A 72,089-nucleotide genomic window follows, 5' to 3' on the forward strand; every position below is an offset into this window, starting at 1 on the left:
TTTCATACTTCATACTTGTAACACTTCATACTTCGTACTTTCATCTTGTAAACAAAAAACAATAACAAGCTGGAGTATTTCTATAATAGCAATCTTCATACTCTCTCAATCTTCATACTCTCTCCATCTTCATACTCTCTCAATCTTCATACTTGTAACTTAACAATAACTTCATACTCTCTCAATGTTCATACTTGTAACAAAAACAGTAACTTCATACTATCTCAATCTTCATACTTGTAACAAAAACAACAACTTCATACTCTCTCAATCTCGCTCTCTCTCAAAATTTCGCTCTCAATCTCGCTCTCTCTCAACCTCTCTCTCTCAATCTCGCTCTCTCTCAAAACCTCACTCTCTCAATCTCGCTCTCTCTTAAAACCCCACTCTCTCTCAAAATCTCACTCTCTTTAAAAAACTTGCTATTTCTCAAAATCTCGCTCTCTCAATGTTTGAACTTTGAACTTTGAACCATATAATGTTCTACATACCATTGATACAATGAAAAGAGCAGTAGCTCAATTATGCATGTTCTGATAAAATTATGATATTGAACTTTGAACTTTGAACTTACATAAAAAATACATGTTCAATTATACAATGAAAATAGCATTAGCTTCATTATACATAAAAAATAAATGTTTTTACATATATAAAAATACAATAAAAAATATATGTTATATACACATAAAAAATATGGAGTGTTTGCCCATAGTTGACACGTTAACTGCATCCTATATTCACTCATCTTCTCCTGAGTGATTATGGACGAATCAACACCAGTCACCAGGTGTTCTAGTAATTTGATTGCGAAGATGCCATAATCAAACGACCCGTGTTGTATGTCGACGTTCATAGGTCGTGAGATTTTTCAACGGGTTGTGGATAGGTCCAGCTTTTAACGATCCATGTCACAGTAATGAAGTAGGGATTGTACTGTGACCGTCAATGGATCTAGCCAATTTACCAACTTTGTCATTGGTATGTATGACGGAAGTGAATCGAACACGAATATGTGGCCTCTGTTAATGTCCATTGCAAGGACGATCCAGTGGTCACTGATATTCATCGCCATATAAACGAAATCCACATCTGCCCATTTGACATCAAATTTACCGGTGACGTAGTCCTTATACGTGTCTTCATCTTCCCATGCTAGGGCAGCCTCCAGAAGTGTCTTATTCTTTATTCGTTTAAATACCCCGCCACGAGTATTAAGGTGACTTTGTCAAATAGAATGAGAAGTTAAGTAACAAAATATAATGAGAAGTTAAGAAACGAAATATCAAAATTTACCGTTACACCAATTGGCAAGATGGTGAACTTGTGCATGCACATGTCAGGCCGGGTATAAAATTTTTCTTTCATAAAATAAAATAAAGTATTTATGGTCTGCACAAAAAATTACTATGTCAGTAAAAGTACAAGATAGCCAACATGTAAAGAAGTCAAGATTAGGAAACTTACATCACACTCGACCAACGAATTCGGGGTAATCAATTCCTTGAAGAATTGCTTGGCGAGTGGTTTAAAGAAGTTCTCTCGAACCTTGTTGTCCGTATTGTCATCCGAGATCCAGCCCATCATTTCTGTAAGGATATTGTGTGGAACATCATGTGTTGCGTTATATGTGACGATCGCTCTAGATAGTGACGTAGCTACACTTGGGAGAGGATGCTTAAACACACTTTTCTTCTTTACTTGAGCTGGAGGTGTATATTTATCAATAGGTTTCCTCTTACGACTAATTCTTCGAGATTCCTACATAAACAGAGAACAAAAGATTACTCATCAAGAAATATAAAAATATAAACAAAGATAACCGATCAATAAATTACTCACCAGTGTAACTTCTTCTGTGATCATAACAATCCCAGAAGTGTTGGCCTCTGGGATGCCAGACATGTCAGCCTCTGTATGTGGCATGATGAGTAAAGCAGACATGTCGGGCTCTGTTTGTGGGACGTTGGCCTCTACAGGTTTGACGTCAATTGGTGATGTTGTGGTAGTATCGAGCTATAGAGGGGGTGGGAGTAGGTGAAGTGGTGGTATCGGGTTGTAGAGGGGGAATGAGAGTGTCAGAGGCAGTCGCATTATTGGTATCGGGATCCCGAGATGGATTGTGTGACCTTGTCGTCTTCTCATTCATCGTGGAACCCTTTGATTAGTAAAGTAAAATGATGAGTTCACGAACACGTAAAAACTAAGCACATAAAGACATAAAATGATAGTAAATGCAAACCTTGCACATAGACTGCAACAGTGACAAGATGGCTGACAATTGCCCTTTCATGTCCGTCATGTTTTCCTCCATACTGGATACGCGACTATCTAAACCCGATATACGACCATCCAACCTCGATAGTGAGTTTTCAATGGTCCGTAGGTACGAATAAATAGAATCGTCGGGATTGGCTTTCTCTTTGCGGCGGGCAGCACACTCAGGACACTTCTCATCCACAAGTCGCTCTTTACGGGATTCCGCAAGATAGACATCAAGTTGGTTCAACTCGTCCTCATCGCGTACGTCCCCCATCATATCATGGAACATATCATCACTAGGTGTGTATGTCTCTCCTTCCACCCTTCCATATTCAGCATCTTTGTGCTCAGAATGCTCAGGTTCATCCCCTCCCTCCACCCTGACAACTTCATCATTGTCATCTCCACGATGATCATCACTGTCTCTTTCACTTTCAGGACTACCCCCATCACTAGTCGACCTATTGCCACTTTCAGAACTATCATCATTCACACCTAGATCAAATATAGGTCGTCTATCCACTGGAGTATCCCGAAACTTCTTCTTAGCATCTGACATGACAGTATCTTCTTTAACCTTTGTCTGCATTAACAACCTAGTAAACTGGTTAGTGTCAATTTAACAACCAGATAAATATATTATGCATAGAGTAAACGCACATTGTTAGATTCGAATATCTCTCTCTCGAGTACTTTGAAGGACACTGAGTGGGAGCATGACCATCGTAATATGCGGGGCAAAGCCACCTTGCTCCTTCGCTCCGCAATGTTCCCAGCTATCGATGAAGCTAGGATCTCGTACGTCCATACCTAAATAAAATTTAAAATATATTAAGAACAATAATAATGTTAAATCAAACAACACAATTATTATGTTAAGCAAATTTACCTGGAATGCTTGTGGAAATCCACGTAAAGAGTACTTCACAACGTAATTTTTATTTCCTTTGTCCCTCGTTTTGTATAGACTGCTTTTATCATTTAACGCAGTCTTTAGGGCATCCGATGTTCTCTCTCAAATAATAGTACCTCAATCAAGACTGTTGTAGTACTCTAAGTTTTGAACGTTCTTAAAACGTTTGAGTTCCACTGCATTTTTTTGTTTGTTTTTTCCCATCATTACAACCTCAGTATAGTAGACTACTGTGATCTTCACAGCATCCTCATCATTTTCAAACTCCAACTCCTTGTATTTTTCTTCAAGTTTACGGAGATGTAAGGTATCCTTCATCACTCGATTACCAAAATACTTGATAGCAAGTTCATACGAGGATTGCTGGTTCTGATCAACTCGTGTTGGGGATTGCCACAAACCAGTCATCAACAAAAAGTCATCCTTCGAAAAAGTGACAATCTTTCCACAAACAGAGAATGACATTGAGTCTGATCTCGTCCTCTTCACTTCTCTCAGCAACATGGGATGGATAATTGGGTTGTTAAACACCATGTCAACGTTTATAAATCACTCAAAAAATGTTCTCTTGAACATGTCTAACTGCCTTGGCGTAAGCTTCTCCTTCACAATCTTGTTTGCATTAAAAATGTGGGTCAAGCTCGTTACTTGATCGAAAAATCGGTCGGCTTTATTCTGAAATGTGTTGCCATCTTAAATCACTCCTGCATGAAATAAAGATTCAATCAGTAAACTTCTTCAGAAAAAAAAAATTGTAAAACAACATTCTATTTAAATCTCACTAGATTCACTCTCGCTAGACTCGCTCTCGCTGGATTCACTCTTACTGGTATCGCTCTTACTGGTGTCGCTCTCTCTGGTATCGCTTTCTCCGGTATCGCTTTCTCCGGTGTCGCTCTCTCCAGTATCGCTCTCTTTGGTGTTGCTCTCTCCGATGTCACTCTCTCTAGCAACGCTCACTTATCTCGCTCACATTCTCTCTTTTTACTCGTCTTCAACCACATAACACATCGAAAACCAGAAAAACAAACAAAAAAACCATAGGTTCACAGTATTTCTAAACCACACCCTTTCTGGTGTCGCTCTCTCTAGTATCGCTCTACCAATTTCACTTTCACTTATCTCGCTCACAACTCTTTCTACTCGTCTTCAACCACAGAATACATTGAAAACCAAAAAAACAATAAAAAAAAACCATATCAGTTTATTTCTAAACCTAGAATGACCCACAAAGCCCCATTATCGATCACTATAAGACATTTTCAGACACAGATTGAAAGATTTACCGATCAGATTCGATTTGTCGGTGACAGTAGAATCGTTTGCAAGCTGAAATGATGGATTCTAAAGAGTTTTTAATTTATGAGCGATACGAAGCGATTAACCTTGGAAAATTTGAATGAAGAGTTTTTAGTTTTATGGGTTCTCAATGAAAAGGTAAGAAGACGAAGAAGTAAGGACAATTTACGTAATTTGGTATGGTGATGATGTCAGTAGAGGGTCAATTGACATTATTTTTTAAAAATGGGTCAATTGACATTTTGGACCCAAAAATTGGGTCATCCGTACAAATTTTCGTGTCTCGTCTTGTAATCAATTACAAACCTTTAAATTCTGTTTTAGAATGGATACATTATCCCATACCAAACAAAAAGAACTTAATTAACCAAATACAAAATGTCTTAGTCTTCTCAAAATTCATATGAAATCTGGATTATGAAAAATTCAAATTGCTGAAGTATAAAACAGTATTCAATGTTCCATTTGGACAATATGAATGAAATGTAATGCCATTCGGACTAAAAAATACCCATTCTGAATTTCAAAATATCACGAATGACATTTTTAACCCATATCAAGAATTGTTTATATTGATGATGTTTTAATATTTTCACAATTCAAAGAACAACATTTTAAACATTTAAAAATATTTTACAAAATAATTAAACAAGATGGTTTAGTTGTTTCTCTACCTAAAATAAAACTATTTCAACAAAAAATAAGGTTCTTAGGATACAATATTTTTCAAGGAAAAATAAAACCAATCCAAAGATTGATGGAATTTGCTAAAAAATTTCCAGATGAAATCATTAATAAAAATTAATTACAAATATTTTTAGGTTGTTTAGATTATATATCAAACTTATTTCAAATTTGAGATAAACATGTGAATCTTTATATCAAAGACTTAGGAAAACTCCCCATCCATGGACTCATCAACATACATGCATTATTAAAACCATCAAAGGTCTAAGAGTCTTCCCTGTTTATCCATCATTAATCCACATGCATCACTCATTGTAGAAACAAATGCATAAGATATAGGATATGATGGCATTCTCAAACAGTCCAATAATGGTCAAGAACAACTAGTTAGATATCATTCGGGTATTTGGCTAGGATCTCAAAAAAATTATTCAACCATAGAAAAGGAAATTTTATCAATTGTTTTATGTACAAACAAATTCCAGAGTGATTTAATCAACAAAAGCTTTTTAATACGTGTTGATTGCAAAGCAACTACAGATGTTTTACAAAAAGACGTTAAAAATATAGTTTCTTGACAAATTTTTGCCCGATGCCAAACAATACTTTCTTGTTTTGACTTCAAAATTGAAGCTATAAAAGGAAGTACAAACTCCCTTCCTGATTACCTCACGAGAAAATTTCTTCAAGGAAAGAGTGAAAGAGAAAAATAAAAGAAAGAATGAATTCTACTTGCAGGAAAGAAGAAAAGAATGATCTTAATAAAAAATAACAACGATCAACACCTCTACAAACCAAAACCTTGTACTCTCAAGCATTTCAATTTCTCAAAGGAGACTCATCATAAGCAATGGAGGATCGAAAGGGGAAAAATCCTCAAACAATACCATTATCAAATAAATTTCAAATTTTGGGATCATCCATTCCTTCAAGGTCTTCTGCCTTGACAATCAACTATTCTCCTATCAAAACTGAGAAGTCATTTGCTCATCCAATCACTTACATCCAAGCCATTACAAACTCAAACTCTCAAAATTCAGAAGTTATACCCTCAAGCAAAATCTTTAATTATCGACCATCTTCATCTATCTCTTACCATAATAAAACCTAATTGAGTCGGAATTCCTAGGTACCTCTATTCCTAAAACAATCCAAAAAACATTTCCGTCAATTTTCCATTTTATTCTAAATCATCCACAAAAAAACTCACTTATTCTATGAATTTATTCTTGTTGATACAGACTCAATTGAAATCACTCATAATGACTCCAATAGAATTGTCTTTTCAAAAGTTAGGATTCTTCATGTTCTAACTCCAACCAAATGGAATCAAAGTATTTATACCGGAAAAAGATTTTCTCATAAATTTCCTCCACAAACTTATTCATACATCAATTATCAAAATGCTTGGTACAATATGATTTGGTTACATAATTTTAACCAGTTTTGGTTCAATGTTTGACAAAACATGTATTCAAAATTTTCCATTATGGTTTAATGATCGGTGAGATATATTTAGCCTTAATGAGACTATCTTACCATACCAAATTCAAAGTTTTAAATATTTTTCAAATAATATTTTCTCAAATTATTTTGACTTAACTCTATGTTTTTCAAATTATTTTCATCTGGCATGGATCTTTTTCTGGAATTACTCAATCACATAATCGAATGGACTCTCCCATCTTTTTCAAACATACAAAATCAAGTGGTGGGACAAATTCCACACAACTATTGCTTCAAAAAATGTGGTGGAAAATGATTTTCCTTCTATCCCCACAACATGAAGCGAAACCTACAAAAAAGTCAACAATTTTTGACTCAAAAATCAAGCATAATGATTGCAATGGCACAAGTATCAAATGAAGAAGAACTCAATGTATCCTTCAACAAATTTCGTCTCAATCCTCTACCAGTTAAGCAGAAAATACATCAAACCTTCAAGAAAAAGAGGATGAAAACGAATTTAGAAATTTTATGCATCACATTTACACTAAAACACAATCCACCAATCCAAATTAGTAGAAGACACAATTCTCAAATTACAAATAAGGACAAATTGTTGTACATATGTCATTTTAAATTTTAAAGTGTCAGTGTATTGTACAGGTGTAATTTTAGACTTTAAGTGACATCTTTTGTATAATGTATCCTACAACCCATGATGTAAAGAATAACGTGTCATTGTAAATTATAACGTGTCCTGTTAATGTAATGCATGAAAAACATCACATCTGTATATAAAGGAAGCTTAGTATGGATCGAGAGGTAGAAGTCTTTTCCAGTCTTTTGAGTATTTTGCCTTGAGAGAAAAAAAAACTTGTACTTTGACAAAAAATTTAATAGAACTTCTTCATTTCTCCACGTATCACCTTGTTGATTCCAACTCCTAATTACAAAATTCAAGTAAGTTCTTAGCAAATTTTATATTTTCAACATCTACTTTATTTATTTAGAAAATCATATATTTTTTTATTATATTTAGATTTTCCAAAAAACTTAACTTCATCATTTCCCATATATTCATCATTTACATAATTTTCTATCCCATACATTCATCATTTCCCACAATGCCATGTGTCAAGCATGCAAACATCCACATATCCTACGATACTACCTCATGCTTCATGTATCTACCTCGTACTGTCCACATGTCACGTCTACACACATATATATACTCACTGTGTCTAATGGTCAATTGGTAAAAAAATCTATTTTACTTTTTCTTGTAGCAGTGACCGTTGGAGGTTGTTTTTAAAATTTAAAAAAAGATTGTTTTATATATTTTATTTACTATTAATCTCAACCTTTGATTTGAATTTTACAAAGATCCAATAGTCCAAATTTAATGTGGTTTTCATCATTTTCCTTTTTCTTTTTTAAACACTTCATTTTCTCTAAATTTTTAACGACAATTTTCCTTATTTTCAATCCTCTAAAAATACAAAGTCTCCATTGTTGCTCTCTCCAAGTTTCAATTTTTTTCTTTTCATCTTATTCTTGAGAGAGATATTTTATGTGGTGAGGATTGGTTTGTATTGTGATCTTAATATTGTAAATCCACTCTATTAAGAGAGTTGTAAGAGTGTTCTTTAACATTTCCAAACTTTTGTAAGGGTTGCGCTTGATCTTGAAAAGAGAGTGGTCGTAACGGTTTGATTGTTATCCGTGAAAACAATTGAGTTTGCTGTTGAACTCGCAAAAAGAGTAGTGTAGCAGTTAGACTCTAATCTGTGGAAAGAGTCGATGAGATTTCTATTCGCATACCCAAGAGAAGTTTGGGAAGTGGATGTAGGCCGGTTGTGTCGAACCACTATAAAAATCTCCGGTGTTGATTTCTCTATCCCTATACTACTTTAATTTTGCAATTATTGTATTATTATAGTTTATTACATGAAATTAATTGCAATATTTGTTCTTGAAATTTATTGTTCATATTTGTTCACTTTGATTGGTAGTTTTTTAATTTGTGTATCTTTTACCAATCTTATTATTAGAATTAAATAGCTTAAAAGTGTTAATTTTTATTTATTATTTTGGATTAAATTTATTATTTAAATTACTTTTTAGAAAAAAGTTTATCAAATTGCTTAATTGGGCCCACTTAATGAAAAAAGTTTTAATTAATTTTAAGAAACCCTATCACCCCTCTAGGGTTGCCATACCGATCCTATAATTGGTATCAGAGCCCGTTACTCTCTTATTGGTGATAAAAATTTTCATAAATCATTTTAGATTGGTACCCATTGTTTGAGTTTTCCATTCCTACAATTGGTATCAGAGCGGGTAGCTCTTTTACATGAAATTAATTATCAAATATTATTTCGATACTAAAAGTATCTTATTAATATTTTGAAAATTTTATTTGAAAGCTTAATTGCTAGAATTTTATGACGATTTTAGAAAGTCAATGTGTTGATACACCTCGTTTCATTAATGGTAAAAATTTTGATATTTAGAAAAAGAGAATAAAAACATTTTTGCTGGCTATTGATTTTAATATCTTGTATGTTTGTGAACATAATTTCTCTAAATTAAATTTGAATGATAAATTGTTCTCTTTTAATGCCCAAACCATAAATATCATATGTAGTGGTTTGGATAATAAAATATATGATAAAATTCCACCATTTGATTATGCATATGATATGTGGAATTTTCTTGACAATAGATATTAGTATAGAAAATTCTCCTTGTAGTATTAATGATTTATTTGATGTGAGGGAGAATTACAATTCTCAAAATGAAAGAAAAATCTATGAAAGGGAAAAAGAAAAATGTGATGGAACTTTTTTGTGCATAATGTCTCATTTGGATAATGATTCCATAGATGAAAGTGACAAAAATGAGGTAATTCAAAAATTCCCTACTTATGATAAACTATGTGATGCATTTAAAAGCATGCAATGTGATTTTGAAAAACTTGGATCTAAATATTTAAAATTATCCAAAAAAATTAAAGCATTATCTATAGAAAATAAATCTTTGGTATATGAAAATGCATGCTTGAAAAATAAAGCTAATAATGTGATGTTTCATAATAAAATTGATGGTTGTTATGAAATGAAAATTGGATTGAATGATCTGAGAGATAAAAATGAGAAAATTGAATCTTTCTCTTTGAAATTAATTGATGATGCTAGTTTGAAGAATAGAATTAATGAGTTGAAAACTAGTATTACTTCTCTAGGAAAAAAAAAACTTTTCTCTTATTGATAAAATTAAAATTCTTGAATATGATATTGATGAGAAAAACAATCTTTTGGAAATGCTTAAAGAGAAAGAATTGTTTGCTACTAAAGAGCTTGAACTTGCATAAGAGTATTAAGGGATTGACTATTGGTACACAAAATTTGGATAAGATTAATGACATTGGTAAATCTTGTAACAACAAAGGGGGATTAGGCTATGTAAAGCAAAATTGTTCATCTACTTCTTAGAGTACTACTTTTGTTAAAACAACCCCTCATATGTCTTAAGATAGTTTATTTAATGTGCTTAAATGTGAAATCTAAGTTAGCACCAAAGCATAATATCAAATTCTATGTATAAAACTTCATACTAAATCAAAATAGGCTCATAATATGAAATTTGTTAGTAAGCATGAAAAGACTAAATTTAAATTTGAAAAATCAAAGTTTGTACCTCATCATTCACATGTCAAAACTAATTGTATGCATAACGATAAATGTGTGCCTAGTTATGGAATTATTAGAAATGTGCATGAAAAATCAAAATTTGTGTCTACATGTCATTATTGTGGAGTTAAAGGTCATATATGATCAAATTGTTTTGAATTGAAAAATACTCTAAGAAAGAATTTTTTTGTTAAGAAGATTGTGAAAAATCAATTAGTTAAAAGTAATTTTTGCCCAATTTGTATGTTATTCCTGTGGTAAAATTGGTCGTGAATATCATACTTGTTGTTTGCCAAAGATAATGATATTAATTTTAGAACTAATTTGAAATGGGTTCAAAAGTCTTTGCTAACTAACAATGAAGGACCCCATAAATGGGTACCAAAATCTTTTAGTTGAGCTTTACTTGTAGTTGATTCAATAAGCAAGTGTTACTTGGACTTCAAATGAGAAATTAATTCAAATTGGAGCAGCTAGTATAACTTGTTTAAATCCAACAAAGAAAAATTGCACATTTGGTAATTCTTAGTATTTTTTTGAATTATTGAGATATTTATTCTTTTGGTATCTTTATGGCAATTATATCTCTTGAATGTTTTTTTTTTTTGTAAGTTTGAATTTAACAGCATGAGCATTGTATGTTTATCTATCTATTTAGCTTTTATCTATTTTGCTTATAATTTGGCTTTTTAGCCAATTAGATATTTGCTCTATCGTTTTGTTTTTCTTGAAAAGTTTTGAGCCAAAAGGATATTGAGTTTAAAATATGTTGATTATCCTTTTAATGAAATTGATTAGAGTTTTTATTAAATGCCTTTTGAGCATGAAGTTATGCATATTCTATGATTTATATTGTTGAATAAAAATCATTTTGATTATTTTATTTGTCCTAGGTTAAAAAGAATTGATCATTGAGCCTTTTTTTTTTTTTTTTTTGAAGAGTTGTTAAATTTTTTTCCATAGGGTAGTACTCATAAAATTGCTACATTCTTGAATCCCTGGTAGCATATTGTTCAAAATTGGTATAAATTCATTTGTGTTGCTTCCATATTTATATTGATTTGCTAATATGGCTTTTCTATTATTTGGTATCATTTGTTTTACAACAATTGGTGTTTATGTTATAATATTTGATATTTTGGTATCTCAATTGTTTGATTTACTTGAACGATTTTGTCTCCTTGGTGTTTAATGATTTTTCTCATTAGAAGGAGATTGCTTGATTTTAAAAGGAGTTATGTATTTTATGTATAAATTTCATGTATGAATAAAATTGATTCCCATATTAGTTTATTGACGTGTGTCCCTCTTATGCATATTGTTTATCCTTTTAGGAGGAGCAATTGTCTTTGGAATAAAATTTTATTGAAAAATTTGTTTGATATTTCTACTCTAAGTTGATATGTGTTAAATGTCTTTTTGTCCCTTATTAAGGGAGAGTGTTCAATTGATTTCAAAGAGGATAGAAATTTGTGAAACCGATCATAAATAGAATTAGCCTACACTTGATTGATTTTTGTGATGCCTCTTGAATTTACATGTTGTTGCTTATTTTTAGAAGTCATATCGATAGGAGAAGAAATATGCAAAATATTGTGTTCAAAATTTTACGAGAAACATTCACGTCTTTATGTATTTTCATAATTATCATTTTTTGATTGATTCCAAAAGGGGCAGAGATAATTAGAAAAATGAAAGCTTGTTGTTGAAATATACTTGTTTTTAAGTTAATTAAAATTATGCATGTGTGTTGATTGTGATTCAAGTTCATATTTTATATCACATATCTTTTTGGAATTCATTTTTCTTGAGAGTTTGTCATCATAAAAAAGGGAGATTGTTGGTTTTTTTACTCTCAAATTAATTAATTTTAATTAAGTCATTTATTAATATTTTGATGATAACAAACTTGCTTTTATTCATTGACAATTTGACTCTTTTGAAGTGTCTATTGTGTAGAGCTTGGAACAACGGTTCCAACGCAATTTGAATCACTCAAATTAGAGTTCAAATAGAGAAGATATAGCCGAAACAAGCAAAAAATAGTGATGACATAAGAGTCAAATTCATCAAATTTGACTCAATTAGAAGATAAAAAGTGGACCATTTGAAAAGTGATACATGGTGGGTTTTGGTTGGATTTTTTTTTTTAAAGTAGATTTTGGGCTTTGGTTTGGTTTTAACTTGAAAAGAGAATTAATATGGGGTTAAATATTTAAGTTAGATTGGATTTGTGCATGTTGAGGTAAAGGATGAGCTTGAAGAAGGAAAATGTTTAAGTATGGAAACTTAGCTCTCGGTTACTTATAATCTGGCTTTATAAAGAGAATTTCTGGCTATGGGCTGATTGTGCTAAAGGGTGTTTAAGCATCAAGTCAGCGCAAGGCAAGCATCGAGTAAAAGTAATCGAGGAAGGATCGAGCATCGAGTAAATGTTGTCGAGTGTCGAGTATAAGTGATCGAGGAAGGGGTTGAGCATCGAGGGTAAGCGAGGAAGGGTCGCGTATCGAGTAAGGAACATGCATCGAGCGAGCTCCCAGTGCCGAGTTTCCCCATCGAGTATCGAATCCTTCCATCGAGTATTTAACAAAAAGTCACATAATTTTCCATCGAGTAGGGACCTTTCTCCATCGAGTTTCCCAATGAGGATCAAGTTGCTCGAAACACTCAGTTTTAAACACTCAATTTTAAATTTCTCTTTTATTTACCTGGACAGATGGATTAATCTCGGCTTTTAATCTCCACTAGTGGGTGAAGTGACTTAAGGAAATTTCATACAAAGGGTTGGACAATAGTATAAAAAGGGAAGAGAACTTCAAGGGCTCGTTTTGGACAATTTGCTCGAGCAACCAGACGAACTTGGCACCATTGAAAAGCTCTACAAGTCTAGGTTCTAAAATCGAGCCTTTGAAAGGGGTTCTCCTTGGAAAGAGGACCGGAGAAGGAAGGAAAAGTCGAAGGTTCATTTTCGGGCGTTTTCGAGCACTCGACGAAGAAACGTAGATCTAAATCGAACCACTTAGATTTTCAAGTTGAAACTTTAAGGTATTATCGTGAACACCAATTCAAGTAAGTTTGTAGAAGGAACTTTGACAATAAAAGGTCTAGGATTCGAGGTACATATTTTGGAATTTAAATCTAGGATCTTTGCTTAAGCAGGGAGTTGCGGTTAGGGCTTTCAGGAAAGATTTGAAGGCCCAGGATAAACCACAAGAAGTTTCACACTAAAACTTTGAGATAACATTTTAATAAAATTCTGAACATGTTTGGAGAAGGAACCTTCTTAAAATGAGTTCTAGTTTTCAAGTTATTTACGTTAGAAGTTGAATCTGGAAATGTTGGACGAATAGGCAACTCCTTGCTAAGTATGAGCTTGGTTAAAAGAGTAGTCTCAAAAGGGAGGCCAAAGTAGCAACTAAACTCTTATTCTTTTATGTGTTGGAGCTACGTCCATTGGGGAGGTCTACAAAGCTTAGAAGGAACCAAGCCCAAAGATCTGTGAGTGACTAAATGTTTTCAAATATGTTCACAAAAGGGACATACGTTTCAAATGAATTTCATGCTAACGTTTATGGGTTTTCCAAGCAACTAAAGTTTATACTTATGTTTTAAATGAGTTTTACAAAATCCTAGCATATGTTAAAAAGGTATGAAAAAGTAATGCAACTACATGTCCATGATTGTGAAGTATACATGTTGTATGGTAATAATGTTATTAGGGAAAAAGCTAAGTAAGTGCTAAGCCTAAAGCTTATGATACTCGAATTTCCTATGAATATTACGTTTCTAATATACCGGGTGCCAAAGGTATGGAAGGCATCCGAGGAAGTACTTAAGGTGTTGACGGTACTTACTATACTCCACGTGCACGTAGGTAGTTCTTCATGAGAGGCCGAAGTATGGGTCTCCTAGTTACAATCTTTATAATGGGACCGACGTATGGGTCTCACGGCCTTGAATGGACATTGGGAGCTTGAGCTATGAATGCTCGTTCTCAACTAAGGTTTGATAGTATGATTGATTATAACACTATGATTAATGTATGATACTATGCAAGTTGCTTAAGATTATTTTCCAGCATGTTATTTATTTACATTAAAGCATATTAAAAGCTTGAGAAGAAATGTATTTCTATGTGTCACTCACTGGGCAACCAGCTCACAGTTTTCAAATGTTTTCCTTTTTCCCAGATGGCGGTCAGTTCCCTCGCAGTTGAACCCACTGCAGTTTGCCACCCAAAGTTTGGTGACCTTAGGAAGAAGCTTAGGTTAAGCTTGTTTTGATGTACACATATTTGGAAAGGAGTTGGAGACTTGTGAAACTTATTTTTTTTTTTCAGATACATGTTTATTCTTATCATCTTATTTCATTGGACATATGTTTGTTTTTGGAACTGTAATTAAGTCTTGCATTGTTTAACTTCATGGTTGTGTTTTTGCCAAGTCGTTTGCATATTGAGGTTTTAAGCAGGTTCACTTAAGTTAGGAAGTAAGTGCTGGCATCTAGATCGTAACTGCTGCCGCCATATACTCTTTCGGTTTTAGAGGGTAAACTAGGAGGGGGTGTGACATTGAAAGTTGTTTTTAAAATCGAAAAAAAATATTTTACTTCTAATTTCAACCTTTGATTTGAATTTAACAAAGATCCAATTGTCCAAATTTAATGTGAATTGAAGGAACTCTTATCAAAGAGTACCTCTGAGCGGAAGTAAGATCATTCCAAATTCATTGACAGAAATACCACATTCACAATCAAACATACAAGTTATGCATCTAACAACAAATTACGGCATGCTAAGACACTTAAAAAACAAAGGTGCGAGAGACATACCAATTGAAGAACTCTTATTCTTTTTAAATCTCGCTCTCGTCCAACAAGCAACTTTCGTTGTCGTTGAGATCGTCAAGCCTATCATCCACCAAATCTCGCTGTCGTCTACTACCGAACGGACTTCTCACGAACAGATAGAAAGAAGGACACAACTACTCAAAAACCTCGATATTCTCGGAGTGAGAATCCAGAAGGTGTGGGCTCTGTTGGATTTGGTAGAGGGAAGAAGGAAGAAACGATCGTTTACCACGACCAAGCAAATGGGAGATATCTGAAGTCTATCGTATAGACGGGTGCTTGATCGTTTAGCAAAAGATGCACGATCGTGTAATAAACTAGGGCTGAGTAAATCGCTCGGGTGCACGATGGCTTAGAAAAAAACTAGACGATCGTTTAGGTAAGACTATGCGATCGTTTAGGAAAAGTGCGCGTGTACACGATCGTTTAGTAAACTTTGAGCTATCGTGTATGCTCTAGTTTGCTAGGTGATGGGTAGTGTACTCAATCGTGAAGTGATTATCTCATCATCTTGCAAAATGAAAACTATTTTTATTTTATCCTTCAGTTACGAAAACTGAATGTAACCTCCCACTATCTCATTCGGTTATGGAGAAAAAAACCAACAATTATATTATAATTGTTTAAATAAAAATAAATATAATCATATTATATTTATAACCTATAGTTTAATATCACATCATATGCAACATATAAACCATAATCCTTTTCTCCTTCACTAGATAAAATCATATTTATATCCTTTTCCTCCAATTAATGTATCTCATACATCATGTCAACCATATCATATATAATTGACCAGTTCAATCATATCATATATAATCGAACTCCCTCTTGTCAATTTGGACACTTCAAACTTACCCAAAAAACTGATTCCCAACTTGAATCCATTGAGCTACCAAAGGGGACCTTATGGACCTATGGCTTGAAGCTCCAACGGTACGTGAATAACTGAGTAAACTCTTTAGCCACGAGATCCACCATCCGTTAATTGTCAGGCATTCTATTAAAGACCGACAACTGCACTCTTCTCACCACAGATATGTGTCCATCGGATATAACCAATCAACAGTACGATAACCCTTCACAGATGCTCGTAAGTACAACTAGGCCAATTTACCATTTTGCCCTTGTAGTTACATTTAACTCCTTAAGTACCACCGATTCCTCTAATGAACAATACAACATAGTCCTACTATGTGTGAACACCTCTCGGGCCATAAGAAGATGTGTGGCGCCACATCGTTTAAGCCCCGAAATCAGCCCTTAAGGGAGCAATCTATCTACTTACCCCTACTTCGGAGAAAAAGTGAATTCCATCTTGTGTAGCTGAGTTCCCAGCTCCCAAATCAGACGAATCTCTAAAGTGGTAGGTTTGAGTTGACAATTTGGTCATTCCCACCCATACAAATTAAATAACCGTCCTCAAAGGCAGGAGTTCCCAACTCACTCAGGATTGAGGTCATGTTACCTATGGTCATTCTATTGAAGTGAAGTTTCTGTCATAAATGCATTATATAACGAGACTATAACACTTCGTGGTCCAATCTTATACAAACTCCTTTGTATAGGGCACCCCCACTCACACGTCTTTACATGAATGATCAGGACCAGACCATCTGTAGCAAGTCACAACACTTGTAACTATTCTACAAAGCGGACCGCATCCATAGCGTTACCAGGATAAAGTTTCCCTCCTATATCCATATACTACAAACTATTTTGGTTATCACTTAAGACATGATCCACCTGTATATCTCCACATACATGTTTAAGTTACAACGACAACCAGGGATCCTTGTTAATTGGTTTGTGGTAAAGCAATTAAAACATCCAATGTTTCATAGAAAAAAGTGAATAAAATATCATATATTATTACATCACAAGCGTTTGTTCAATACAGTGTTTATAAACTACAAGACCCAACGAGAGTTTAGGGCATCATCCCCAACAGTTTTCACCATATTCCTTCTCTTTTTAAACACTTCATTTTCTCTAAATTTTAACAACAATTTTCCTTATTATCAATCCTTTAAGAATACAAAGTCTCCATTGTTGCTCCCTCCAAGTTTCAATTTTCTTCTTTTCATCTTATTCTTGAGAGAGATATTTATGTGGTGAGGATTAGTTTGTTGTAAGCTTAATATTGTAAATCCACTCTATTAAGAGAGTCGTAAGAGTGTTCTTTAACATTTCCAAACTTTTGTAAAGGGTGCTCTTGATCTTAGAAAGTGAGTGGTTTATAATGGTTTGATCGTTATCCATAGGAACGAATGAGTTTGCTCTTGAACTTGCAAAAAGAGCGGCGTAGCGGTTAGGCTCTAATCCATGGAAAGAGTCCGTGAGATAAATATTAGCATACCCAAGAGGCGCTTGGAAAGTAGATATAGGCTGGTTGTGCCGAATCACTATAAAAATCTCCGGTGTTAATTTCTTTATCTCTATACTACTTTAATTTTGTAATTATTGTACGTGTTATTATAGTTTATTACATAAAATTAATTACAATATTTATTCTTGAAATTTATTGTTCATATTTGTTTACTTTGATTGGTAGTTCTTTAATTTGTGTATCTTTTAGCAATATTATTATTAGAATTAAATAGCTTAAAAGTGTTAATTTTTATTTATTGATTATTTTGGATTAAATTACTTTGTAGAAAAAAGTTTATTAACTTGCTTAATTGACCCACATAATAAAAAAGTTTTAATTAAAAACTTAATGAAAAAGTTTTAACCGTACTCACCTTTTTTCCTTTTAGCATTTATGTTTTTTTTAATGTTATGTCAAATTTTTAAATAAAGGAAGAGAATAGGTTTTGTTAGTTTAAATTTAACTTTTTGGTTAAATTTTTTGCTTGAAATTTGTTGAAAGTAAAAGTTGTAAAAACATAAAGAAAATAAGTTTATTTGCTTCAAATTTAATATGCGGGTTGATTTGTTTGAAGTTTGTATTGATAGAAACTTACTTGTTAGATTGGGAGAATTAAACTTAATTAATAACGGTGTGTTAAGGATTAATGCAAAATTAGGTTCTAAATTTACAATGTTTATTTTCTTTAAATTTACAATATTCATTTGTTTTGAATTTACAAGGTTTGATCTAAAAAGAGGGGGATGAGTTTATTTATTTTAAATTTACAATCTTTGATCTAAAAGTGGGCTCAAGTTTATTTGCCTTTTTTCTGTGTGATATTTAGTTTTTATTTGCTTGTTTTGAAATAATTTGATTATATTATGATTTAGTTTGTTTGGAGCTTAATGTGTTTTCAAACAAAGTATACAGCTCTTTAGCTTAGAATTTGGGTTTGTTTGCTTAGTTTATTTGTTTTAAATTTGGCATTTGAGTTTGTTTGCTTTAGTTTATTTGCATTAAATTTTAATTAAGGTCTAACTTTAATTGTTGGATTGAGATTAAGCTTGGTTGTTCAAGGATTGTTAAGTTTTCTAACAAAAAAGGGAGGAGGTTATTTGCTTTAAACTTAGGTATTCTTAATTTTGTTTCTTTATTTGAGCTATTTGGTTTTCATTTACTTATGATATTTTCAAACAAATTAATATAGATATGTTTAGTTTTAGTTTAGATTATGTAACTCTTTCAATACAAACCTTGAAAGAGCCTAATACAAGTCGAAATTACTCTATGTTAAAATATAAGTTGAATATACTAACTCATAAGTTAAGTCTAATTTTTTGTATACTTTTTTTAGGCTTATAAATTTTGTGAATCAAGAGATGGTTGAAAAGTATAATATTAAGAATGAATAAAGATTAGATTAAACTTCGAGATAAATTCTCAATGGATTATAAAGAAGGAGTAGCCCAATTCCTTGAAGTAGCAAAGTCTCATGTTAATGACTGTAAAAAAATAAGATGTCCATGTAAACATTGTATGAATACAATGTGGGAATCATTTGATGGGATAGAACGACATCTACTCACAATGAAATGTCTCCCTTGTACATTAGACGGGTCTATCATGGAAAACCTGTTACTTTATCGAGGGAAATTAGTTTATATGATATAATATAATGTTATTTGTTTTTGTTGTGGTTTCGAATGTAGGGGATAGAATAAAGTTGTGCTTTGAATTATGTTGCTACCTTGTAGTTATAGTAGCAATGAAAATACTTTGTATAATGCAATAAAATGTTATTTGTTTTTGTTATGGTTTTGAATGTGGGAGCTAGAATAATGTTGTTGTTCTGAATATTAGGTTTGAATTGTTTTTGTTATGTTTTAAACATGGGGTGAGTTGTGTTATTGTATTGAATGCTAAATTGAGGATTGTGAGTTAAGGACTTTTGTGTTATTGTTGTTTTGAATATGTGTTAAAGAAATGTATATTAATGGTTTTTGTTTTTGTTGTTGTTTTGAATGTGAGTTGAGAATTGTTAGTTAATGATATTTTGTGATGTTATTGTGGTTTTGGATATGTGTTAAAGAAATGTGAGTTACTGATTTTTGTTATTGTTGTTGTTTTGAATGTGAGTTGAGAATTGTTACTTAATTATATTTGTAATGTTATTGTTGTTTTGAATATGTGCTAAAGAAATGTGAGTTATTGACTTTTGTGTTGTTGTTGTTGTTTTGAATGTGAATTAAGAATTTTTGTGTTGTTATTATTATTTTGCATTTGTGTTAATAAAATATGAGTCCACAGTCATTGTGTTGTTATTGTTGTTTTGAATGCTAAATTGAGAATTGTGAGTTAATGATGTTCATATTGTTTTTGTTGTTTTGAATATGTGTTGAGAAATATGAGTTAAACACTTGATATATATATATAAGTTAAGAAAAGAAGTTTAACTGGTGTTTTACTTATAATCTAAATTTTATATTATTTTTTTTTTATAGGATCAATGTTATGTCTATGACTTCGCAGTGGACCAGGATTGAAATATTTTTATGTCAATGTTGTTAGGTTTTATGCCTTAAAACTCATAGATAGTAAGTGTTATTAATTGACCGTCATCAATAAAGAGTTATTCATGTTAATTCAATAAATGTTATTGTGTTGTTTTCTATATTATCTTAATAACCCTAAATCCAATAAACTAACATCCAAGGTTGCCTTATGAGTCTTGAACTTTATGTGGAGACATACATGGATCAATGTTCAAGATACAACCTAAAAGGTTTATAGTATAAGGACAAAACTGGGTACTTTATCGTGGTAACACTATGGATACGACCCATTTTGTATTTGATACAAACGCAATGATCTAACTGAAGGAACTCTTATTCAAGAGTACCTACGAGTGGAAGCAGAACTTTCCAATTCATTGTGACAGAATTACTGCATATACATTCAAACATACTTTCATGATGCAAAAGGGATAAAAAAATCATACCAGATGAAGATTTCTTCTTCACAGCGAGTATGAAGCCCAACCATCAATAGTCATCACTAGGACAGAGGGCTTCGAAGAAGACAACACCACTTAGAGCCCTCAGTATTCTTGGAGTGAGACTCCAAAGTGTGGGCTTTGTTCAGATTTGGTAGAGGGAAGGAGGAAGAGCGACCGTACACAACGATCAAACAAGTAGGAGAAGAGGTCGTCTATCGCATAGACAATATGCTTGATCGTTTAGGTAAAATATACGATCATGTAGTAAAAGTAAGCGATCGTCTATACGATCAAGTAGGAAAAGGTAAACGATTGTCTATACGATCGTGTAGGAAAAAGGTGAGTGATCGTCCAAAACGATCGCATAAGAAAAACTAAGCGATCGTCTATACGATCGTTTAGTAAATACTGGGAGCTAAACGATCGCTTAGGAAAAATGTAAATAATCGTTTAGATAATAGCATGCGACGGTCTAATCGGTATACAATCACTTGGCAATATCGTATATGTAAACGATCGTGCAGTCCTATCGTATAGGCACTGATTTTCTAAACGATGACACTATCTTTTTCACAATACCCGTGCACACCGAGATCAACATACCATCTGCTATTTATAATGCACTCGTGCGTTATTTTAAACGAAGAGGCACCTTCCCATTTCCTTTAAAACCGTCCAATTAATGTGATCTTATCACATTCATAACTTATAAATTAATATCAAATAGTAATTATAATATTTTTTCCTCTACTAGATATAAATCATTTTTATATCCAATTTCCTCCAAATTAATGTATCTCATACATAAAGTTAATTATATCATATTTAATTAACTCATTCAATTATATCATATATAATTGAACTTCCTCTTGTCAATTTGAACATTTCAAATTGACCCAAAAACTGATTCTCAACTTTTATCCAAGCTACCAAGGGGACCTTATGGACCTATGGCTCGAAGCTCCAACGGTACGTGAATAGCTGACTAAACTCTTTAGTCACGATATCCACCATCCGTTAACTGTCAGACATTCCTCTAAAGACCGACAGTTGAACTCTTCTTGCCATAGATATATTTCTATGTCCATTGGATATAACCAATCATCAGTACGATGACCCTTCACAGATGCTCGTAATTATAGCAGGCCAATTTACCATTTTGCCCCTGTAATTACATCTTCCTCCTTAAGTACCATTAATCCCTCTAATGAACAATATAACATAGTCCTACTATGTGTGAACGCCTCTCGGGCCATGAGAAGGTGCGTGGCGCCACATCGTTCAAGTCCTGGAATCAGCCCTTAGGGGAGCTATTTATCTACTTGCCCCTGCTTCGGGGAAGGAATGAATTTTATCTTGTGTAGCTGAGTTCCCAGCTCCCAAATCAGACGAATCCCCAAAATGGTAGGTTTGGGTCGGTGTTCTGGCCACTCGCACCCATGCAAATAAAAGGACCGCCCTCAATGGCAAGAGTTCCCAACTCACTCAGGATTGTGGTCATGTTACCTATGGTCATCCCAATGAAGTGAAGTCTTAGTTATGAACGGTGTTATATAACGAGACGTTAACATTTCGTGGTCAGGTCTTTTACAAACTCTTTGTATAGGACGCCCTCGCTCGCATGTCCCCTACACGAATGATCAGGATCAGATCATCTGTGACAAGTCATAACACTTGTGACCATTTCACAAAGTGGGCCGCATCCATAGCGTTACCAGGATAAGGTTTCCCTTCTATATCCATATACTACAGACCATTTTGGTTATCACTCAAGACATTATCCACTTATATGTCACCACATACATGCTTAAGTTACATACAAATAACCAGGAATCTTAAGTTTATTGGTTTGTGGTAAAATGAAAAAGCATCTAAATGTGCAAAGTCAAGTAGTGAGTAGATATCATTTATATTATACATCACAAGTGTTCGTACAAAGTTGTTTACAAACTACTGGACACGAGACTTTAGGGCACAAACCCCAACACTGACACATTCATGTAGGTGACATGCGAGTAGGGGTATCCTATGTAATGAGTTTGTATAAGACCAAACTGCGAAATAGTAACCACGAGATGTAACATTGTTGACTAGTTATGTTTCTATTTCACTAGGATGACCTAGACAACTTAGTCTTAATCCTGAGTATATTATGAACTCCTTTTCACGAGGGATTGTCCTTTGAATTGTATGGATAAGAGTGGCTAGTTTGCTGACTCAATAAGCCTACCATTTTGGGGAGAAAACCAAATGGGAAGCTGGAAACATAAAAATATAAGATGAACTTCACTCTTTCCCGTCTTCAGTGTAAGTAGATAAGTGTTCCCTTAAGTGGTGTCTCTGAGACTTGAACAAAGGGCTCTACCCTCTCATTGGCTCGAAAGGGGTTTCTGTTTATTGATTGAACTATAAATAGGTTGTTCATCAGAGGAGCACTGGTATTTAAGGAGTTAAAAGTAACCCAAGGACAAAACGGTAATTTGACTCAGTTTGAGTTACAAACACTTGTGAAGAACTAACTTGCTATTATTAGTCTATATATGTGGACACAAAATATATATGTAGTGAGAAGAGTGCAACTATGGGTCTTTAGTGGAGTGTACCCACAGTTAACGTATATTAATTAACTTGATCAATGAGTTTAGCCAATTAATCTCATATCATTTGAGCTTCTGATCTACAGGTCCACCAAGTCCCCCTGTTAGCTCATTAAAGGATATTAAAGAAGAATGATTTGAATTGTTCAAATCAATTTGAGGAAATTGTATATTAATATGATTAATATATAATTGATTATGGACGTGATCTATAATTCAAATTAAGTTGAAAAGAAACATTTGAATGAGATTCAAATAATTAATTCAAGTGAATTAAATTCACACATAATTAGTTAATAAATAGAGAGGTAGTTAAATGTATAAAAGTTAAATTGGATTTAATGTATAAATAATTATTTAATTAATGTGCTAATTAATTAAATAAGTGTAATTTTATTAATTTTCACAAGGAAAAATTGGAAAAAGACTTAGAGAAAGGGGTTGACCTTTCTCCATATAAAGTCTTTCTTATAGCCATTTTGAGGCAAGCATTCCTTGTGCAAATTTTTCCCTAAGCCACAAAAAGAAATCCTCTCTACTCCCCCAAAGGGTTTTCCTCTCCACCATCTTCCAATGGTTGGATACCACCTATCATTCTATTGGAATCTTTGAGAATAACAAGGTTATTCTTGTGGTCGTGTTCAAGATTGTTCGAGGAAACGTTCGTGTTCAAGATCATTGGAGGAGTCGTTCGTTGGAATATCGAGATGATCGTTTTGGGAACTTGGGAATTTACAAAGATGAGAATGATTCTTTTCTTTCTCTATAGCATGCTATTTCACATGTTTATTCTACACATATTATGTTTTAGTACACTGATTTTGTTTATGTAAAATTGATTTGCGGGATGCAAGACGTTCACGCGCTTCTGCTCGGGATCGAATCCCATCAAATGTTATGTGTTAAACTTAATTTTTTTTAAAAAAAAAAAATCAAGACTCGTGTTTTTGTTATTTCTAGTTCATACATGTCTATTTCATTTTGGAACAATATAAGTTGTAAGGATATTTGTGACTATTTAAATGAAGTTCAATTGTTTTTTGTTTTCAAATATTTTGCTTCATACAAACTATCATGATATTTAACTACAATTGAAGTTAATAGAAATGTAATGTATCTAAAAAAATAAGATAATTAAAAAAAATTAAAGTCAATGCCGACGCTACATAGATGTAGGCAAAGGTCATCTATTCCGACGCTATATGTTAAGTGTCGGCAAAAAGTCAATAAAGACAACATATTCCAATGCATACAAATGTAAGCACAGGGAAAGCATCTTGCCGACGCATATAAATGTTTTTGGCATAGAGGGTCTATGTCGATGCTATGTATTCGGTGTTGGCAATTCCATGAACTTAAATGGCATGAGCATAGACAGTCTATGTCGATGCAAACATAAAAACCGTTGGGATAAGGTATCCCCACAGACCTATCCCGACGATTTTTGCCGACGTTTTAAAAGCGTTGACAAGGTCTTTTGCCAACATTTTTCAAGGCTATTCTGACGCTTCGTAGCATTGGCAAAAGGTCCATTTTTTTATAGTGTTATACAATATAGTCTTAAGAGATCTTGTGACTTTTCGTATCAAATGTGCTATATATAATTTTCAGTCATCTTTGATATGTTTAAGTTATGGGGACCTAAATGTTTCATCTTTTTCTCAATATTTTTGAGAATTTTCAATTGAATTCTACTCAAATACCCATTGGATTATTAGAATATTTTATCACTTTTAAGATTAAATGCAAGTATAGTTTTGAACTTTCATGTTTATATCTATCTAGTCAACTTTTTAAAAGTGTCAATTATATTTTTCTAATTTTCAATTTCCTGTTTTAATAAGTCCTTGAACTTTTAAATTTTCAATAGATCCCTAATCTTTCGATTTTGTGTGACATATTTAAACTTTCAAAAAGTTTCTATTTAGATTTTCAATTGCATGTCTAGTTGATTCGTAATTTAAAAAAATATTGAATAAATCAAAGATTTATAAAACAAAATTGAAAATTTAGAGATATATTGAATATAAAATGGAAGGTACTAGAAGTTAATATACTTTTTTAAATTAAGATACTTACTATATATAAAATTAATTGTTTGTACAGTATAATATATATTTTTTAATGGAAGAGGAAACTGATAATTGTTTTAAATTACACTCTCTATCAAATGATATACTGAATTTATTTTAATAATTCAATTTAATTTTGATTCGAAGGCAAGTTTGTCAGAGCCTCAGAGGAATCCCAACCACTGAATCGTACAGTCTCTACTTCAAATTTTAATTTTAGAAGTTGACTAATAATAATTAAGAAAATACTCAGTTATTATGACAATTAATTAAAAAAATCACGTCGATTTATGATGCGTCATTTTCAAAGATGAATAAAAGAATATTCAAGAATATTTAGAGGTCTACGGCACAATAATTTAATTATTCATGGTCTTTTTAGTCATGCAAGACGAACTTCGGATATTTAAATCGAAAATCACTCTTAATAGATGGATGTAGCTGTGTCAAGTACATGTTACCTTTTTAGTTTTGTTGTTTCTTTTATTCAAAAGAAAAAAATATATATCATCACTAAATTGACATTTATTATTTTTCTTGAGGTCAAACTTTCAATTTTCTATATCTCTACTTATCGTACTTGTAAAAAGAACTATGTTAGTAAGAATATATTGATATATACCTATTCTTTTGAAGTTGTAGCCCTAATCTCTATGCTCATCAAGGTTGTACTGTACTTAAGAAATTGGTTAAAATATTATTTTGTTTTCTATATTTTGAAATTTGTTTAATTTTAATCAATGTACTTTTAATTGTCAAATTTTAGTTATTATACTTTCAATAAATCATAAGTTTAGTTTCTATTACTAGTTTATTGTCAATTTTTCAAAAAAAATTTTGTTGTCTTATTAACATTTTTATTATAAAATTTGAAAATATATCTATTTATTATTTTTTTTTCATAGATATTATTCTTATTATTTAATAATTTAGTAAAAATTAACTTTAAAAAAATAAATTTAAAATTTATTGAAAATATGTTAACTAAACTTGAACCAGGAAAAGTATAGACACTAAAATCATCTCAATAACAATATTTTAACCCCAAAAAAACATTGAACTAAAAAAACTATATTATAAAAATATTCTAAAACCAAACAATCATTTAAATCAAAATCATGACGCCAGAAAATATTTATTTAAATAAATCGATTGAAACCCCGAAAACTGTACGGAAAGTTAATTAATAGTAAAGGCGCCTTCAAGTTTCAAGTCAAAAGATCGAGCGACGGCTCGCTCGCCGGCGAGGGGTTTTGAGCCGCCGATGGTTAGCGGTCCCTTTAATTCTTGATTCCTCCGCTCCGGTCCGCTCCATTGAAATGGTGGGCTTCTGGCCGCTTGATTGGGACGTACGTGTGGACCTTGGCTTGTAACAAGCTCCCATGATCGAGGCATTTCCTTCGTGTTCAATCCAATGATAGAAAAGTCAAATGAGGAATGCCTATCCGATCCCTTACTCAGCGAAATTTTTGTTTGGTTTTGTGTCGATCATTCGGTGCCAATTTGTCGTCAGCTATCTTGTTTTTCACCATTGGGGATTCTTTGAACAGCCCGAAATCGAACGTCTCTGAGATTGCAATGGGAGCCTTTCGTGGGCTTATCCTCTTCTTGAGATGACAGGAAGAGGGGACCAATATTCTCGCCATTAATACGAAGCTTCCTACCTCCCTGTCCGCTGGGGGCTGTCCAACCCTTTTTCCTATTTTCCCATTTCTATATATTAGCCAATTTGAACAGGGAAATTTTAGCAGCAACTTTTGGTTTTTGCTTATTTCTTATCAGAAGTCTTCTACCGGAGTTTGCGGTAAAGAAACAACCCTTTGAAACGAGGATCCAACTAGAACGCTTTTCTGTTTATGGGGACTAATTATGTGGATTGCTGATACAATGAAAATTGGTTAGTTGTTTGGGGTTTTTTATTTTTTGGTTTTTTCTTTTTTCTTTCTATGGGTTTGTTGTGAATCTGTTTGATTTCGTTGATGGAATGTTGGTTTGAAGCTTATTATCTCGTTCTTTCTCTGTTTGGTGGTATCAGCATGAAAGTTTTGAAGGTTTGACTTACTTCTGATGGGCATCTGCTTAAGCGCCAAACCTATATCAGAAAGAGATGATAATACAGGTATTACAAGGCTCACTTTCTTTGCTAATGAGACAGTATGGTGGAAGTTTTTAGGCTTTTTGTTTGTCATTTCCAAGAATTTATTTTGAGATTTCTTATTGATTTACTGAACTTGTTCGCCTTCACCAAGTTAGTTTCATATCTGAAGAAGGGGTGGAGTAATGTCCTTTGTAAACTTGTCTTGTTGAATAGTTTGATATCGATCATACAATGTTCATGAGTTCTTACTTTTATTTAATTTCCAGACTTTAGTATCTTTGATTGAACTGAAGTAGTCTCAACCGAGATTTAAACGTACACATGAGGGTTTTGAGTCATGTGAATGGCCATTAGTTCATTAGAGGGCATGCATTTGTTTGTGCAGGGGTGAAGAATTCAAAAGATGATAGTGATAGCAGTAACGGAAAGGATAATGGTGGTGCAAGTAGCAAGATCTCATTGGCTTCGGTGCTGCCAGCCCCTCGGAGCGAGGGCGAAATCTCACAGTTGTCCAATTTGAAGAGCTTCTCTTATGCAGAGCTCAAAGAGGCAACACGGAACTTCTGTCCTGATAGTGTTCTGGGAGAACCTGGTTCTGCTTCAGTTTTCAAGGGCTGGATTGATGAACATTCATTTACTGCTACGAAGCCTGGAACTGGAATGGGTATTGCAGTCAAAAGGCTTAACCAAGATAGTTTTCGAGGTCACGGAGAGTGGTTTGTGAGTCATATCTTTTAGATTAACTTCAGAGATGTCTCATTGTCATACCTGATTTCTTTGTCTTTTTCTTCTCATATTGACCTCCCTTAGCATCAGATGGCTGTGTACTAACATGACCCATTTGTTAAACAAATTTGTCATTCTATGCTGCACAGATACACTCATGACATGCATTCTTTTATCAATTAGGCTGAAGTGAATTTTCTGGGCCAACTTGTTCATTCTCACCTTGTGAAATTGATTGGCTATTGCCTGGACGATGAGCAACAGCTCCTCGTGTCTGAATTCATGCCTCGAGGATGTTTGGAAAATCATCTGTTCCTTCGTGAGTTTCCTCCATCCTTTGATGTGACTCAATAAGAACATTTAGAAATATTAGTGATTGACACTGAAGTTGTCATTGCAGGGGGGTCCTATTTTCAACCTCTTTCTTGGGGCCTTCGGTTGAAGGTTGCACTTGGTGCTGCAAAAGGGCTCGCCTTTCTCCACATTGATGAAAGAAAAGTGATCTATGGCGACTTGAGAACTTCAAATATTTTGCTTGATTCCGTAAGTCATTGGTGAAAATATAGCTTTGTGCCTATGGTAAAAATAGCATCATGGAATTGGGATCTAGATCCTTCAGTTATTTGTTTACTTTTTTGAAAGATAGTCGTCAAGCCATGAACTTCATTTCTTTTATTTTTAGGACTACAATGCCAAACTCTCTGATCTTGGGTTCTCCAAAGACACAGGAGCAACGGGCAGTAAAAAGAATATGAATGCCTCATATGCAGCTCCAGAATATCTTGCCACAGGTAATATTATGATTGAAACCAAACTATATTGAAATATAAAAGCTGAATTTATGAGATAAATCGAGTAATTTGAGGAACTTGGACCCTCCTTTTCTTGAGATCACTCAAGTCCTAAACCAACTGAATCAATACTTAATTTTCCCCTTCTCCACCCGTGCTATTTATAACAAATTAGCACAATTCATTCTCTAGTCAGTTACTAATATATCCTTAAAATCCTAATAATTTTCTTTGTCCTAATATTATTCCTATCATATTCAACACAACCAGAAAACACTGCCGTCTAATTTTTATATCCACCATTAGGTCATCAAATTTCAACTCGTTGCATCAAGTATCCTTGGTTCTGCTTTCTTTTTCCTGATAAATAACTTTTCTGTGTCATTACTTATCTGAGAAACTTGAGGCTGCTATGTAAAAATAGGTTGAGTTAACTTAGTTCGTTGTATTCTTTCAACAAAACAAGGATTATATTAATTTTCTTATGTTGACCACTTTGTCCTTTCACTTACTGTAGGTCAGGCAACCACAAGTAGTGATGTTTATAGTTTTGGAGTCATTCTATTGGAAATGTTATCTGGAAGAAGAGCCCTTGACAAGAATCGACCATTTAAAGAACACAATCTCATCGAATGGGCAAGGCCCTACCTTGCAAACAGACGAAAGATTGCTCGAATAATTGACAACCGCCTCGAAGGCCAATACTCATTGGATGCAGCCTATAAGCTATCTAGTCTGACACTGCAATGCCTGTCCATTGAGCCCAAGTCTAGACCGAGCATGAATGAGGTTGTAACAGAATTAGAAGAGCTACAAGATTCCACATCCATTAATATCAACAGAAATTCAACACAAAATCGCAGGGCCCGTAGACATAGTGCTGATGATGCCATTGCCCATCATAGTACTCGTGCCCATCCTAAGCCTCCTGTTTCCTCTGATCATACGTAAGGGGACGCAGGTGATAGTTTTACAACAAAACATAGAAGCCTGGCATATACATATTATAGTTGAATGATTATACTTCTGTTGCTACTACTATCTCTTTACCCTGGCAATTTCTTGGTCAGTTTGTTTATAATAGAAGGAATGGTTCATCTGAAATTTTTGTTTGATTATCAAAGATAAGATACTGGGGAAGCATCTGGTTAGATATCTAAGTTTATACTCAGTTTATCCGTTGCTTCTGAAGTGGGTCAATATTCGGTTTCATGTATTTTTTTCATTGTGATTTGTTGGTGTCTCTTGAAGCGAATAGAATGAAATTATGAGTTACACCAAAATTGCTTGAACCGGTTTAACATTTGTTATGCGAATATGGAGTGCACAAAAACGAGTTTGATATATTTTTGGAAATGAAGGATATGGTGTTCTTTTATTATTTATTTACTTATTTTTTACTTAAGCGCACCATTTATGGAAGATGATTTGAATTTCTGACTGTTTGGTCGAGAGTTTATATTTTAACTAGATGGACTATGTTTAAGTTGTACTAGAATGTGATATTAGCGTATGAAATTTAAAAATGATATTAAAAAATTAAGTGTTTGTTTGTATTTACTTGAGAAAAAAATATTTTTCAAAAGGTTCATTTTTATTTAACCATTTTTGATAAAAATTGATTAAAGATTTGTTTGGATTGACTTGAGAAAAAATATTTTTTTAAAAAATTCATTTTTATTTAAACACTCTTGACAAAAAAAAAATATTAAAAATACTTTTCAAAAGTTATTTTGAGTGATTGTCAAGCACTCTAATATTTTTTTAAATAACTTATTTTTAAAATTAAACACTTAAAATGCATTTCAAACACATCCTACACACCCTAAAATATACATGAAATGCTATTTTGAATGGTAGTCAAACATTTTAATATTCTAAAATGACTTTTTTTAAAAAAATTAAACATTTGAAAATGTAATTCAAACTCACTCTAATATGATTGTAAGTACTATATATGTATTTAATTTTTTTTTTTTTGGTAATCTAGAAATTATTTAAATTTGCGATCTTTTATAAGGATTAATATAAATTTTAGTTAAGTATCCATAAATTTATTTAAAGTTCAACAATTAGAAGTTATCACAGGCAGTTTGCGACATGTTAATGTCTAATTCCATTTTTCAAAGTTCACCAAGTGCCAACTTGTTGCGTTGTGTGTTTCAATTGTGTTTATGATGCTGAGGATAAATGATGATGAAAAAGATGTTTAATCTATCTCTTGATATGAAGATGATGCTATGCGTTGGGTGATGATAGATCTATGAGCGTGCACACCTTGCTAATACATACAAGTTCTCTTAAGCTAGACCAAAGTATAAATCTAACTTAAGCGTCCTAGTAAGCCCATGGTCGAACGCGGAGACTCTAGAGTATTTTAACGCAGGTTTGGTCTTTGGATCTATTGTAAAGGTTTCCTAATTGTTTGATATGCGTTGGTTATGTACACTAAACGACTGACACGCATGCAAGAGGAAAATAAGAGTTCAAAAAGAGGGGAAAATGTATCATGGATGAGTGGTTTAAGCGTAGATGGTATGTATTGATTTCCTAGTGGTAAAAACAAACATATATAAGCACAATGACATTGAAATGAAAATGGTATAGATGTCTGTACAATCTAAGTGTATGCGTGATGCATTGGAGATCTGTTCTTTAATTTATGTTCAACATCTTTTGATGCAGATGCCACACTTATTCTATCTCTAAGTGCATGTGTTGGTTAAAATGAACAAACAAGTGACATAAATAATTCTATCTCTAGAATTACTTCATGCCCTAGTTTGATGCGTTCAACAATTAGGTACTCTCTCGAGTGACTAATTGCGTTTTCACTTCAATCAACTGATCAGATAGATTAAAGTAATCAAATTTATGCATTCATCAAGCTAGAAAATTTACAAACACAAACAACTTAGACAATTAATAGATAGAGATGTGAAGAATGGTCGGAAATGAGATTGAATTAATGATATAAGTTTTGGTGCAAATATCTTAGTTCAATCAAGTGGAATGAAGAATGAGAATGCAACATAAAAGAAAGAAGTCAAGCTGTAGGGTTCAATCTCGTCCCCTTTGGCTTGTTTTTATGCTTGCTATGACCAACTCGATGGAGGGGTTGAAAGAGACGCCTCTCTCGAGCTTCTCTCTAGCAGCACCTCGTCACCAACGATGGAGAATGGCTATCGTCCCTCTTACTTGCTTGCAGACAGCAAATGTGAAAAATGACTCTCTCTCTCACTACTGGCTAATTTTCTAACTTCCTCACTCCTTAACTTGCAGATAACTCCTCCTTATATAGGCAATCAACTCAGCCACTTGGTAATGTGATTGCATTAAATTCCATACCCTAGGACAGCCACTTGCCAGTTTACTTCGATCAAACGCTGCCAGTCAGATGCCCATTGCTGCAAGTTGTGATTTGACATGGATTGCACGAGCCAAATTTATCTTTCATGCGTCGAGTAGTCTGGATGCATGCCCCTTGCGTGGGCCTTGTCTACAATACTTAGTGAATTTTCTGATTCCTACATTAAAGTGTGTAGTTTTTCACTTAAGAAGATACTTTTGCATGAGTTTATCACATATATACAATTTCATGTGTTTTCCTTCATCATGAGTGCGTTTACATAACTTATAATCCTAATTATTCTAATTTTGAGAGAACAATAACTTGTGTTTCTACAAGTTATCACCAACCACGACATATTTCAACTAATTGAGATATATATCCGATCAAAAGTTTGTATCTTTCATCTGACATTGTTGTTGATAAAAAGCAAAAAAACCACTCCTTGTGGAGCCAACCACTCAATCGCTTAAAGTATATGAGAGGTTCAATTTCTTCCCATATGTTAATTCATTAAAAAGTTAACTAATTATAGCTAATTTAAGTGTATATTTGAGAGTCATTATTAAAAAGTTAAAATCAATTTGTTATATTTAAAACTTCTATCAAATATGTCTCTAATCACTTAAAATTAATTTAACATTTATACTTTTAAATGTCATTTTTATATATTGAAATTAATTTTAAATAACTAAAATCGTATTTAATAGTAATTTTAAAAATGATAAAAATGATTTTAATTATTATAGATGTATCCCAAACATAACAATTTTAAAAAATTACGACGTTTGACTTGCTATCTTAGTCTCCAACGGCGAGAATGTTTACAAATTTGGTGCACATTGTTCCTGCAGGTCGCTTGAACCTTCAGCTTTTTTGGGGGCAATACTTCAATCTTCAGCAATAATTTGTTAAACCCATCTTTGATTCTTCTTTTTGTTCGGCATTTCTTCAGTCTAAGTATGCGAACGGGGAATTTTCTCTCTGGGTATAGGCTCATTCAAGCATTTCGTCGAACAGTTGCTAGCACTTCTTCTACGGTCAGTACAATCCCCTTCCGATTCAACTTTCTTTGCACTCAAATCCCTGATAACTCATCGGCGAAAGTTCTAGAATCAGAATTGGAGGGACCCAAGTGCTTGTCTTTGAGAATTGAGAGAATACCGAAGGGAGAATCGGTTGGGTATGCCTTCAGGAGCTGGATGGGCGATGGTTTTCCTATTCATCGAGGCGACATTTTTCATGCCATCAATCGCCTCAGGAAGCTCGAAAGAAATAAGCGCGCACTCGAGGTTGCTATCTCCTTCTCCCTTTTTATATCTCTCTTTTCTTTTCTTGTTTTCTTAGATGTCGTGAATTCTAATCTGTATCATGGTAGAGTTGGCTGTAGTGATTAGTTTTTTCTTATGCATTTAAGGATGTAATCAAGAACAAAACATTGAAAAATAGAAATTTCAAGTATTTTCTAAATCATTAAGAAGCTGGAAGTTGCGGAATGTGTGAATTTGGTTGCAATATCTTCTCCACACTTGGCTTTACCGGTTAGTTAGGATGTAACTGAGAACAGAACATCGAAAAATAGAAATTTCAAGTATTTTCAAAATCATTAAGAAGCGGAAAGTTGCGGAATAGATGATCTTGGTTGCAATATCTTCTCCACGCATTGTGGAAGTTGAGCATGAGTAAAGACTATGAGGATGTGAAGCCGGAGATTGTATATTCTTAGCTTCCATTAGATGTCATCATTTCACAATGCATATAAGAGGACATTGTTGTTTCTTGAGTACTCTGTTTCTTAGTGTAATGTTGTATGTTGTAGTTCATTATCTTCGTTTCTGTTGATGAGTCAGAGTGATGTAGCCATATCAGGCCTGCTTTATGATCTATAAAGTGATCAAGAATTGCCCTTGTCACTTGAGTAGATAACAAGGCCCCTGTTATTAATTTGATTAATCTCTAGAAAAACAGGAGAAAGATTTGTCTTCTGTTAACGGGGCCCTTTTGTTAATTTGGATTTGTCTTCTGTTCTTGGCAGGTTATGGAATGGGTGATCAGGGAGAAACCGTATCGAGTAAATGAATTGGACTACTCCTATCTGCTGGAATTTACAATCAAACACCATGGCATATCACAAGGTGAGAAGCTCTTTTCTAACATCCCTGTGGAATTTCAAGGAGAGTTGCTCTTCAACAATCTGGTGATTGCATGTTTAGATAAGAGAGCAATTAGACTCTCACTGGCTTACATGAGAAAAATGAGGGAAGTTGGCCATTGCATATCACACTTAGTTTTTAACCGCCTCATAATACTCCACTCGTCTTCCCGTCGTAGGAAAATTATCCCAAAAATTCTTACCCAGATGAAGGCTGATAAAGTGCCCTTGCATGTTTCTACATTTAACATTCTTATGAAAATAGAAGCCAATGAACACAATATTGAAGGGTTGATGAGGGTATTTGGTGATATGAAACGAGCTAAAGTTGATCCAAATGAGGTGTCTTATTGCATAGTAGCTACTGCACATGCTGTGGCAAAGTTGTATACTGTAGTTGAAGCCTACGCTGAGGCTATAGAAAAATCTATCGTTGGGAGTAATTGGTCGACCTATGATGTCCTAATCATCTTGTACGGCTATTTGAAGAAGGAGAAAGAGCTAGAAAGGACTTGGGGTACCATACAAGGATTACCCCACATCCGGTCTAAAAGTTTTATACTAGCAATTGAAGCATTTGGCAGAATTGGTTTACTAAGCCGTGCAGAAGAGCTCTGGTTAGAGATGAAAACCAAAAGAGGAATTAAAGCCACGGATCAATTCAATTCTATTTTATCTGTGTATTGCAGGCATGGGTTGATTAAAAAAGCAACAGAAATCTTTAGGGAAATTGAAGCAAATGGGTGCAAACCAAATGCCATAACCTTTCGAAATCTAGCTTTTGGTTGCCTGAAAGCTGGTTTGGTGGAGGAAGCCATGAAAACACTAGATCTGGGATCAAATACAACAAGCAGCAGCAAGAGAGTTAGAAAGTCAACCCCATGGTTGGAAACCACTCTTTCAATGATTGAGATTTTGGCAGAGAGGGGAGACGTTGAAAATACTGAAAAGTTGTTTGAGGAACTCGAGGAAGCAAGGTATACGAGATACACATTCGTTTACAACACTTTGATCAGGGCTTACGTGAAAGCCAGGATTCATAATCCAAATCTATTGAGGAGGATGATCATAGGAGGAGCTAGGCCTGACTCTGAAACCTACAGTTTGATCAAACTCTCGGAGCAGTTTCAAAGCTAAATGAATTTGAACCATTGATATAATTTCAACGGTCAGCATTGGTTGAGAAGCTAACGTCATGGTGGTCACCTGCCTAAGTTTTTAATATTTTATGAGTTTCTTTGCCAAATACAGTAAGGTCATACATTAATCAGGTGCATGCAAATTAGCTCAGACTATAGGTAATGCTTTTATGAATGATCCATACTTCACCTCTGTTAGATTCTTATTACTCTATCAGGCGTAGGCAGTCTTCTCCCTAGCAGATAAGCCGTGGGTGTCTCGTGCCAACTTGGCTGACAATGGATGGTTGATTCACGGGCAGCACCCCCACCCAGCCTACAATGCAGACTTCTCTAAGTCCAAGAAGGAAGCCAAATTTCAAAAGTAAGTAGCCATTGACTTTGTTTGGATGAGGGGAAAATTTTGGATATCCTAATCTTTGTTTATGACTTAGGAGTGTTTGGTTTCTAGATTTTACAAACCCTGAGAAGAAAAAAGGACACCCCATTTCACTCCACACAAAACACACCCTCTTCCCCTCTCTGTCTTTTTCTGCTGTAAAACTCATCACATCCTCAAAATGAAGATTTATTGGATCATCATATTCAAGCCTCAGAAAACCACATGATGAAGTTTAAGACAAAGCATTTACTGACAATCACAAGAAAAAACACAATGAAGATAGGGACAGATTTATTTGCTATTGCAGATAGATTTTTATTCAGCTTTTTTATTGTCTTTACTTTTAAAGGAAATGTGTGATTCATGAGTGTAGGACATAACAGGACAGGTGATTGAATGATATATCAAAATTGGGGTCCTTTCTTGTGAATGTATTTGCAAAAGATAGCTGAGGAAGGACTAGGGAGGGCTGTCCCACAAAGGAAGGGCCTCTGAAAGGGAAATAAAAAGGAAGAAAAAAAGAAGTAAAGGGTGCAATTAGCAAAACATGTTGGTCCCTTTTCGTGACATTATTTTGGTTGAAGAAAAGAGAATTATTTATTCGATAAGAAATAAAGTTTTAGTGCACGTTCTTTGGATTAGTTTATCAATTACAAGATATTTCAAATGAATATTGTTGGGTTTTAAATGGTTTTTTTTACTTAATTTTTAAAATTTATTATTATTTAAAAAAGAAAACAGAAAAAAGAAAAAGAGAAGGACCAAACGATGTTTAATATAACTCCACTCTTCTTAGGAGCCTATTATCTTTCACATTTTAGTTAGTGAATTTTTTAGTTTGGGTAACAAAGATCTCTAATTAAAAAGATCTATTAGGTCATTTATTCAGTCTCTAGATTTTTAATTATGTCTATTAAATCTACGACATATTCAAATATTTTAAAACCTAATTAATCTATTAGATTTTAAATAAAAATTTGTAACTAATAAAGAATCTTATTTTTTTTATTGTGTATTTAAATTTTTTAAATTAAAAAAATAGAAAGAAATGGTGAAGTATTTATCTGATGCATGATAAAAAAAAAATTCATTGAATAATTGTTTTAAATAATAAAATTATTGAAAACATTTTTTAGTATAGTAAAATGTCATTATGGGATAGACCACAATAGCTTTCTATCGTGGTATATCGTGGTCTATCATTAATAGACAATGACATTTTTCTATAAATTTGTAAATAAGTTGGTTAATTTTCTTTAATTAATAAATCATTTTCAAATGTTTGAGAATTTTTTAGACATTTTTTGAATTTAAAAATCATCTATTAGACACGAACTTAAAAGTTCAAAACAAATCATAAACTTTTTAAAACTAAAAACAACATTTTTTTTTTTTTTTAACAAAGAGTACAAAACGATAAGAGTTAAAAAGTTAATAACACCAAGTCACATCCTAGTCAGTACCTCGTCCCAATGAATTAAATACTTTAACACTCATAAAACTCATTCACATGTCACCAATTTATGCCAAATACAAAGAACATTGAGATGCAAATCATGCTGTAGTTGATCTCAAACTCTCCATTTTTATACACACAAGAAATTTTTTTTCAAAAAAATCATTTTTTTCTAGAAAAATACAAAACTGCCAGGAAAATATTTTCCAAATACAAATACAAAAACACAACTCACAAGAGAAAACAAAATCACAAAATTAGTTTATTTCAAAACTGGCTGGCTTAACACCACACTAAAAAAGCCAACTTCCCATTGGATTATCCAACGAGTTGTGAGAAGAAAAAAGAAATGAAAGAAATAGAAGTCAGCAGCCGACCTTTTGCTTTGGACCATTGGAGAGGCAACTTGGCCAAGTGTAAGGAAGAAACAGAGCCCCAAAATTTTGATGGGTCACGAGGATAAATCATGGTTTAGGTGGAAAGGGATCGAGGAGCTTTTATTGAGATAGATTTTTGAATCGTCAAGTTGTCTAAAGTTTCCATCGTAGGAAACAAATACAATGAAAGAAAGCTTCCAAAGCTCTTAGCCGTAGACCCAAATCAAGCGGCTCAACAACTATAACACCACCACCACCCTTGCATTCTACATATTTATCTCGAATCACCCCCCATTGATTCAAAATTTCCCCATCTCAAATCCTCCGTCAATAGGGACCTTCAGAGAGTATTGGGAACACAGAACAAACCCTTTTTCTCTATTTCATTTTTGTTGCTGATTGATTCAAGAAGAAGATGTGAGTTTCATCGTTTTTTATTCATTTCTCCATATGGGTTTGGCTTGTTTTTATCTTGTCTTGTCATGTTTTGCTTTAGATATCAAGTTTTGGATTGGAAAAGAGGTTTCCTATCTTGTTGTTGTGTGTTTTTCTTCATTCTGCTGGAAATTTCTTTTGAAAATTAGGAAAAAGTAGTCATTTGTGCAATTTAAGAGTAGTGATTTCGTGTTTAATTCTCTTCTTCTTCCTTTTTTTTGGTTGTGTTCAGTGCTAAACCTCTGCAGGTTGGGGAGTTTCTTGGCTTCTTCTAATGGGTGTCTGCTTAAGTACTAGAATCAAAGCTGAAAACTCATTTAATACAGGTACTTGAAGAATTTCTTTACTTAGCTAGTGAAACAATTTGGTGGAAATTATTTGGATCTCTTGTTGTTTAGTTGAGGGCTTGTAGAATTTTAGATTTATGTAGTTAGATGTCTTCACTTTTAGTCTTTTACCCAGTGGTTAGTTATATGGTTCAATTGGTTAGTTTGAAGTGAAAGGTGGATGTTTTGCAAAATCTTGTGAACATCGAGATAACGACTGTATGATGTGCAAGATTACCTGCCTTTTATTGAATTTCCAGACATCAAAATTTCAATTTTATAAAACTGCAAATGCCAGAGTCTCGGTTTTGGTTGATTCGATTAAACAACCGCAAGTTTGTTAGAAGTCATCATTTCTTTGTGCAGGGGTGAATTCTAATGCTGTGAGTACTGATGGGAATGATATTGGTAGTACAAATAGCAAGATCACTTTGTCCTCAATGCCACCAACTCCACGAACTGAAGGCGAAATCTTGCAGTCCTCCAATTTGAAGAGCTTCAGCTTCACAGAGCTTAAAGCAGCCACCAGGAACTTTCGTCCAGATAGTGTTGTAGGAGAAGGTGGCTTCGGTTCTGTTTTCAAGGGCTGGATTGATGAGCATTCTTTTGCTGCAGCCAAACCCGGCACCGGAATGGTTATTGCAGTCAAAAGGCTCAACCAAGATGGTTTTCAAGGGCACAGAGAGTGGTTGGTGAGTTAGCTCCTCAAAATAACACTCTAAGATGTCTCCTTCTTGTACTTGATGTGTACTTTTCCACATTAGCTTTCCTTAGCACATAATTGATGCTCTTAGTGTAACTATCTGCTGGTCAGTTTATGCTTTATGGATCCAATTATTATCTTATGTTTTGTTTCTTTGCATAGGCTGAAGTGAATTTTCTAGGTCAACTTTCTCACTGTCACCTTGTGAGGTTGGTTGGATATTGCTTGGAGGATGAACATCGTTTGCTAGTTTACGAATTCATGCCTCGAGGGAGCTTGGAAAATCATTTGTTTCGAAGTGAGTTTTTTTCTTATCAGCTACCCTCTGATTCCACTTAAGCAAAAGGACTTCATTAATTTTAGATCTTTGCATAATATTCCAGGGGGATCCTATTTCCAACCTCTTTCTTGGAGCCTACGTTTGAAGGTTGCACTTGGTGCTGCAAAGGGGCTAGCCTTTCTCCACAGTGATGAAAGAAAAGTGATCTACCGTGACTTCAAGACCTCGAATATCCTTCTTGACTCTGTAAGTAATTGTCGAAATCGTGCTCTTTTCAATCTGCTATATGAATGGTAACTTGCCTAGTAGTTGATTTCTTTTTTGTTTTGAAGATGGCCTGAAACTTGGTTTAATTTTCATCTGCATTCAGAAATACAATGCCAAACTTTCAGATTTCGGGTTAGCTAAAGACGGGCCAACCGGTGATAAAAGCCACGTCTCGACCAGGGTGATGGGGACTTATGGCTATGCAGCCCCGGAGTATCTGGCTACAGGTAATATTCTACATAACAGAAACCCCTGCTGTCACGTTGTCAACATAAATTGCAACTTGAGTTTTCATTATTTCTTGATAAAGATAAGTGCAAATTTTATATTGCCAATTAATATCTTACGTTTGATAGTCAATTTTCTTTCTCACTGGCTCCAGGTCATCTAACTACTTGGAGTGATGTGTATAGCTTTGGAGTTGTCCTACTAGAAATATTATGTGGAAGAAGAGCAATCGACAAGAATCGACCAGCTAGGGAACACAATCTTGTGGAATGGGCAAAACCTTACCTTGCAAACAAACGTAAGATTTTTCGAATCATCGACAGTCGTCTTGAGGGCCAATATTCATTGGATGGAGCCTACAAGGCATCTATGCTCGCGCTAAGATGCCTATCTATTCAACCCAAACTCAGACCAACCATGAATGATGTTGTAAAAGAGCTGGAGCAACTACAAGATTCCGCATACCCTACTAGCAACAGGAACTCAACCAATAACCGTCGAGCTCGAAGGCACAGTGCTGATGATGCCCGTAATCCCAATAGCACTCAAGCTTACCCCCGGCCTTCAGTTTCAGCTCTCTATGCATAAGATTGTGATCAGGCAACTAGAATTAGATGGTTTGCAACAAAACTGAGGAACTTAGCAGATGCATTCCAATGTACAGAAACTGTACAGTTTTCGTCGTCATCCCTCTGTGGTGATTCTCGGGTTGGTTCGTACACAAGTAATGGTTTGTTTTGAATTCTTTGATTACTAATGTATGATTTCTCTGATAATTACCTACGAATCTAAATCGATAACTGAAGTTCCATCTTGTCGCTTTCGTTGCTGCTGAAGTCGAGATGGGGAAGCATATACATCAAGATTTTACTTGCTGATTCAATTTTTATTCTGTAAAGAAGTTGCACGGTCGAGCGTTTTTTTTTATTCCTTTTTTTTTTCTCTCCTTTTTTTCTAGTTGGGAAAGGGAAAAGAAACTTACAAAGGGAAACTTGAATGTAGTAGATCACTGATGAGCAATAATGGGATTTACCTGCTTTCAAATTTGTTCACGAGGTATGGAAAGTCCAAAAGATTTTGGTTGTATTCAGCAAACACATTTGTTATTAGCAAGTGTAAAAAAAAAAAAAAAAAAAGGACATTAAATAATATTGTGCATCTGGATTGGGATGAGTTTTTCATATGGATTATCCATTTTAAAAGATTCAAATGAAATCTGACCCAGTTTTTAAAAGTATGTTTGTTGACTTTCTACTTACGTCATATTAGTATGAAATGATCAAAACGAAATATTGTGCACTGCAGGTAAGTTAGGATTTCACTCTCACTACTCACTTCTTAAGGTTTAGGTTTTTCCACTCGTCGCTCTCTATTTTCTCTCACAATCCGTTCTCTACATTGTTCTTTGCTCTCATCAGTCTTTGTATTAAAAGAACGTGACTAACAAGAGTTGAGATTGAAAGCGAGGAAGTAAAGAGCAAGAACAGCAAGAATCAAGAGTTGAGAGTCCAATAGCAAATAAAAAAGAGTAACATTTTAGTTTTCATATTTTAACTTTTGTTTTATATCACACCAATCTTCTTTTAGTTGAAATTCTCAAAATATCTACTATTTTTGGTGATTCAACATTATAAGTATCTTATAGATACTTTATTTTTATTTTATTTTAACAACTTAGATATGACAGATCACATTGATTAAAAAAACATGAATTTAAAATTAGTTTTTTAGATATTATATTGGCTGATAAGCATAAAAAAAGGGGCTAGAGCTTATACTATTTTGAGTGCAACGTATTAATTCATTACAATTTTCAACACATCATAACCACAAATAATTTGTTAGGTTTGGATATTTTTATTCCTTATATAGATAAGCTATAATGAAAAAGACAAAAAGAAGCATTACGTCTAAAATTTAACCTTATTTCAATAGACAAAATTTATAATTTGATTTCATTGCAAAATATTTGGCTACAAAATGGATAGGGAAGGGACTTCCACAAAATTATGATTAATTATATTTCATGGGGTCTCTGCAAATTCCTAGTTGGTGGACGTAATTTATTTTATAATTTTAAATTAATTATTAAATATTATTGATTTGATTTTGTTTTTGTTATTATTATTATTTTTAGAATATACGTCTTAATGATGTGACATAAAGTTATTGAATGTGTTTCACAAATATTTTGGATTAAAGGAGTATGCTTTTTCTATCTAAAAAAAGGACTATGCTTTTTAAAATAAGTGATATGACATCTACTTAAAAGGTCACATCATATCAACTCAATTTAAAAGTACTCTCTCTTTAAAAATGAATAAAATAAAATAAAATAAGATTTAAAAAAATTTAACAATGTCAAACTATTTATAAAAATTATAAAAATAATACTGATAGACATTGATAGATTTCTATTAACGTCTATCAGTGATAACTTGTATCGGTTTCTATTAGTCTCTATTAAAGAATATTAAATTTTACTATCTTGTGTAAATAATTTTCTTTATTTTTTTTTTAATTTTTGAAAATCCTCCCAGATCTTAAACTAATTTCATCCCAAAAAACTAATCTTAAACCTATAATTGTATCTATTAGCTTAGATATTTCAAATCTTAGCGAAGCAGCCAAAGACGTAATTTTTCCTACACACCCATAATTATGGGTTAACAATTTTGAAATGAATTTCTAACTTGTGTCTAAATTGATTTAATTATGAAAGTTTAGAGTTTTAATGGATACATTTATTATTATTATTATTATTTTAATTCAATAAGTAGGATGAGAATTCGAACCTAATATCTTTTGGTCAAGGACATATATCTAAATCAAACGGAACTATGATCAGCAAAGAACCTAAAAGTTCAAAGGTATAAATTTATTTTTTGTTACTAAATTTTATGATAAAATTATGTTTAAATATTACTTTGGTTCTACAATTTCAATTCATGTTCATTTTGGTCATTGTATTTTTAGTTTATATACTTTCATTTCACTAGTGTACTTTCGACTTTAATTCATTTTGATCCTTTCATTATCAGTTTTTAGAAGTACATAGACCAAAAATAGACATTTTGAAAATATGATGACTAAAATGAATCTTTTAAAAAATATAAAGACTAAAATAAACTAAAATCAAACCTTCGAGGATCATATAATTTAAACTTAAAAATTAAGTTCATGTAGTCTTCTCGAAAATGTAGGGATATAAAAAAAAATTCCAATTCGATGAGGGCCATTGGTGAAGATCTAGAAGTTTCCACCAACTTTCCAAAGAGCTCATAATTACAACAAACGATGACCCTCAAAGAATTTAGACCTTTTGCCATTTACCCATTCCAACTTATGATATTTCATATTTGGCAACGCCTTCTTCAATATCAAAGTGGGGAAAAAGAGTCTGCTACTTTCTCTCTTTTTCAAGGTGTGAAGATTAAGTATTTGACCAATTCGCTCTTTCGGAGAAATTCATGCATTGACTCAATTTCTATTTATTGCGTTGGAAATAAAATCAAGAAGTAAACATAACATAAAAGTGTGAATAGTAAATATCAACACAGATTTACGTGATTCACTAACCATGTGTTAACTACCATCACGAGCAAAAGATGAAGGCAGTTTTATTGGTAGATAGAAGTATCAAACAATACAAATCAAAAGATGCCGATAAGATTAGAGAGCATGTATGGCACCGTTTTAAGAGTCCAATTCACTCGGAATGCTAGATAACAAATCCAAAGCATTCAAACATGCATGGTAGTGATAGTCAACATCATTAGGAGTGCAGTTTAGACTATTTTTTAAGTTAAAAATCTGTATATATTGACCCCTAAGAAAATTTGTTCCTCAGAAAGGAGAAATTTTGGAAACAATGTAGTGAAGTGAGCCAACTGAAATCTACTATTCCCTTGGATTTTTACAGGTATACCATAAAACAGAGAAAAAGGAGGAAGGCCCTCCATATATTATGCTTTCATTACCAAAGTAGGAGAGTAAAAGAATGAGCTTGGTTTTTCACCAAGTTCTCACCAATCCAGGTGTCCAATTTCTCCAATCTAACTTCCCAAAAGATTTGTTTCTTAAACTCACCATATCTTTAAAATCAAAAACCTTCTTTAGATGACTATTTCTATGTCTCATACTAGCAGGTTCAACTTCGGCCTCCTCTACAGTTTCTTCCTTTGTTTCGACGGTTCCCTCGACGGGTTGAACAACTGTTTCATGATCTTGACATGTTTCGCTGATGATGTTACCAAGAATATCGACGACTTCACTCATTTTTGGGCGATTCTTAGGCTGCTTCATTAGGCATTTGTTAGCCAGTGATGCAAGTTTCTGTGCTGACTTGATGTTGCATTCTCCTTCAAGCCGTGGGTCGACAATGAGGTGGAATTTCTTAGGGTCTGAGACATATGGTTTAATCCATTCCAAAAGCTTCTGCTCGTTGCGAGGTAGGTTTCTCTCCACGGCTCGTCTACCTGTAATGAGTTCATAGAGAACTACTCCGAAACTCCACACATCGCTCTTTGCAGTCAGCCGGCCAGTTTGAACATACTCTGGAGCTGCATAGCCTATTGTGCCCACAACCTTCAAAGACAAGTAATTGTCAACACATCAGAAGCAAACATGTTCTCTGTACTTAAGAATTACTACAAACCATTAGTTCAGAGGTAATCAGCCAATGACTTAAAAGCAATAATATAACATATACCTATTTAGAAGCTAAAATCCAAAAGAACATACAAAAGGGATAAGTATAGTACTAAAACACTTTCCAACCCAATAAGATTACGGATTTGTTTGGATTAATCTTGAAAGTACTTAAAAACCATTATTTCAGAGGTATTGATCCAATGGCTTAAAAGAAATAATGTAACATATGCCTATTCAGAAGCTAAAATCCAAAAGAACATACTAAAGTGATAAGTATAGTACTAAAACATTTTTCAATCCAATAAGATGAAGCATCTGTTTGGATTGATCTTGAAAATGCTTAAAAACCATTACTTCAGAGGCAATGATCCAATGGCTTAAAAGCAATAATGTAACATATGCCTATTTAGAAGCTAAAATCCAAAAGAACGTATTAAAAGGATAAGTATAGTACTAAAACACTTTCAAGTCCAATAAGATTAACGATCTGTTTACATTGATCTTTGAAGTCCAGCATTTAGAAGTTTTTAAGCACTTAGAAAGTCAATCCATACAAATCGTAGACATACCGATGTTGACACATGACTGATTCCTTCTGGAGGACCCTGTCTGGCGAGTCCAAAATCTGAAAGCTTTGCATTAAATTCTTCATCTAGCAGGATATTTGAAGCTTTTAAATCGCGGAAAATTAGCTGCATCGTACAAGAACAAATACGAGTCACTTAAATATGAAAGCCACAAGCAACTATCAACCACACACATGATTCCCACAAGACAGAGAAATCTGTATTCACTTCACATGGCAGACAAGATAACATTTGAATCGTCAAGGATGGTAACAGTAGAATCTAACAACCCTCAATCAGATTATTGTTGTCAATTTCAGGCAACAAAGCAGAATATGATATCATTTTGTACCTGAAAATCCATTTCTTCATGTAGATATGCAAGGCCACGAGCAGCATCCTGAGCAATTTTAAGCCTTGCCAACCATGACAATGGTGGAGATACTCTAACCAAAAGATGGTCTTCCAAGCTCCTGTTGCGCATAAGCTCATAAACCAAAAGCCTTTGCATTCCCCTTTCATCATCTTCTGCACAGTATCCAACCAATTTCACAAGATTCGGATGCTTCACCACGCCCAAAAAGTTCACCTCGTTGATCCACTCCTTGTGCCCCTGATTACTAGAATTTGTTGGAAAATTCAATCAGATTTGAATCATTCCCAATTTGGGGTTTCAATACATTTAAATCCCAGTAGTAACAAAACAGATTCAAAAGTAGCATTCAATAAAACAAGAGACAAGAGATTCCAATCATTGAAGAACAGGAATGAACACTAAGAAGATAAAGAAGAAATAGAAAGACATGCCTGGAAGCCATTGCGATTGAGCTGTTTAACAGCAACCTCCATCTTCAAATCCGACTTGGAATTAGAGCCACCATTACCATCTTCAGAAGCCCTAACAACTCCTTTAAATACACACCCAAAACCTCCCTCGCCAATCAACAACGCTCTACTAAACCCTCGAGTGGCCGATCTCAACTCGGAAAAAGAAAATACCCGCAAATCATTGGCTCTCCGGTGAGTCAAAAACTCATAAAACCCAATCGAGTCAGAAAAATCCCTAGAATAGTCAGAGTCAAACTCAGACCGTCTGGTATCAAACGTGCTAGAAGCCATACTAAGCGAGCGAGCCCAGGAGACCTTTGAAGCTCTAGAAACGACACCGTCTTCATCATCCCTTCTCTCACCATTGGTGAAGTGGAAGCACTTCATAGCTTCAAAACAACTTATGGGGTTGCAGAATCGGAATGTTGGAAAAGGGAAAAAAGGGAAAAAGGGGTTGTGAGGAAGAAGATGACTGGTCAAATGAGAAGAAAATGGGGAAAGACTAAGTGGGTTTGGTTGAGCCAAGCGTTTACATATTGTAATTTGAAAATGGAAGAGCGTTAGGTAACAGCGCAAAGAAAGAGAGAGAGATACCCATTTTCGATTTGGGCCATTGTCGTTTATAGATAAAGAATTGGAGGATCACGAGGGCTTGCTTTTGCTGCAGACTCAGACGCTGAACGCCAAATATGGATCAGGTAGCTCAGTTCAAACTGGAAACAAGGGTCCCTCCCAGTCCCAGCCGTTCGTTGAGGGACTTGCTTCAAAATTAGAACTTTCTTTAGGGATCAAACTGCAATTTCAGTCACCTTGTTTGAACTGGCGTCGAGCTACATGATGCAAACCAACCGTGCGACCAAGGGCCTCTTTTTTAAAAGCTGAAATACTTAAAAGGCTGCTGAAAGACTCAATTTTGAAAAGTAGTTTCTTTTCCATTTTTTGGTTTTTTTTTTTTATTACTTTTTCTCTTTTTAGTTGAATTACAAATTTAATAATTTCTTGAAATTTAAATTTTTCGGAATACATCTCTCAACTTGGGACATTTGAGGTAAGGAATGAAGTTATATGGAGTTAATGAGAATATTTTTAATCTTGGGCCACAAAGTTCTTAGACCAAATCGAAAACAAAATTTAATCCTCTTTTATATCAAACATTTCAAAAAATTAATTACTAAATTTTCAATTTTTATTTATAATAAGTTCATGACCTATTCAATATTTTTTAAAAATTTACAGATTTAGTATATATAAAGTTGAAAGTTCAATTATCTATTAGATACAAATTTAATTTTATGGATAATAGATTTGTTAATTTAAAAAATATATATGTTATGGATTTTAGAAATTAGATAAAAAAAAATCAAAAATTAAAGGACCTATTTGGCATTTTAAAGTTTAGAAATCTATTTGACACAAAATTGAAAATTTTAATAACTTCTTACATACAAACATAAAAGTTAAGTGACCAAACTTGTAATTCAACATTTTTTTCTTTTCAAAGAAGGTGGTCAAAATTACCAAAATATCAATTAATAAATGTTGCTAAAAGGATTAGGCTTACTATTTTAATCATTATATTTTTAGTTTAAATTTATTTTAGTACTTTCAAAAGGTGTAATTTAGCTTATCTAGTTTTAATTTTAACTTTTGTTATCTTTAGTCGATATATTTTGAAAAGTTCATTTTATACTTGTAAAATCCTCATATAAACTCCAAAAGAAAAAAAAAATCTTATAAAAAGAGAGTTATAACTACTAGATAAAATGATTATATTATTGTTGTTGTTTTTTTCTTTTGAATGTAGATAAAATGAAATTTTAATGTACCAAAATCAACCTTAAAAATTCAAAAATAAATTTAGACTAGTAAATAAATATTTTATGATTTTTAAATAAGTTAGTAGGTCTATTATTTATATTATATTTACATTATTAACATTTTGTTACTTATTTTTATATTTTATGGATTTGTCTACGATATAATTGAAATATCGATTATGTCGATGTCAAATCTATGGAAATATGGAAATATCGATGAAAATATATGAAAATTTAATACTATGAAATTAAAAATATCAAAATAATAATTAACCCAAAAAATTATTTACAATTCAGATTAGAATTTTATACGTTCTATTTAAGTTATAAATTAGTCTCTTTTATGACATTAATAATTATCATGCATACGTCAATGCTTCTTTGATAGTCGTTTAAAACCTTATTGGAATATTGGAGTCCACGTATTATTTAAATTAAGTGCTTACTAATTATTAGTTGCATTTACTAAATTAATTAGGTTTTGGTTAGGATTAGTAATTTTTCCGCTTACTTATTTATACGAAATTTGTAACACTAATTTTAATAACAGTAATAACAATAATAATTATTATTTTCCCATTTATTGTTTTTGAAAACTTTTGGAAAGTTATTTTTCGATATTCCTTTGAATTAGATCGTGTTCTTGAATTCAAACAAATTATTTCAGTTATAAATATCTTATCAAAATAATTATACTCAATTTAACTATATAACATTTAAGTTCGATTTTATGTCCTATTTTATAATTTTTTTTCTTTTTAATATGGAGTTTATAATCATGGTTTTCACCTATGTCGTGTGTTTCTTTGTAAAAAATGGAATTTAAAATTTTGGTTAAAAATACACGTGCAAATGAAGAACCCCAATATACCTTTTGAAATATAGTAATTAGATGGTTAAATAGTAGAAATTTGAACATCTTATGATCTAATCTAATTTTTAGTCGTTTGAGTGTTTTTACTTTTATTATTAAAAAAATCAATTTTATTTTATACTACCCATGAACTCAAATTATTTTTTCTTAGTGGTGTTAGGGATGTTCAAAAAACTCGATAACCCAAAAAAATCGATTTATTTGAGTTGGATTATCAACTCATTTGAGTTGGGTTGGGTTCAAATAAATGAAAATTTTTATGTGTTAAATTGGATTAAACCAACCTGAATTTATTATTGACTTAATTTTTTTTCGTACTCGTAACACAATTGTTTATACATATATTGATTTAATTCCAATATTTTTTTGAATAATTTATTCTTTAACAACACTTAAAAGTAGTTTTTTTGCACTTTAGAAAGAAATTTTTCACTATATAAATTGAAATTGAGTTATTAATCTAAATTCAATATATGAAAATAATTAAATTAGATTTTTACATATTTACATTTTGTTTTTTTAGAACAAAATTTTAAATAGATGACCCGATTAACCCGAACCAACCCAACCCAAATATTTCATGGTTGGGTTCATTTTATAATAAGAGATATTTGGGTCGAAGAAATTTACAACCCAAACAATTATTTAAAAAGTTTTTCAACCCAAGCCAAACCAAGCCATAAACATCCCTAACTGGTGCTACTTTAGAAAAGTTATCAAATAAGAATTAGGGTTATATTTTTTTTTAATTGAAAAACTGACTTTGAGATTGATTATACAAATACTTTGCTAATTGAACTATATTCATTTTGGCAAATTGCGAGTTTAAATTAAAAACAACATTATTCTCGAAGAAGAGTTAATTTATTAAGAAAACATAAATTCCTAAATCTAAATCATACCTTAGTGTTTCCAGTTTATATGAAACACTAAAAGTAAAATTGGACCTAATAAAACAAGTAAATGTCGATAGAAGGTTAGGAAAAAAAAAGGGTTCAAAGTGAAAGCAAACATAAGTCCAAAACTCACCAACATGTAAGGTCATCTTGACCAATTGAGTCATCATTCTTTTACCCTAAAACTTGCCGAGTCTTCTGTTTCCATCAAATTATATATGATAATTATCACACTCAGTGTACCTCTTAGTTTTACATTATATGTCATGTTTTTTCAAAAAATTCTAAATACTTGCAAATCAAGCAGATTCGATCAAACACGATATGTGCATCAACTATCATAAAGTACATGCCAACAAGAGTCCAGTTCATCTGGCATATCTATATGTGTTGATGATCAAGAGATATGTAATTCAAATACCTCATCCCATCCATACTAAAAATAATAATAATAAAAGACATGAGTTTGACGAAGGGATGAAAATGAATGAGTTCAATCCATGGTGGCCATATACTGATTATTTAATATCCTACGAGTTTTCTTAACATTCGAATGTTGTAGACTCGAGCGAGATGTTCCATGAGATTTAGACTTCTAACCGTTGAAATTATATATCTCTTAACTAGTCGAGTAACATTCAAGTTGGATTTTTTCTTGAATATTCAAGATTTGATTTTCGTATTACTAGAAATCATGAGATTGTTTCTTTTTTCGATACTCATTATTAGAAAAGTAATGGGATTGGGATTTGGATTGGAAGAACATTAATTCGACATTCATAATGAAAGAACATGAAGCTCATACACCTTTCCCTCACTTACAAGCAACTTCCATTACTTCACCAAAATGCAAAAACAGCAATCAACGTCATTATAAATAATTCCAATAATTGTGTCCAATTCCACTACCTTTTTTCTAAAAAGAATTTATGACCCTTGTACCCTCTTTCAATGTGGGCCGGAGATTTAATTGATTTGTTGGGCCCAGAATGTGGGTCACCTTTAAGACTAGGCCCAAGTTGGAATGCCCGTTTAGACTCAACTTCTTACGTGGGCCACTTCCAATTCCATGTAAGCCCAAACCAATATGGCTAAAATTATTTAATTAAAAACAAATTTTTCTTTTTCTTTTTTAGTACAATAATTTAAGGTGTGAGATTTGCATAATTAAGAGATCAAGATTCAAGAGCGTATACTTTACGCCATTGTGTTATGTTCATGACAAATTATTTTCTTTTTGAATTTACAACAACAGATTCAAAAATTTTATATAAGAGGACTGTATATACAAAAGTTATAAAAATGTAAAAAAAGTATCAATAATTTCATAAATTATCTAATTTAATATACTAGAATTTTCCACCACGAATTTTCATATTCGAAAAACAATTCATGATTTCGAGGCTAGTAATATGGTAGAAAATTTTTATCAAAATTTTGGTAGGAAAATTTAATTTTCTTCCATTTCAACAAAATTTTGTTTTTTTTTTTTTTGGAATTAACCGTGTTAGTTAATTTCTAGTTTTTTCAGTTCAATGATCTAATTATATGCAATTGTATAGTTTTAAAATTGTATTTCTCACAAAACGATGAAGTTTTTTTCAATGTGCCATTTTTTCAAATTTTAGCCTTATTTTTCAATCCAAAACTTTAATTCCCAAAGAAATTGAATTGTAGAATCCCACATAAAAAAATTTATATTTATTTTTAATCTCATTCAAACTTTTTTTTAACTAGATTTTCACATCATTTCACTTCAAAATATGCTTAAACTTTATATTATTTTACAAATATATTTTCATTTTTTAAAAATATATGCTCTCACATCCATGCTTACCATGACATTTGCAATATACATTTAAATGTTGTTTTACTTTATAGAAACAATGATTAAAAATGGTAAATTATAGTCCACTTAAACCACAATCAAGATTTCTTTAACTATCTATAATAATTAACATCAATTTTCATAGAGTTTTTTTCGAAATTTCCATCGACATCAATATTTTCATAAAATTGGAATCTTGATAATTCCGTCGACATTGATATTTTAAATGTCGACTAAAATGACATTTTAATAAATACGCTGTGTGAACTTGATTGTCAATATTGTAATTATAATCATAATTATTATGTCATTTTAGTCATTAAAATGTTTGAATTTAGCTGCTTTTTTTAAAAAATATAATAATAATAAAATAATTGTAAAAATAGGTAGGAAAATGAAAAGAGTAATTGGGAAGGAGGAGCGTGGCAGACGCTGACGCATTCCATCAGCCATTCGATAAGTCTAATCGTAACATTTAGGATTTATATTATTTTTAAATTTAATTTAATGGGTTTAAAAATAGAATTTCAACTTTCTCAGTCTCTCTTCGTACTTTCTTACACCTTTTATGTCAGTTTAATCTTTCTCTTCACCCAACCGATTTACTTCTGCATTCATTGCTGACACTTTCCTTCCCTTTTTGTTTAAATATTCTTTTTTTTTTAGAATATTAAATTTTAATTTATAAAATCGTACTCGTATTCTTTAATATAATTTATTTAGTTTGCAAAAGATTATTTTTGAAATAGTGTTCTTCTCTTCCTTAATTTGGAGTTTTAATAGTAGACCATTTTATTTCATTAAAATACTGTCATTAAAATGTGGAGTGGGGAATCAAATATCTGAACTGAGATTGATAGTATAAGTACTATACCACTTGAGCTACTCTCATATTGGCATTTCACGATTTTTTTTGTGAGATTTCTAACGTATGTTTAACATTTTTGTTTGTTTCACATAATTTCACTTTTTAAAAGTTAGAACATTATTAAACAAAAAATTTTAAAATCAATATGGCATGGGTTTTTTAATATATAAAATTAGATATATATTGCAAGTTTTGAAAATAATTAGAAAAATAGTATAGTTTTGAAAATAATTAAGAAAATATTGTAGTTTTTGTGATTTGAGGAGGTGTGATAAAATAATAGATGGAGTGTTGAACACTTGGCCTCTTATTTATTTATTTTTTCAAATATATATTTTTTCAAATGGTGAACATTCGACCTCTTATTTTTTTTTTTCTTTTTTAATTTTATACTCTTCCTTTCTTCTTTTTTTAATTGAAAAAAAAATGATTTTCATTTTATACTCTTCATTTTATTTTCTTTTTTTTTTAAATAGAAAAAACATACTCTATAAAAACTTATCATTTTATTTCTTAATAATAAAAAAATTACCATTGTATTTCTTAATAATAAAAAAAATTACTGTTGTTCATAACTGAAAAATAATAAAATGTAAATTAAAATGTCTATATCAATACAACAATTTAATATTTCTCATTCATTTAAAAATAATAATAATAAAAAAAATCAATGTGTTTCACAAGGTGGACGTTGTCAATTTCGAGCTAGTTGTCCTCATCGACTCTAAACTCTAGGTTGCTCTGGTTCCTCTTGATGTTTCTTTGGTTCTTCTTGATTCTCTGGTAGCTCTGATACTCTGTAGGCGCTTCATAGTATAAATATTCGCTATGCTCTCCACTACCGCGCCCATGTCCATGCATGTGTGAACACGATGGACCGACCTCTAAATCGTAATATCCTGAATCAAATGCTGGCATCATCATCATCGGACTAACATAACAAGTCTGACTTTGCAACTATGTCATATGAGGCAATTTTTCCACATTCTGATCGACCTCATCAAACTCATCTTCTTCTACTCGAGCACGTCCCTTACGCCTAGGAACTGATGGAGGAGCAATAGGTATATTGTACATATAATGTATCTCCTCCATGTAGCTCTCATTATTACTACATACAGTAAGGACATGGTTTGGATCATTTGCAACATCATGAAGGCTACTATTACTCGACCTCTATGATTAATAAAATGATTGGACTATATTTAAAATAATTCAAATTAAAAATAATTAGAAAATATTTAATTATGTAGTAGATGACTCGCAACTGCTTCGGAACGAGTAATGTAGCACTTTGTAATATTATTATAGAAGAATTTTCAAAAATAGAAAAATAAGGAAAACTATTAACATAGAATAGCAAAATTTTATTCTTCTTCGATAGAGGCTGATAGAAGCCTATCAGTGTCTATTACTGATAGAAGTTCATAAAAGTCTATCAATGTCTATCAATGTTTTTTTTTTGTTTACTATTTCTGTAAATAGTTTGACATTTTTTCTTTCTGTGAAAATTTTCCATTATTATACCAATTCATATAATCTTAAGTTGCATCCCTATCAAATTTCCCAATTGGAACCTCCACTATGATAAACCTTCTACGATAGTGTCATTGCACTACCAAATGTGCAACTTTTTCAGACCAATCTGCAGTTCTTAGGTTGATGTCATGCAGTAGGGTTCAAAATTGCATTATGATGGAACATCTTGTTGGAAGCCAAATTGTCTGATCACCCTGTCAAGAAGGCCATTCACTAATGTGAAAACATATGAGAGAACTTATCGCCCGTCATATGTCTTAACCATTGTACCAAAATTGGGCAAAGTGTCCATGACTGCTTTGTAAGACTCCCAAATAATCTGAAACATAAAATATAAAAATATTAAAGACAAGTACATTAAAAATATGTATAAAAAAATCAATTAGGTTAAGTTCCATGTACCTGATCATGTTGAAGCATATCAAACATGTATCTATACTGATTAACTACATGTGTAGCTGACCTAGTTACACAAAATTGGTCTCTCCACCTATATTATTAAATTAATATTTTAGATTTTAGATTAACTATATCAGTTATATAAAAATATTTGTTATATTAAATTAAATTAAAATAACATACCGAGAACCGTAGGCTCGTCCAGGTAATTGATCATCATTGACAAGTAGAAGTTGTGGAACCATTGTTGGAAATCGTTCCTAAGCTCATAATTGCAGAAGTATCAGAGACTTAGCGATTTGACGAATGTCAGGTTTTGTTGCTTTGCCTAGATGTCTATAACCATGCCAGACATGCCCCATCCCAAGAATACCGTCTCGTTTCATAGAGGTTGGCTAACAATGACAGGAACATCAAACGTACAAAGTGACATTATTTATCAGAAAACAGACTTTTACCCATCATCTATAGTATATATGCTCGTGTATATCTCATGGTAACTTCCTCGTCTACTTCATCAACAAGCTCACGAAATTGTATCTCTAACCACGTTAAACTTAATCTTGATCCTCTAATTTTATCAGTAGGTGAGGTTAGTGGGGTTAGCTTTCCCCTGACCTTTCTTCTTCTTCTTTCACTTTTTAGTGCCGAAAGAAGAATGTACAAACTTTGTCCTAGAGGTCGAACCTCTGTAGAACTTCTTGGAAGACGAGGCAACATTTGCCTCACCCTTCTGTTCCTTGACTTTCATCCAGAAATGTTATGTCAACAACTTATTGAGCATGATGGTCAGGTTATAGCCAAGCTTGTTCATAATAATATTACTATGAAATTGGAGGACTCAGATAGAGTTTCCAAGATAAAGGTAACCTGACTAGCCATGTTGATGACATACCCATTCATCTCTGCCACATTAAATGAACCATCATGTTCAGAACATGTTCACGAATAGATGCTCCCCTTTCATACAAGCATTGAAGATGTACTTAAGAGTGTCATGCCTGAGCTGTGTGGATGACTGTCCAAACATTCCTATCATGGACTCCATGATCTAGGGCTATGAGCATGAGACCATGCTTCTTGGCCAAAACTTTAGATATGCTAGCCAAGATATACGCTCGGGCCTTTTCATTCTCCTTTACCTATCGTTCATATGCCTTTCAAACATTTTGGGCTGCATTGGCAGCTAAGACTTGAGGACGCTCCTCAACCAGGACGAATCTTAGGTCATCGATAATAAGCACAATATTAGTGGTATTTTTCTAACTAGTATAGTTATCACCATTAAGCTTATCAGTGGAAAGCAAGTTAAGTGTAGTGCTCGTCATAATGAAATTGCTGAAACCATACAATTCATGTATATTAGTTATTGAACGCATTACCCAATTAAACAACCAATCAATTTAGCAAAAAACTAATGTATCCTATGTGACATCTATTTTACAATGATGCTTTAGTAGGGAAGGATAAAAGCCACCATAAGGTGATTAATTACCCCTTCACTGAACTGAGACAATCTCAACTAATAATTACACAAGAATAACTCTTATTCTTATCATTATTAGTTAGCATTGTTTGATCCAAAAATTATTAACCTAACAATTTTTTGTAAGTGTAATCCCTCATTTTAGATTCTAAAGTGTCGCCCTAATGAACCAACCGAAGGAAAAAATCGATTGGAGCAAAAAACTAAAGCAATCCTATCCATTTCTTGAGTTTGAATAAAAATTCATCACCATCTGTAGGGGGACACAAGGAAAGGTGTCTCAAAGTCGAGTATGAAAGTTTATTGTGAACCAATGAAGTAGACTGTGGGATGTGTTGACGCACATCTCTCTCCCACTTGCTATATGTAATTTCTCCATTCATCTTGTTATTGACCTACGTAAATACCACCCGTAGGGGGACACAAGAAAAGGTGCCTCGAGGCCGAGCATAGATCTCACAGTGTGAACTTTTAGGGAGAAACCTGAAAAGAAAAAGTGAAGTAACATATTCCACATTTATCTCCCACTGAATGTTTTACCCAGGGTCGATTAACTTAGAAAAATTCGGTTAATAATTTTTACGAAGTGTTTGTTAACTCTGTCCAATGTAACATTTACTCTGGATAGTTTAACAACGTTGATTTATATTCATTAAACACTTTAATAAACATTAATCACTCATTGCATGCTTATAATAAATTTATCTATTTCACCTTTCAGGTCAGTTTCCAGGTAGGGGTGTTCCGTTTTTTATCAGCTTAAATACCCAAGCCTAATACCCCAAGCCTAGACAGAACTGTCATAAGACAAAGACCCCTTATAAATAAATTTGTTCTAAATTTAACCTTTTAATTAAAACCAATTTAATCATGTTAAACAGAATTAAAAGATTAAACCCATTTCTAAGCATATTAGAAACTTTGTGAAAATAGGTCTAATATGAAACCAATTTAAAACTATTTAAAATTGATGAATATAGGTCTAATGTGAAACTAATTTTGAACTATTTAAAACTGATTTAACCTATGTTTGAATGCAACTCTTTATTATAGATTTTAATTCTAATTTTATTTAACTTATAACAATTATAAAAATTAAATAAAACAATTAAAACCTAACCATGCACTTAATGACATACTTTTAAACTATAACAACTATAATTTACTAAAATGGTGTCATGCATCATGCATTTCCTTTTTCATTACATTACATACATAACAATAATATAACAAGGTAATGAAAAATAAACAACATACATCCATACATCTAAACTATATATTATAACATTTATACTATAAATGATGCATGAAATGTTATTTATGCACGCAATCATACTTTATAACATTTATACAATATGATGCATGAGCATGCTTAATGAATCATGCAACTTTATAATATAACATTTATATTAACATGATGCATGAATAAATATTTATCCTATGGTAGGATTTTTCTATATGACATACAATATGACATATTTTTTAAAAAATATAACCATACATCACATGCATAATTAAAAGAAACATTTGGACCAAGATTGACTTCCTAAAACATAAATCAAATTAATATAACACTTTATATTAATTAAATTATGAAAAAACAACAAAATACTTAACTATTACAAATAATAATTAAAAAAACAAAGAAAACCGCTGCTTGAACTACTTGGGAAGCTCGAACTGTCGGTCAGGATCAGTCCTAGTGCTCACGCCTCACGTATGGAGCACAACGACGTTTGACAGCAGTGTCGTTTTTTTTGTTTGTTTCTGGAAGTTTATGATATTTGAATGTTTTTGTTTTGTTATAGGATGCTGTTCAGAGATGAGGTTGGACGATTGTTGAAGATGCTGTGTTCCAAATGTTGTTGACGTTGTTTTTGATAGGATATACTAGCGAGTAATGGAAGCAAACAGAATCAATAAGCACTCTAATTACATTTAATTTGAGTTCTAAAACATGCTTTTATAGAAAATCACAAGAGAGTTTCAAATAAACACACCTTTGATAAATTCTTCCAATTCCAAGACGCTCTTCACATAAATTCAGCTCCAATTGACAGTGAACCACCAAAAGATCTACTATTCTCAGCCTTGAATTTGAGTTGTGGAACTCGAATTTGAGTGAACTTGTCAAGGTTTACTTTTGGGTTTTTTAGAGGAATAAGACATGTAGAAACTTTTTTTTTTTTTTTGCAGCCTTCAATCTCTTTGATCTTAGTAAATTGGAGGAGTTTTATCCACCTCTATCATGCAAGCACTGAACAAACATCTTCATGCCAGCTCCAAGTTGCAATTCCAAGTGGGAAGTGTGTGCGTTTAATGTGGAAACACCTCCTACTTCAAAGAAGTGGGTGTTTCTAGTTTGAAAAATCAAAATTCAATTTTCATATTTTCAAAAACTTAATTTCCATCTTTTATTCAATTCCAAATTAATTAAAACCAATTTGATGAATTCACAATTAATAAAATTCAAAATTTCAAAAACCAATTTCTCAAATTGAATTGAAATTGGAAATTAATTTGATTTTTGATTAATTAAACATATTTAATTAATTAAATAATTTAATATAAAATATTAAATTAATCACACTCTTAATTTTAAACATTAATCCTATTCATGTAATTAATATTTAAATATTATAAACTCTCCAATTTCGTTTAATTTTACAAATTAAACGTTAATTATATCAAATATAATAATACAAACCCTAATTTGAATTAGAACTTGTTTAAAATCAAACCCTAATTTCAATTTGAACATTTTCAAATTGAAATTCAATTTGAACAATTCAATTTGATATTATTCCAAATTCACTCAATTTATTAATTCAAGGTGTTCATGTTTTACGAGCTAGTAGAAGGACCTTATGGACTTACAGATCATGAGCTCCAACGATTTAAGATTAATTGGCTAACACTCTTTAGAACAAATTAATCAGTATTTGTTAACTATCAAGTCACACCATTATAGCTTGATAGTTGCACTCTCTCCACTGTAGATATATTTATGTCTACATGATTTAACCATAATCAGTAAGTCGACCATTCACAGGTTGTTCGTGATATCGGCTGGGTCAGAATGCTGGTTTACCCCCGATATTACGTCTTAATCCTTAAGTTCTACTGATCCTCTAATGAACAATTGGTTTGTGATCTAATCGCTAAACCAGATCCACCTCGGGCAAATGAGAGGGTGGGGCCCCTTGTTCAAGACCTGGATTCAGTACTTCAGAGAACAATTTTTTTTCTATCCCTTAATTGGGTAGGTGTGATTTCCTTATTACACCCTATGTCTCCAACTATCTACCCGGTCTTATCCCTGAAATAGGAGGCTTATTGATCCGACGCTGTTGAGCCAACCCTCACCTATGCAAATCTAAGGATAATCCCGAATAAACAGGAGTTCATAGCTAGCTCAGGATTAAAATTGAGTTACCTAGATCATCTAAGCGAAATAGTCAGTCTTAAATAGTAAATAGCATTGTAAAGTAAGAGTGACTTATTTCTTGGTCCGATCTTATGCAAACTCATTGCATAGGATGCCCCCATTCCTCATGTCAATACATGAACGGATCAAGATCACTTCGTTAGTAACATCTTTACAACAACTTGTAACAACTATAGAGTGGGTTGCATCCAATTGTGTTACCAGAATAAGGTACCCAACCTTATTCGTATACCATAGATTATTTTGACTATTTACTTGGACCTGATCCACTTTTATATATCCACATAAAGTTCAAACATTCATATAATAGCCATGAATCTTAGTTTATTGGATTTTGATTTTATAAGTGCAATTTATAGATTCAATAACAACTTTATTGAAGTAATGTCGAATAACATATTTTTTTGTAATAGAATATGTTTAACTTTACAAACTGCGAGTTTTTAGGACATACAACCCAACAGTTTTATTTTCTATATTTCTGAAGACATATTTCTTGATGTTGTTTTCATCTTACTTCTTTAATGTATTTCTGAAGACAAATTTTTTTATAAACTATATTGTAACGTTTCTTTTATTTTTTATAGTATGGACTTCGTTTGTTTTATTTATTTATTATATGAATCTGTTTGAGTTGGTTAATGATGTTCTACAGGTTATTCAGATCAAATTAAAAAAATTACAAATTACAAACTAAATAATTTTAAAAGTTAATATTCAACCATTGCAATTGAATTACAGACGCATGGAAGGGACTGTCGGGAGTTCTTAGAACACCCCACACATTAGTGGACCGTCGGGAGTTCCACTAACTCTCACGCATGGAAGGGACCGTCGGGAGTTTCTGGAACTCACCACGCATTAGTAGGTCGTCGGGAGTTCCACTAACTCCTGACGAGTGGAATAGTCCATCGAGAGTTATAGGAACTCTTGATGACATTACCCGTCGGGAGTTCCCATAAGTCCCAACACCCTATACTCGACATCGGGGTTGGCGAACAACTCCTAACGGTTCTTTTTTAGCGTCGAGAGTTTTACTCCCGATGGATTTCTCCCGATCAAACTCCCTACAATCGTCGTCGGGAGAGGATCTTCGATGCATTTTCCACCATTTCCCGGTGATTTTGAGCGTCGAAAAAATTGTGATTTCTTGTAGTGATTTTAGATCCAACATTATGGGAGAAAAAATATAGATAAAAATTATAAATTTACAATGATTAGTTTTTAAAAATTAAGTATATTTCCTTTCAATTTCTTATAATATGCATTTTCTTAAGTAAAAAAGCTGAATTCTTAACCAAATTTCAGAAAGAAAATCAGAAAAAAAAAATCAAGCTTTATTTTTTATTTTTATTTTTAATTTTTAAAAATTTGATTTGGTTTTTGAAAGCATTGATGATATATATATATATATATATATATATATATATATATATATATATATATATAGAGGTGGAAGAGAGGTTACTAAACTTAATTTTAAAAGTTAAAAAGAAAAATTTAAATGATTGCCAAATGAGATCTTAATTTTTGTTTTGCTTATTAATCAATATATGACTATTTAAATAGTTGATGGGCAATATGTTCTTTTCTTGTTTTATTTTCTTCAAAAGTTTTTTCATTTTTTTTCTCTTTCTCCATCAAAATTTCAATTCAATGCCTAGAAATATTGTCATAGTTATTCAAGTTAGATTCAAACTACTTCCAAGTTTAAATTTCATTTTGATTCACATACTTATCGTATTTATGATATTTTAGTGTTGAAAATGGCAGGACCCTTAGAACGAAGAACAGTAAACCGTCAAGGCACGATAGTCAAGCGAAGAGCAAAACCTGCAAAATAGAAACTCGTTATAGGCTGAGTCGTGGAGCTCGCTCTCTTTAAGACGTTTTGCGGCTCTGCCCAAGTGTGCAAGCAGGTCTGAAAATTGCCATGTCGTCCCTAAGATAAAACAACCAAAAAAATCCGAACAGAAATGCACCGTTACCGATCATAACACACACCCTTTCTAAACTTACTGCTCGAAAAGCTAAGATGGAGGAGGATAGGGAGAGGAAAAGAAGTGATAAGTGAAGAAACAATTTGTACATCTTCGAACTGCTGAAGGCCAGACCTTTTATAGGCCTTCGGCAATGAACCGTAGGGAGCGAGAAGGGCTCTCCGCCACAGAACGTGCACAGACGAAACGGAATGGGTGGACGAACGCATACGGATCGGGTGGACGAACGCGAACGCGAACGAAACAGACCGTTTCCTCCCCTTTTTTGGTTAAAAAATAATAAAAAATAACAATAAAAATATAAAATAATATTTTTATTAAAATGGACGGCGGCGACGGCGTGTGTGGGACGTCCACCGAACTTACATTGGTCTATCTCCTCACTCCCTTTAAAACATGGGTATCCCTTGGGGCCCAAGCCTAAAACTCAAGATTGGAATACATAAAGGAGGCTTCCAATATCAAATTTTCCAATGTGGAATTCTCCAACCAAAAAGATTGGTTCCCTCATTGTTTTGAAAGTTAAATTTTCATCTAACAATCCCCCACTTGGAAATTTAAACAAAAAGAAAAAGAGAGAAGAGATTTTCATCGAGCAGTTTCAATCTATACAATACTGTGCATAAGCAAAGGTATCTTATGACTTGAACCTTTACATAGTGTAGATGATTTAGAATATACTAGAGTAACCCTTGGTTTTGAACTCTATCTCTAACAGCATCTCACACAGAGTGTTATTAGGGTGTAGTACGAAAGCACGTGCTTTAAGGCCTAACACGTGAATCCCGGTTTAGTGAATGCTCTAGAGAGTTTGCCTAAGAACTCCATAGGAAGCGACCCTCGCTTCCACATTCACACAGGTGAGTCTATCTAAAGTACTCCTGTAGCTAGGTACCCCACTTGTCATCAAGTATAGATCTCATTAAGAACTGAGTTCAACCTTTCTTACACTTCAGGATATCATGTTCAGACTTTAAGTCATAGGAATGGAACTGTATATTTGGTTTAACATGATTCACTATATATCGCTCGTGATTAGTTATTACCCGTTGAACTTATTTCTTGGGATCTCCAATCTACAGGTTGGGTTTTCCTCAACTGTGATTCATCTTTCGATAGGCACGAGTCACATTCTTTCTAAGGTTCTGAAAACCTTTTCTCTGGCCAGTTCTTTCGTCAAAAGATCTGCTAAATTTTCATCAGTCCATATGTGATCCACTCTAACTGTACCAATAGTGAGAAACTCTCTAATGGTACTGTGCTTACGACGTATTTGACCTCTCTTTCTATTGTAGTAACGGTTCTGAACTTTTGTGATTGTTGCAATACTATTGCAATGGATCAATATGACTGGTACCGGCTTTTTCCATAAGGGAATTTTTGATAACAGACTTCTAAGCCAACCTGCTTCTTCACTAGCTGTCGCTAGTGCTATCATTTCTGACTCCATCGTAGATTGGGATAAAATAGTCTGTTTCTTGGACTTCCAAGAGACAGCTCCGCCAGCTATATTAAAGATATAGCCATTTGTAGCCTTTGAATCATCCGAAAGAGAGTTCCAATCAACATCGCTAAACCCTTCCAGGACAGTGGGAAACTTTTGATAATGTAATCCTAGGTTTTGAGTTTTCTTCAAGTATCTCATGACCTTTTCTATAGCATTTCAATGCTCTTTACTAGGTCTGCTTGTAAACCTGCAAAGTAATCCTACAACATAAGCTATGTCAGGCCTAGTGCATTCGACAGGGTATCTAAGACTGCCTATAATGCTCGCATACTTAGATTGATTAACACTATCACCAGTGTTCTTGAACAACTTGACACTAGGGTCATAAGGAGTACAGGCTAGTTTACACTCAAAGTAATTATATTTCTTTAAAATATTTTCTATATAGTAAGATTGATACAAAGAAGTTCCCTTTTCAGACCTATTTACTTTTATGCCTAAGATTACACTAGCTTTTCCTAAGTCTTTCATGTTGAAGTTCGCACTCAATATTGATTTTACATCATTTATGACGTGCATGTTCGACCCAAAGATCAATAAATCATCTACATATAGACACAAGATAGTGCAGAGGTTATTATCAAACTTATAGTAGATGCATTTGTCACTTTCATTGACCTTGAAACCTTTAGATAAGATAAGGTTGTCAATTTTTTCATGCCTTTACTTAGGAGCTTGTTTTAGTCCATAGAGAGATTTGTCTAATTTACACACCTTATTTTCTTGACCTTGGACAACAAAACCCTCAGGTTGTTTTATGTAAATCTCTTCTTCAAGTTCACCGTTTAGGAAAGCGGTTTTTACATCCATCTGATGTACTATGAGGTTATAAAGGACAACGAGAGAGAACAGGACACGGATAGAGGTAATTCTAGTGACAGGGGAGAAGGTGTCAAAGAAATCTACGTTTTCTCTCTGTCTAAAGCCCTTTGCTACTAACCCGGCTTTAAATTTGTCGACAGTCCCATCAGGTCTAAGTTTCCTCTTTAAGATCTATTTGCACCCTATTGCCTTACATCTTGGGGGTAGATCTACTAAGTGCCAAGTCCTATTTGACTCAAGTGAGTCCATCTCATCATTTATGGCTTCTTGCCATAGGTTGGCATCTACTGAGGATAGAGCAACTCTTAGATCTTTAGGGTCTTCTTCTACATTGTAGGTCAGGAAGTCATTTCTGAAATCTTTGGCGGTTTTAGCTCTTTTGCTTCTTCTAGGTTTTGAGTCAATTTCCTCTCTAGGGTTAGGATTTCTAACTAGGGTTATACCACTTGATCTAGAGCCCCCACTATTCCTTGATTTAAAAAGAAATCTATCTTCAAAGAAGTCGACATCATTTGACTTAATGATCACTTGGTTCACTAGATCATAGAACCTGTAGGCTTTACTATTTAAGGCATAACCTATAAAGACACACTCGTAAGCTCTACTAGCCAACTTTTTTCTTTTTGGGTATGGAATCCTTACAAAGGCTAGACTACCCCATGGTCTAAAGTAGGACAAGTATGGTTTCTTATTCTTGAGAATTTCATAAGGTGAAGTTTTATTTTTAGATTTCGGGATTCTATTTAGGACATAACACACGATAAGGATGATTTCACTCCACCAATAAGACGCAGCTCCTGAACTAAGTAAAATAGCAACTACTAGCTCAACTAAAGTTCTATTTTTTCTTTCGGCTTTTCCGTTCATTTCAAGAGAATAAGGTGCGGTCTTTTCGTGTATTATTCCATGAGAGTTAAAGAACTAATTAAAACTGTCCGAGTCGTACTCGGTTCCCTTATCATTACGAAGTCTTTTGACCTTTCTATTAAATCAATTCTCTATTTCAGAAACAAAATTTTTGAAGGCTTCAAAAGCATCACTTTTGTTTTTCAGCAAGTATACAAAAGTAAAATCAAAGCAATCGTCAATAAAGGTAATGAAATATCTTTTGCTGTTTCTAGTCAAGATGCCATCAAATTCACAAACATCAGAATGAATCAAATCTAGATGCTCAGAATTCCGAAGTACAGATTTATGCGGAATTTTAGTAATTTTAGCCTGACTACAATACTCACATTCATCAAAATCATTCGTAGATAACTTAGGTATCATTTCCAACCTAATCATGTTACTAATTAAATTCTTATTCACATGACAAAGTTTAGCATGCCAAATATTCATAGAACACAACATATACATGGAAGATTTCATTTTATTAAGGTCTAAATTTAATTTGAACATTCCCTCAGTTGCATACCCTTTCCCTACAAATACATTATTTTTGGTAAGGGTATACAGGTCTACCCCTATAGTTTGAGTAAACCCGACTTTGTTGAGGAGATAGCCCAAAACCAAATTCTTTCTTATCTCCGGAGTGTGCAGAACGTCCTTCAACGTGAGGGTCTTTCTAGAGGTAAACTTCAGTTCCACCTCGCCGATTCCAGCAACTTTCTTGGATTGGTGATCTCCCAACAAAATATTCTTATCCTTAGTTTCAGTATAAGTTTTAAATAGACTAAGATCGTGACAGACATGGCGCGTAGCGCCAGTGTCTATCCACCACCTTTCACAACCACCGATCACATTTACTTTTGTGATCATGGCGACTAACGGTTCTTCTGTCAGGTTCGCCTGACCAGCAGGACGACGCCTGTTCCTATAGTTCCTAACCATGTGCCTAGGTTTATTACAATTAAAGCAGAGGAACTGTACCGTTTCTTCTGAAGGGGGTTTTTATTTTTTCTGTTGGTTCTGGTTGCTGAAACCACGGTTCTGACCATTCCTCTTTGTCCCCTTAGATTTTTGGTTAGGTTTTACTATGGCAGAGGTGAGTTTCCTAAGTACTGCGTTCACTTCCTTCCTCTGGTTCTGCTTCTGAGCTTCCTCCTCGATCCTTAGCCAGGTTATAAGACTCTCTAGCTTGGTTTTATACCTCAAAGTGTTCTTGAAGTCCTTCCACAAAGGGGGCAGTTTATCAATAATAACAACAACTTGGAATTGTTCGTCTAGAGGCATACCTTCAATAATTATCTCGTGGGCTATCTTCTGGAGTTCATGGGACTGGGCCTCCACGGATTTTTCATCCATCATCTGGAACTTGAGATAACGGCTAACTGCATATTTCTTCGACCCAATCTTCTCGGTGTCATACTTCTTTTGTAGGGCATCCCAGACCTCCTTCGTTGTCTTCATTGTACTGTAGTAGTCATACAGATCATCAGTCAAACCATTTAAAATGAAATTCTTACAAAGAAAGTCTTTCTCCTCCCACTCAGTAGCTTCTTTTATTTGTTGTTAAGTTGGTTCTTCTAAAGGGACAATCGGCTTAGCTCTGGTACAAGTTTCAGAAACTTTCTTGACGGTGAGGAAGAACAACATCTTTTGCTTTCACCGCTTGAAGTTCGCTCTTTCAAACCGGAATGGATGGTTAAGGTCAGATATCATAACGTCATTGTTGCTATTGAGGGCCATTGATGATGCGGCAAAATCATCTTAAAATTGTTGGAAACGACAGGACCCTTAGAACGACGAACAGTAAACCGTCAAGGCACGACGGTCAAGCGAAGAGCAAAACCTGCAAAACAGAAACTCGTTATAGGCTGAGTCGCGGAGCTTGCTCTCTTTAAGATGTTTAGCAGCTCTGCCCAAGTGTGCAAGCAGGTCTGAAAATTGCCACATCGTCCCCAGGATAAAACAACCAATAGAACCCGATCGGAAATGCACCGTTACCGATCGAAACACACACTCTTTCTAAACTCATTGCTCGGAAAGCTAAGATGGAGGAGGAGAGAAAGAGAAAAAGAAGTGATAAGTGAAGAAACAATTTGTACATCTTTGAACTGTTGAAAGCCAGACCTTTTATAGGCCTTCAACGATGAACCGTAGAGAGTGAGAAGGGCTCTCTGCCACAGAACGTGCGCGGACGGAACGAAATGGGCAGAAGAAATGGAACGGGCGGACGAACATGTACGGATCGGGTGGACGAACGCGGACGAAACGGAACGGACCGTTTCCTCCCTTTTTTTGGTTAAAAAATAATAAATAATAATAAAAATAAAATAAAATAATATTTTTATTAGAATGGATGGCGACTGCGGCGTGTGTGGGACGCCACCGAATCCACATTGGTCTATCTTCTCATTTTCTCCAAAACATGGGTACCAGGCCCAAACCCGAAACTCAAGATTGGAGTACATAAAGGAGACTTCCAACATCAAATTTTCCAATGTGGAATTCTCCAACTAAAAATGTTGGTTCCGTCTTTGTTTTAAAAGTTAAATTTTTACCAAACATTTAGTCTTTCAACTTTTAAAATCTCTATTTTAATCTCAAATTAGTGAATGATGTAACTTTGGAATAGGTACATATTGATCAATGAATAAAATTTTTACTATAAAAAGATACATAGACAACTCAAACGAGAAATAAATTAAATATTTCTTATAGTACAAAAAGTAAAAAGGTAAGGGGATTAGAACTTCCAACTGAAAGAATACATATAACATATCAATTAATGTTGAGGTATAGTTATTACTCTAACAATCAAATAAATATTGAGGATCATAATAATTTTTGAAAGGGAGATATGGTTTATTTATAGCATCCCTTCTTCCACAAGTTAAATTATGTAGAAGAGTGTAAGAGAGAGGGTATGGCCTATGGGCCAAGGGTACCCCACTAAACTAGCTGCCATTTGCCTATAAATATGTAAACAACATCAGCTAGCTTTAAGGCATACACCCTCTAATATTTTATACCATATGCCCTACACTTACATTTATTCTATAGCTACCAAATCTTCTCATTCTCTTCCTACAATCAATATTATTTGATTCACCAATTTAAAATGGTTTGAATTCTTATAAATGGAAAACTTAACAATATGTTTTTGTTAAGTGTGTAGCAATGGGTATCTATATCAGGTACAATACAATATGTTTTTGCTGTATTTTATGCCCTAAACTCGTAGTTTGTAAATATATAAATAAATTTATGATGATTAATAAAATAATTTTTATTTTATATTATGTCTTCAATTTGCATAACTATATCTAATAAAGCAAAATTTGAATTTTTTGTATGAAACTTGAACAGTATATGTAGGCTAATCAGTATGGCAACCTTAGAGGGAATAAATAGGGTTTATTAAAATTAATTAAAACTTTTTCCTAATGTGAGCCCAATTAAAAAGCTTAACAAATTTTTTGTTAATAAACAATAAATTCATACAAATAAATTCAAACTAAAATAATCAAAAAGTTAATAGTACTACTTTAAAGCCCTCAAATTGGTTCTAATAACAAGATTGATAATAAATATAGAAATTTAAGAACTACCAATCAAAATATACAAATATAAACAATTAACATCAATAACAAAAACTGCAATTAATTTCAAGCAATAAAATTTAATAACAAATTAAATAGGAGAAGGATAGAGAAATTGACATTGAAAATTTTATAGTGGTTCGGCACAACCGGCCTACATCCACTTTCCAAGCTCATTTTGGGTATGTTACGATGAACTCGACTCTTTTCACGGCTTAAAGTTGAACCGTGCAATGTTCTTTAACAAACTTGATCCTTTCTATGGTTGAGGATCAAACCGTTACAACGACTCTTTCTCCGGAATCAAGAGCAACCCTTATAATAGTTTGAAAAAATAAATAGCACACACTCGACAACTTCTCTAAAAGAGTGGATTTATAAATTTAGCACTCGGTGAATCAATCCTCATAACATAAAATATCTCTCTAAAAAAGAAGATGAAAAGAAGAAAATTGAAGCTTGGAGAAAGAGTAACAATGGTGACTTAATGAATTATGGAAGATTGTAAAAAGATACGAAATTGTTGTTTTAATTTTGGAGAAGATGAAAATTTTAAAAAGAGATGGGTAGGTGAAAACCAAATTCAATTTGGGTCATTGGATGTTGGTAAAAGAAAATTGAATTGGTGAGATTTAAACTAAACAGGCCATTAGACATAAAAAGAAATAATATAATGATATATATCTTTTAAAATTATTTCATTTAAAACCCAACAAAAAGCAAATGCCCATCACGTGCCCAAAATTAGCCGTTAAACACAACCTAAAATATATTAAATTTATTTTCTTCCAATTCAAAAATCAAGAGTCCACCATGTGTCACTCATCCATTGCTCCAAGTGGCACCTTTCAATTGATCCACTTTGATGAGAAAACTTATGCCACTCATCAGCTCGGGTTTTTTCTTTTAAGCTTCTTTCAGTAATATCGTCTTCGTTTAAACTCCAATTTGAGGGCTTAAATTGCGTTGGATTTGTTATTCTGAGCTTTATGCAATAGAGACTTCCAAACACTAAAATTATTGATGAATAAGAGCAGGTTTGTTATCATCAAAATATTAGTTAATTAAAATTAATTAATTTGAGATTAAAGACTAAAAATCCAACAATCTTCCTCTTTTTTACGATGACAAACTCTAAAAAAAAATGAATTTCAAAGAGATGAATGATAGAAAATATGAACTTAAATCACATTCAACACACATATAATTTCAATTTACTTGAACACAGAATACATTCAATAATAACATGATTTCATTTTTCTTATTGTCTCTTCCCCTTTTGGAATCAATTAAAAAGAGTAGGTAAGAAAAATAAACAAAGACATAAAAGTTCTTAAAAATATGACTATATAATTTTGCATATTTCTTCTCCTATCAACATGCCTTCTAAGAATAAGCAACATTATAAATTCAAGAGGCATTATAAGAAATTTTAAGATCAATTTTATAAATTTCTCCCCCTTTAAAATCAATTGAGCACTCCTCCTTAATAAGGGACAAAAAAACATTTAGCATATATCAACTCGAGGGTAGAAATATCAAAAAAATTTCAAAACATATTTTATGAAAGACAATTACTCCCCCTAAAAAGATAAACAATAATATGCATAAGAGGGTACAAAACAATATAGCAATATGAGAATCAATTCCATTTAAACATGAAATTCATATATGATCTCCCTAAAATCAAACATTCTCCTTTAAAAAAGAAAAAAATGTTAGATACTAAAGAGATATAATTATTCAAGTAAAATTCAAATTATGATACTAAATAATAGCGAAGCAACGCAATCACATAATATGCCACAAAGAGAATGACATTAAAACAGAGATAGCATTTGTAGCATTAGAAATAAAAGGATTATACCAATTTTTTGCAAATCACAAATAGGGATTCAAGAAAATATCAATTCTATAAATACTTCCTCCATAAAAAAGAATTTAACAACATTACCATTCACATGTACCTTTCCAAAATAAGACAAACAGCATACTCAAAGTGATTTCTATTCAACATTGTAGGTCATATAACATGCATAACTCATGCTCAAAAAGGCATCAAACAAACTCTAATCAAATTCATTCAAAAAATTAAACAACATAATAACTATCTCTTGCAAGACTCGATATACTTTTGCTTAAAACTTTCGAGGAAAAACACGAGGATTAACAAATAACTAACTGACCAAAAAGTCAAAATATAAGCAATAAAGACAATGCCATATAGATAGATATACAATCATTTTTCATGGCATTAAATCCAACAATCAATGTAATTTAAGAAATCAAATTCAAACTTTCCCTAAATCATTCCAGAGATATACTTTTCATAGAAATACCAAAAGAATAATTACCTCAATAATTCAAAAATAAAAAGTTACAAAATATACAATTTCTTTCGTTTGATCCAAGCAAGCCTTTTAGTTGCTCAAATTTGAATTAATTCCACAATTGAAGTCTAAGCAACCAATTGCTTCTTGAAATCACCTACAAAACTCAACTAAAAGATTTTGGTACCCATTTCTTAAGTCCTTCATTGTTAATGAGCAAAGACTTTGGAATCCATTTCAAATTAGTTCTAATATTACTAGCATTCACTTTTGGCAATAACAACTTTGATATTTATGAACAAATTTGCCACAAGAATAACATATAACATTAGCCAAGAATTTCTTTTGCACCTTATTTTTATTCAACAAATTCTTGTTGAGAGCAATTTTCAATTTAAAACAATTTAGTCTAATATGACCTTTAACTCCCCAATAATGACATGTAGGTACAAAATTTGATTTTACATGCAAATCTCTAGTATTTACATATTTAGGAAATTATGCGTATATGTAGATTTTTCATGACAATATTTAGGCACAAACTTTGATTTTTCATGCATAGGCCTAACCTTTTTTCATGCTTATCAACAAATTTCATACTATGAATATATTTTGATCTAGCATGAAATTGTTTATGCATAGATTTTGATTTATCATGAGAATTTTTAGATTTTTCTATGTTTTAGCACAAATTTAGATTCAACAAAATTGGGCACATCATGTAAAACATCTTTAGACATAATAGAGGTGGCTTTGATAAAAGTGGTACTCTTAGAAGTAGATGAACATTTTGCTTTACATAGTCTAATCCCTTTTTGTCATTACATGGTTTAACTAAGTTAATAATTTTATCCAATTTTTGTGCACCTATAGTCAATTTTTTAATGCTTTCTTTAGCATATTTAAGCTCTTTCACAAGGATCGACTCTTTTTAACAAGTTCATTACTATCAAAGAAATCATGTTCAAGAAATTTAATTTTATCAACAAGAGAAAGTTTATCTTTTTCTTGAGATGTAGTACTAGTTTATTTTCCAACTCAATTATTCTATTTTTCAAACTAGAAACTCAATTATTCTATTTTTCAAAGGTTTGAGCTTGACATTTTCAATTTTAAGAAACTTGAAAATTTTTATCATCACAACAAGAATAATTAACAATGAGATATTAGCCATATTCTTTAAATAAGAATTTCATCAATCAAAGATTTATTCTCAATAGACAATGCTTTAAACTTCTTTGATTAATTTAGATATTTAGAATTAACTTGTTCTAAATCACATTGCATGCTTTCAAATGCATCATATATTTCGTCATAGGAAGGTTTTTTTTAATTACCTAGTTTTTGTCACTTTTATCTCCAGAATCACTTTTGGAATGAGACATTATGCACAAAGAGGATCCATCACATTTTTCTTTTTCCACTACATGGATTTTTCCTTCATTTTGTAAATTATAATTCTCCTTCACATTAAATAAAACATTAGTAGTACAAGGAGAATTTTCTACACTATACATATTGTAACACCCCACACATTTTTTTAGTAATAATGTAATTTCAATAACTTTATTATTTGGAATTTCAGTAATTGTTATTAGTTGGAAGGCATTTTTGGAATTTTGGACTTCAAGTGTAAGTGCGGTAATTTAATTGTTGGCGTGAAATTATTCAATTTGAAAATTAATGGCAGGAATTAATTTTCTTTTGAAAAAGAAAGGAATTTAATAGTATAAAGTGGAATAAGGAAAGGAATTAAATATAATTATACTTATTTTCTTTTTAGTTTTTTCATCATCATCATCATTATTATTATTTTAAAACCTTCATTCCTTTTCTTCCTCATGCATCCATCGGCAACCCTCACC

The 72,089-nt window shown here is 32.8% G+C and overlaps 4 protein-coding genes across 7 annotated transcripts; 3 read left to right on the forward strand and 1 right to left on the reverse strand.

Moving 5' to 3' along the window:
* The first annotated feature begins 26,308 nt into the window (after window positions 1-26,308).
* LOC120088432 (putative serine/threonine-protein kinase PBL9) lies at window positions 26,309-30,065 on the forward strand. The gene is made up of 7 exons (XM_039045722.2): window positions 26,309-27,064; window positions 27,203-27,286; window positions 27,651-27,985; window positions 28,175-28,310; window positions 28,392-28,534; window positions 28,674-28,782; window positions 29,300-30,065. Exons 2-7 carry the CDS (start codon window positions 27,235-27,237, stop codon window positions 29,731-29,733), a joined length of 1,209 nt encoding a protein of 402 aa, XP_038901650.1. The 5' UTR covers window positions 26,309-27,064; window positions 27,203-27,234; the 3' UTR covers window positions 29,734-30,065.
* A 2,833-nt stretch (window positions 30,066-32,898) lies between these two features.
* On the forward strand, window positions 32,899-35,615 carry LOC120088854 (Tetratricopeptide repeat (TPR)-like superfamily protein). Of its 2 annotated transcripts, XM_090305757.1 has the most exons (3): window positions 32,989-33,171; window positions 33,251-33,423; window positions 34,167-35,615. In XM_090305757.1, exons 2-3 carry the CDS (start codon window positions 33,334-33,336, stop codon window positions 35,418-35,420), a joined length of 1,344 nt encoding a protein of 447 aa, XP_090161883.1. In that variant the 5' UTR covers window positions 32,989-33,171; window positions 33,251-33,333; the 3' UTR covers window positions 35,421-35,615. The 2 variants fall into 2 exon arrangements, with proteins under 2 accessions (XP_038902227.1, XP_090161883.1); XM_039046299.2 differs by having other exon boundaries at window positions 32,899-33,423.
* APK1A (Protein kinase superfamily protein) lies at window positions 34,965-41,057 on the forward strand. 2 transcript variants are annotated; one of them, XM_039046302.2, is made up of 7 exons: window positions 34,965-35,786; window positions 38,305-38,398; window positions 38,765-39,090; window positions 39,264-39,399; window positions 39,485-39,627; window positions 39,752-39,875; window positions 40,031-41,057. In XM_039046302.2, the coding sequence occupies exons 2-7, from the start codon at window positions 38,347-38,349 to the stop codon at window positions 40,462-40,464; spliced, it is 1,215 nt and encodes a 404-aa protein (XP_038902230.1). In that variant the 5' UTR covers window positions 34,965-35,786; window positions 38,305-38,346; the 3' UTR covers window positions 40,465-41,057. The 2 variants fall into 2 exon arrangements, with proteins under 2 accessions (XP_038902230.1, XP_038902229.1); XM_039046301.2 differs by lacking the exon at window positions 34,965-35,786 and adding an exon at window positions 37,749-38,054.
* Window positions 41,058-43,753: 2,696 nt separating this feature from the next.
* LOC120088855 (Protein kinase superfamily protein) lies at window positions 43,754-46,788 on the reverse strand. 2 transcript variants are annotated; one of them, XM_039046300.2, is made up of 4 exons: window positions 45,903-46,788; window positions 45,448-45,708; window positions 45,099-45,221; window positions 43,754-44,463 (listed from the first exon to the last, which is right to left on the reverse strand). In XM_039046300.2, exons 1-4 carry the CDS (start codon window positions 46,308-46,310, stop codon window positions 43,891-43,893), a joined length of 1,365 nt encoding a protein of 454 aa, XP_038902228.1. In that variant the 5' UTR covers window positions 46,311-46,788; the 3' UTR covers window positions 43,754-43,890. The 2 variants fall into 2 exon arrangements, with proteins under 2 accessions (XP_038902228.1, XP_090161884.1); XM_090305758.1 differs by having other exon boundaries at window positions 45,448-45,715; window positions 45,903-46,769.
* Between the last annotated feature and the right edge of the window lie 25,301 nt (window positions 46,789-72,089).

The sequence above is a fragment of the Benincasa hispida genome, chromosome 10 (genome assembly GCF_027475165.1).
Source record: "Benincasa hispida cultivar pf3 chromosome 10, pf3_genome.v1.1, whole genome shotgun sequence".
Taxonomy (NCBI): domain Eukaryota; kingdom Viridiplantae; phylum Streptophyta; class Magnoliopsida; order Cucurbitales; family Cucurbitaceae; genus Benincasa; species Benincasa hispida.

Coding starts and splice junctions, on each gene's coding strand:
- LOC120088854 (XM_039046299.2), top strand. CDS start 33,094: ATGCGAACGGGGAATTTTCTCTCTGGGTATAGGCTCATTCAAGCATTT. Junction 33,424..34,166: donor GAAATAAGCGCGCACTCGAG/GTTGCTATCTCC, acceptor TGTTCTTGGCAG/GTTATGGAATGGGTGATCAG.
- APK1A (XM_039046302.2), top strand. CDS start 38,347: ATGGGTGTCTGCTTAAGTACTAGAATCAAAGCTGAAAACTCATTTAAT. Junction 39,400..39,484: donor GGAAAATCATTTGTTTCGAA/GTGAGTTTTTTT, acceptor ATAATATTCCAG/GGGGATCCTATTTCCAACCT. Junction 39,876..40,030: donor CCCGGAGTATCTGGCTACAG/GTAATATTCTAC, acceptor CACTGGCTCCAG/GTCATCTAACTACTTGGAGT.
- LOC120088855 (XM_039046300.2), bottom strand. CDS start 46,310: ATGAAGTGCTTCCACTTCACCAATGGTGAGAGAAGGGATGATGAAGAC. Junction 45,709..45,902: donor TCAATCGCAATGGCTTCCAG/GCATGTCTTTCT, acceptor TCTAGTAATCAG/GGGCACAAGGAGTGGATCAA. Junction 44,464..45,098: donor TCAGTCATGTGTCAACATCG/GTATGTCTACGA, acceptor TTGTCTTTGAAG/GTTGTGGGCACAATAGGCTA.
- LOC120088432 (XM_039045722.2), top strand. CDS start 27,235: ATGGGCATCTGCTTAAGCGCCAAACCTATATCAGAAAGAGATGATAAT. Junction 27,287..27,650: donor AGAAAGAGATGATAATACAG/GTATTACAAGGC, acceptor TTGTTTGTGCAG/GGGTGAAGAATTCAAAAGAT. Junction 28,311..28,391: donor GGAAAATCATCTGTTCCTTC/GTGAGTTTCCTC, acceptor TTGTCATTGCAG/GGGGGTCCTATTTTCAACCT.